Raw genomic sequence first — 71693 nt, 5'->3', positions numbered from 1 at the left:
TTAAATAGGAATGATGGAAGGGAATTAAAGAAAAAGAAAGGGGGAAAAATTAACGAAAAAAACTTAACAGGTAAACATTTTAGGCACTGACTTCATGGTTATGCTGGGAATTTTCTTTCCTAAGAAGAGAGATCATCGTCCTTTCTCCATGTATTTAATACCCGGAAATGAGCAATGCTTGAATAACTGAGATTCAGGAGATGAACAGACATTATTGCAATTGACAGCATCCAAAACTCAAGGCTGTCACTAACTCATAATGTCATAGTTTAGTTTCCCTGACAGTTTAGCTCTTGAATTGCTGGGGGAACTCTAAATGTTCCTATACTTACCCTCAGTATTCCCAGCAAACGAATAGAGGGGAGATTTGCATCATCTTGCAACTTATTTGGCAAAGCAATTCCATGAGATTTAAAGCACAGGTAGGCCACAGCTACAGCATTGTAGACTCCAATTTAAACAAGTCATTTCCAGGCTTCTAACAAATTTAGAAATGAACAGGTTGAACAGAGAAAATTTATGCAACCAGACACATCCCTTGAATGCTTTCTATCAACCAACTCACAATCAATCTTAAAACTTTAATGTCTAAATGAAAACGCCTAGATGACACCTTGACTGTAAGATGTCACTATAGCTTTGCTTTAAGGTCAATTCCTACATCATTACTAGATAAATAGTCAACCCCTTAAGAAACCTTCACTATGTAAGTTAAGAAACCTTCACTATGTCAAGTGCAATACTTTAATAGATGCCAACTTCCCTGAAATTCAACTAAATGGAATCAAGATAAACAATCATGGCATGAGCAATTTTCTATGAATAAAAAGCCTGTTGTCTACAAATCATAATAGAAAACCCAAGAAATCAGATTCATTGACTTTAAATACAAATCTTATTAACCTTTGTTACAAAATTATGGTTGGAAAACATGGATTAGGCTACAAATATATCAACAAGATAAAATTATTTATCACATCCTCCATAGATGTGGATTTCCTGTGTTTCATCACACAAGAGCAAAATACCCCCTCGTGCAAAGCAGAAAATAATGTATATAAATCGAATGCTTGCCATAAAGTGGAAGAAATCTACATGAATGTACTCCAATAATATTAGGAATGGTATTGGCAGTACAATTAGGAAACTGAATAAGTTCCGAGCTACAGTTAGGAAAGCAAATTACAGAAATTTTGCTCAGTGTTAACATAGATTTCCAGAAGCTTCCATTACATCTTAGACAGAGAGAGTGGCAAGGGCTCCAGGGTAATGGATTATGGCCTGGATAAGTTCTTGGTACTAAAACCTCAGAGTCACAGATGATCAATCAAGTTCTCGTTGGAGGTGGTCTTGAAGGCATGCTTTTGGGGAAAAAAAAAACATGCGGGAAAGTTTTCTTCTCCAAGTTTTAGAAAGGGTTGGAATGCGGTTCTCCCATGAAACCATGAACCCTCTATGTGAATGGCTGCCGAGAAGATTTTTGAACAGGCTATAAGATATGGCTAAAGGGACTTGACTGCATTAAGCTTTAGGGTCTTTTTCGGAAGCTTTGCCATATGGAAAATTATGTTATGGACATGTATTATTCATTTCTATATAGGTGGCCAAGAATTCCATGTTCTGGATACACAGATTAGTTGTGTTGTTCTTTACAGGTTAGAATGGTGAGAGTCAAGAGGAATAATTTTTAGCATGCTTTCACTATGTGATATGCTCCTAAACTATTCCTCCTGAAGAAGGAAAAACAAATCTTTGTTCTCAAATGTCTCAAGTGAACATTTGAAGTAATGTGTTCATTCATTTCAATGCTTTTTAATTCCATTATCCACAGTGAACATCAACAGTAAACAAGAGAGCTAAGCTAAAAAAAAGCATATCGACCACAATAAGAGATCTAGAGTCATCGTCAATTTTTTTCCCAGGATTATTGAAATCAAGCAATCAATTCGATGCTTTGTTTTCATCTTAGCAGACGTCTTTTTATTTTTGTTCTTAATTTGATAGCAATCCAACTATATCAAATGATACAAACCCCAAAACACCAAAAAATTGACTACCAAGAGTCATTTAGCATAAAATCACCAATCACATACCTAAGAAAACGTTTGATAATATTCAAACCAAATTTATTGGCATTACTCAAGAGGAAGCCTTGGTCAATTCATACATTAGGATTTGCCAAGATTCGAAATGCTTGGCTCTTGATTCGCTTCGTAACTGAGCTTCCATCCTGATCCATCCTAAATCCCCATCTGAAAATGATCATTTTTTATGAACATAAAATTAACAACAGAATATATATATATATAACAAATAGAGAGCAACTCAACCAGCTACTGAATAGAAAAACAAAGTTCATTCGCTGCTAGCATGATTATTACAATCATCTGGTGTTAACATCTCTACTCTCCCCAGCATGAAAACAAAAGCCCAGGTATACAATAACCATAATTTATAGAAGGACATGAAAAAGAAGAGGGCTTTCTTTGTTTTAAAGTATAAACATCCTGTTTAACATAGAGTGTTTCCTACTTATTTCAGGATTAACACGGCAATTCATATTTAACATTCAAAGAACATGGAGAATGAATATAAAAAAAAAAAGAAAAAAAGAACAGAGAAATGAAAGAAGAGAGGGAGATTGGGTTGTGCGAGTTTTAACTTACTTGACAAGTGTGGGCGGGCGAGACGGGTTTTGAGAAGAAAGAAGGAAGTTTCCATTGATGGATAGCAAACAGGAAGACATGGACACCATCTCCATAGCCTTTGCTGTATCTGGATGTATGTATCTGTTTTTTTTTTTTTTTTGCTACTTTATCTGTATTCTCAAAATTGCTTTCATTTTCGGTGTTTTTATAATTATTTGTACTTCTATGCCCACGCGCCTAGCAACTAAGAAATAAATTAATAATAAGTAATTATCAAATTGTTTTTTTTTAACCAATATATTATTACTATTATTGTTACTGTTACTGTTACTGTTAGTTTGCTACTAATGGCACTGAAACAGGATGACGTTCACTGTTCATTGACGGCTGAGCATCGGAAGGCCTTGATGGTGCATCCCTTTCTTTAACTTTTTCATTACTTGGTCCCTATTGTTTCATTGGAAGTTCATTTTAGCCTTATAATTTTTCATTATTTTTTGTAATTGATCCCTGTATTTTCTGTATATTTACGTTTCAGTAATTCAACAGAAAGGCCTTTCACAAAATGGTTGTTAAACTGTTCATTGAAAAGTTGAGGGACATTTTGGTCCTTTAATTTTTATTATTTTTCATATTTGGTCCATGTTGTTTCATTAAGAGTTCATTTTAGTTTTCTAGTTTTTTGTATTTGGTCCCAATAGTTCTGTGTATTTATGTTTCAGCAATGGCCTTTCACAAAATGGCCTTTCATTGTTCATTGAATAGTTGAAGGCCAACCTTGGTTTTTTTTTATTTTTCCATGTGTGGTCCCTATTATTCCATTGAAGATTTATTTTGATCCATTATTTTTTATATTGTTTTATTCGATTCTTCTAGTTTGTGTATTTATGTTTTAGTAATATACTAAAACAAAACTAAAACAAAATAGCCTTTCATTGTTCATTGAACCGTTGAAGGCCATTTTGATCCCTTAGTCTTTTTTATTTTTTTATATTTGGTCCATGTTGTTCCATTAAAAGTTCATTTTGGTCTTTTGTTTTTTTTTCATATATTTTTTATTTGGTCCTTGTAGTTTTGTGTATTCTAAATCTTATTTTCCTCATGTTTCATTTCCTTAGTTTTTTAACTTTTTCATTTTATTTAGTCCTTGTGGTTTCATTGAAAGTTCATTTTGATCCTTTAATTTTTCATATTTTAGCTAGCTATTGTCAGGAATGATTTACATCAAGGGATTCGTGTAGTATCAATGTCTTTCAAAGTCCTACTTAAATAATAAATAATTTAAACACCACCAACAACAAACTTGAGTGTGTTTGGAAATGTGGTAGTGGTTACTTTTCAAAGTGTTTTTCGTCTAAAAATATATCAAAATAATATATTTTTTATTTTTAAAAAAATATTTTTGACATTAGTACATTAAAACAATATGAAAATATAAAAAAAAATTTAAGCAAAAAAACATAATTTAATCCTCCAACCATTATTATTACAAAAAAAAAAACATGTTTTACAATCTTTTTTTATTTTGTACGCTTATTACAGGATGTCAAATATATTTTTTCTTTTAGAAATGGAGTAATATTAGTAATATTAAATTGATACAAAATAAATTATTCTCTTTATATATGTTAAAGGAAAATAAATATAATAAAATCCTTGGTGAGTTATTGTTTTTTCATAAATGACAAATAGAGTTCTTTGAACTTTCTTGACTGTAGTTTCTTAAAACACTTCTCTTTATCAATGGGCTTAGACATGCCCCCAAGACCAACATTCTCGGACTTGGATGCGCATCCTGAGCCTAATATGCTTGGGTCCAATTAGTGCGTCTGAACTTATTTTTCACATCTAAAAGGCTCAAGCAAGGCATTTACTTAGAGATTTTTTCTAGGACTCCATACAAGGCTTTTAATATTTTTAATTGATCTTATATGTATTATTTTGAGTAAAATCCAACTTAAAATATCATAAGGATAAAATTACACTTCAGCCTCTTTTCTTCATAAAAAGACAAGACTCATGAGCTATAAATACATCATGAATCTTTCAAATTTAAGGTTCACAATCCCTTTATTTTTAACATTTTCAGCATACATATTTTTAAAGTCTATTTCTTTAAATTATCATTGCATTTTCTTTTGCTATAAGGTTACTAGAATTGTAGAGTCTCCACGTCCATCAAATGAGGGTTTTTTTTTATAGGTACCGGTTACTAATCATCTCAGCTTAGCAGACATCATCTACTACTATTATAACTATCAATCATCTTGACTTACCAGACATCATCTGCTACCACCACAACTACTAGCCACTTCGGCTTACCAAACATTACTTGAAACTACCAACCACTTGAGCTTTCCATGTTAAATCCTCATATACCTTGACTAGAAAAAATGAATTAGATTACTTGAACTAAAAATTAACTAATTATCCAAAATATTAACTTATTCTTAAACATCTTATATTTTTAGACTCACTTGGTTTGTCCTAATAAACAAATTTAAAACCACTAACAAAGCAAGGGTGAGGGTGACATTGTCTAGTATTGATAACATTTGAAACACAATTAATAAAAAATAAAAGATTTGTAATTCAATTAATAAGAGCTAATAACTATAGTTATTAAACCCGGATTGGCCCGACGGGTCGACCTAGGGGCTGGATCGGTCCGGGTTTGTCAAAAAACCGACCGGTGCAACGACCCTGCCAAACCCGGTCGACCCGGCAGGTCAACCAGTGACCCGAGCGAGACTCGATTTTTTTTCTAAATGTGGGATTTGAAACTCATCAGTATATATACTCTATGTTTCCAAGAAAAAAGTTATGTTTTTTCAATGTGAGATAAAAAAACCTTTTGGTTTAAATACTTCAACTTGAAAGGATAACATAATATTTTTTTAATGTGAGATTTAAAACCCACTAGTATATATATTTTATGTTCCCAAGAATTTTTTTTTTTCCAATATGGGATTTGAAACTCATTAGTATATATATTCTATGTTCATAAGAAAAAAGTTATCTTTTTCAATGTGAGATTTGAAACCTATTAGTATATATACTTTATGTTCCCAAAAAAAAATATATGTTTTTTCAATGTGAGATTTGAAATCCATTAGTATATATACTCTATGTTCACAAGAAAAAATCTATGTTTTTTCAATGTGGGATAAAAAACTTTTTTGGTTTAAATACTTCAACTTAAAAGCTTAACACAATATTTTTTTAATGTGGGATAAAAACTTTTTAAAATATTTTTTTTAAACTTTATTATTTACAATATGTATAGTCTATATTTACATGGATTTTTTCTTAATTTTTTCATATAAATATATAATTTTTTTTTTTAATTTTTCCGGGTTAACTCGAGTTGATCCGGATTGATTCATGAAACCCAAAACCTGGTTTCTTAGCCGGATCAATCCCGAACCGTGTTTAATAACTATGCTACTAGCCTAATATGCTAGGGCTAAATTGAGGTTTCTCTATTTTTAAAATTGTAATGTAGTTTTTACTATTTAGAGAAACGTTCACCACATCTCTTTAAATTCCGTGTCTCTGAACCTGTGGCTCACCTCTCTTTAAATATTGACCACGTCTCTTTAAATTCCATTGCCAACGCAACCTTATCATTCATTGTAACGTGTTTTTTTTTAAATTAATTTTTTAAAAAAGTTTTAAATTGATTTTTAATGTTTTTTTAATATATTAATATTAAAAATTAATTTAAAAAAAATAAAAAATATATATTTTAATATATTTTAAAATTAAAAAAATACTTTAAAAAATAATACTTAATACACTCTAGCATAATGGAAGCCACGGGAGGCACAAGGTAGTTTGTAATCATGTGTCTAGGCTAATATTAATTACTTTCAGTGTTTTTTATCCCTTGCAAATTAATTAAATTATTATTTATTATTTTAAAAATCATATAAATGTTTGATGAAAATTAACTTTTGATTTAAATAAAAAACTGTTATATAAATATATTTTAATGAAGAGTTAAGATTTTTATTTTTTAAACTTATTAATTCTAACTTATATTACTTAATTTTTTTTAAAAAAATCTTACTTCTTACTTGGTTTATTTTCAGCATACGTTATTGATAAAAAAAATAAATTTTAAATTATGAAAATAAAATAAAAATTACTTTCATAAATAGAAACAAATAGACTTTAATCGTCGCTTCCCCAATAACTCTTTACATTCCACATTAGTTTGATTTCCGGTGTTACCACATGAGATTACAGGATGGAGCTTTTTTTTACTTAACACAAAAAATTATGCTGGTGTTAAACATTTTTTACCACCAGAAAATTTTTTATGCCAAACTGACTATTAAATAATTCAAAAAAATAAAAAGAAATAAAAAAAAGTTTTAATTAATTCTTCATGATTTGATCACAATAAACTAAAGGAATAAGTTTAACTTAAATACAAATAGAATTTATATAGACTAAAATAAAAATAAAATAAAATAAAATATTATTCTATTCTTAATAAATAAAACAAAATAACCCTATATTTTTTAATATCTCCTCTCAAACTCACCATACAACAACTACAAGCATCGAGAGTTTGCCAACTAGAAAATAAAAATAAAAAATAGAATACAATTTGGTAAAGAAATCTGCAATCTATAAAGAAGAAGAAACAAAAAGCAAAGTAATAGTGTAATGCTTAAGATGATGACAAATAAGATGACAATCAATCTTAATGTGCTTAGTTCGTTTATGAAAAACTGAGTTGTGAGCGATCTGAATAGAACTATAGTTGTCACAATACTTAAGAGTGGAATGAAAAAAAAAAAACTCCCATATTTGCAAGTAACCAATGCAACAAAACAATTTCTTTGTTGGTAGATGACATGACATGAAATTCTACTTCGGTTGAAAAATGAGAAATAATAGATTGTTTCTTATTATTTCAATAAATAAGAGAATCACCTAAAAAGATACAGAAACTAGTAACAAACTTGCAATATGTGGGATCATTGTCATGATTAACATCAAAGTATGCATGTATTTTCAAGGAAGAAATGGATGAAAGTACAAATATCTAAAAGACTGTATCCCGAAGATATCACAAAATACGAAGAATAACTGTCCAATGAATGTTGGTAGGAGAAGTAACAAATAAACTAACAACATGAACATCATATGCAATATCTGAACGAGTAATAGTGAAATATACTAAGCTCCTAATAATAGTACAGTATAAAATATGATCTGACAAAGGTAAACCTCAATGAGAGTTTCTACAGTCTTATTATTGGTTAGTCTAGTCTGCTTAAGAATATTTGCAACATATTTCGACCAAGAAAAAAGATAACCTTTAGGTAAGTAGGCTACCTCAATACTCAAGAAATATTATAGAGAATCCAAATCCTTCATTTTAAACTATATAGCTAACTTTGTTTTCAAAACTGAAATACAATTAATGTCATCACCAATAATAATTATGTCATCAATATATAAAGACAAACTGATATGACCTGCATCAGTACACTTAACAAAAAGAGTAGACTATAAAAAACAAATCCAAAAGAATAGATCATAATAGAAAAATTTCTCAAACCAAACATAAGGTCCTTGTTTAAGATCATATAAAGCTTTCTTGAGATTGTAACATATCTAGAGTTATGTGAAACACTAAAAGGGGGCGCCATATAAACTTCTTGAAAATATCTATTCAAGAAAGCATTTTTAACATCAAGTTAAGAGAAATGCCATTGACGAACCAAAACAACTGTAATAAGAGTACAAATAGTAGTCATTTTTGCAATAAAAGCAACTGTCTCCTTATAATCCATACCATATTGTTAAGAGTATCCTTTGGCAATCAACTTAACTTTGTATTGCTCAATAGACCTATCAGAATTAATCTTAATCTTATACACCTAATGACAACCAACAACAATCTTACTAGGAGGTAGAGGAACTAAATCCCAAGTATTTGTCTTATGTAAAATAGAAAGTTTTTTAGAGAGATAATGAATATATGCTAAAAATAAAGTAAAAGATGAAGAATAACAAGAATAAACAAAATTTAGTAACTTTGTGGACTTACGAATGCGTATGGATTGACGTAGAGGTGGATCCATAATCTTTGACGAAGCTTAAAGGACTATAGAAGAAAAGAGAGCTTTAGGTGTATCGGAGAATAAAGTGTCAGTAATTGCAGAATGATCAATATGAATTGGTTGAACATAAAAAGAGGTATTTGAAGTACTAGGAACCTAAGATGATAAACTATTAAAATCCTAAGAAAAAAGATCTATACGAATAAGATCAGATGATAAACATTATGAGTAGTGGATGAAATAAAAAAATGTATATGCTCAAGAAAGACATTATGATGAGACATATAATATTTATGAGTTATTAGATTAAAATAACGATATCTCTTTTTACCTTTACCGTAACTAAGAAAGACATAAATAGTAAATCGAGAGGACAGCTTACTGTATTCTACATGAGGACAGAGAATGAAACAAGTACTACAAAAAATTCTAAAGAAAGAATAATCAGGGGCATGTCCACACAACTTTTTGAAAGGAGAAAAATCTAAAATATAAGAAGATGAAATTGTATTAATCAAACTTACAGCAGTAATAACAACTTCTTCCTAAAACACACATGGAACAAAAGTAGACAACAAGAGAGAATGAACAATTTCAATAATATGCCTATGTTTTCTTTCAGCAAAGCCATTTTGCTTAGGATTATATATACACAAAGTTTGGTTAATGGTTCCATCTAAGGCAAACAACTCATAAAATTTATTGGAGGTGTATTCCCCACCCAAATCACACCTAAAACATTTGATAACGCAAAATATTGAGTTTTGACAAGAGCTTGAAAAGTTGTATATATCTTAAAGAATTTAAAACAATGTTTCATTAAATAAATCCAATAATAACGAGTATGATTATCAATAAAAAAAACATAATATTGAGACCCTCCTTTTATGATAATAGAAGTAGGTGGGTACATCAGAATGAATCAAATCAAATGAAAAAGAAGAAACAAAAATACTTCAATTAAAAGATAAAAAGAAATATTTTGTTAGTTTACGTCAGAAATATCACAAGTTTACAAATTTTCTAAAGCTCATATGGATGCCAAAAATCTCAAACAAAAAGACAAAACATGACCTATATGAGAATGTCATAAATAAAAACTAGATAAAGAAAGACTTAAACAAAAAGAAGATAAATCAATACTAGTAACAACAACAACAACAACAACAACAGTAGTAACTAGCACTTTTAACTCATCCAAAATATATAGTTCATTCTTTCTATGGTCTGTCCTAATCAGCTTTTGAGACTGCAAATACTATACACAAAAAAAGAAAGGAAAAGATGACTAAATCATTATTAGAATCACATAACTGATCAACAGAAGCAAGCTTCAATGTGAGTTTTAGAATAAGATAAACATTAAGGAGAAACAAGTGAGGCGTGACAACAGAACCAACACTTGCTAAGAGCATAAGAGTATCATCAACAGTTATGATAAGAATAAAAGGCAAATGGGACATATAAGCAAAAGATGAAGAATTTAAAGATATATGATGTGAAACACCATAATCCAAGACCCATTCAAAATATGACACACCTGAAAAACTATAAAGCAACTGACCTACGAAAGAAGAAGCTGACATAGCTTGTGTTTATAAAGAGAGAAATTTCTGAAATTGCTCAGCCAGAGTACTAGGATTGATGAAATGACCTAATAAAACTACTGTTGTAGTACTATAGGGTGGTGGTTTGTAGCCCTAAATGGTTTATAAATATTAGATTATGATTGGTTGTCAAACTTCCAAGTTTGATTCTGTTGTCTCAACTTGAAACACTAAGCATTCTAATGACCTTTCTACTTATAGAAACTACACTCGTTGAAGGCAACTTTTATGTAAGACTTATTTAGATTATTAAAGAATGACTTAGAAGGTATTGCTAGCACAGAAGGATTAAAAAGTAGAAAGAATTTTCTTTTTAAAATAAGATTGAGGACGTATTTCTTCAGCTTATAACGCACTAGCAACTGAGTCAATAGAAGGTAATGGAGAACGATGTAGAATTAAACCTCTAAATCCTTCAAAATCAGGATGAAATGCCATTAAAAACTGCACTCATCATTGCTGCTCTCTACGAGTAATATAGGAACCACATGTTTTTAATTCTGCTAATTTTGTAAGAGTCATTTGAAAGGGTATTTAAATGTGTGATAGTGGTTATTTTTTAAAGTGTTTTTTGTCTTGTTTTTTAAAGTATTTTTTACTCAGAAATATATTAAAATAATATTTTTTAAAATTATTTTTGATATTAGCATATCAAAATGATTTAAAAACACTAAAAAAATATTAATTTAAAGTAAAAAAAATAAATAAAAATTTAATTTTTTTCAAATATATTTTTAAAATACAAAAACAAAATTATCTTGTTACCGTAGATTTCACTGAAACATTTGGCTTTTGCGTCAGTTAGATGTTAACAATTCTTTGTTGTATGTAGCAGCCTCGAGGACTTGTTCATCCTTAGTTTTCTAGTTATGTCTGCAAATTACGCTAAGCCATCTATGGTCTCCGTCAAGCACCACAAGCCTGTTATACCGAGCTGTGTACTTTTCTTCTTAACAATGGCTTCTCCAACTCAAAGTGTGACACCTCCTTGTTTATTCAACATACATTTACTATGAGACTTTATCTCCTTGTCTGTGTAGATGAAATCATTGCACGAAACAATGATCATGCTAATCAGGTGTTTGTAGAGAAACTTGTACATCGATTCTTCTTGATGGATTTCTCTTCATTATTTTTTTGGAATTGAATCCTGTCAAACTACTAATAGCCTCTTTCTATCATAAGCTTTCTCAGTACATGCATAAACCATCCGACCTTCGTTAGATTGCTGTCAAAAGAATACTACGATGTCTGAAAGGTACTGTTGATTATGGATTGTTTTTGAATCAACAACTATCTACATCTTCCTATGTCTTTACTGACATAGATTGGGCTGGTAATGTTGATGATAAAACATCCACCTCTGCTTATGTCATCTTTCTTGGTGCCAATCCGTTTAGTTGGAGTTGAAAGAAACAACCTGCCATTGCTTAGTCTTCAATGGAAGCTGAATATCATGTCATTGCATCTGCTACTACCAAAGTTAATCATCTAATCCGACTTGTTAGAGAATTTGGTGTAACATTATCCTCAACCCCAACAGTATACTGTGACAACGTTGGGGCTACGTATCTCCATCCTAATTTAGTTTTCCACTCTCGTATGAAGAACTTTGCTACTTTATTCATGATCCAGTTGCTAAATGTCTAATACGAGTTTCTCATGTTTACTTGGTTGATCAGTTGACAGACTCTCTTACAAAATCCCTTTCCAAGAAACTGTTTCAAATCCCATCGTTCCAAGCGTAGCGTTCTGCCGAATTGCTTGCGCTTACGGGGCATGATAGAATGGGTGAAGGAGTGATTGATGTATCTAGAACAACGCAACCACTTTGGAAATGTATCTAGAACAACGCAACCACTTTGGAAACCAGAATCCGCCCTTGGTCACCTGAAAATTGGAACAAACACCCATCACTCTGGCATAAATATGAATTTATATATTAATATCTTACTTATAAATAATAGGATACAATTCCAAGAATAGGCTTCAGGCTTGAACGGTTCCTTCAACCTAATCTTTTGTCTAGGGTTTATACTTGAGTACCTCTCATAAATGATCTTATTTAACCAGATTTCTCTTAATGACAACCTCAAAAGAAAACAAACTGCGTCAGCTAGTAATCAATACGCTAAGCAAACAAGACAAATGAAACACATTGAGAGGATTGTTCCCTTCATCATTGAGAGTTGAATGATGATTCGTATAATTTAGCTCTCATCGTAAGGCGCAGAACTTGACCTATGATGTGAACATTGACACATACGATGTAATCCCGACTCATAAAACCTAGTGTCAATTAGGTTGGCTAGAGTTGACAATTCCTTGTCATGATTTCTTGCAGATTATCAAGTGGAAATCCCCACAGTAGGCAGATAGTTAGTGCTTAGAACTTGACAGAAACATTAATGATTCATACTGCTGATAGGTTCTTGAGATCATTGTTGAAACAAAATTTTGTATATAGAGCACAATGGGAGTTCATCTCTTGGCACTGTCCATGAGTGCAGTGCAACAACTAAATACACAGCTTGTCATGGAAGAAGAAGATGGAGTTGAAAAAGGTTTGAAGGTGATGTGCTAAACTGACGATAGAAAGAGAATTTGAGACGAGAATGGAAGAGGGAGGCACCAGAAGATGAGCCTGAATTCTGTTATGCTAGTGACACTGCAGGAAGGACTTGGTCTTTTAATTTATCAGTAAAACTGAGAAAAGTCAATGGATACTTATCAGAAAATCAGAATAGTCCGCTCAAACCAACCCCGCCAGCCTTCCAAAAGTAACATTTTTTTATCAAATTTAATTTCACAGCAAATCTTTTAGCTATCGGGCCACAGCACCAGTCATGATTCGAAATCCATGCAAATTATAGGTGGATATAATGACTTTGCAGATATTCTGAAAAATCCTCGATATGCAATCAGATTATAGAGGTTCAAGTAACCAAGAAACATTCTTGTACGATCCAAAAGGGTCCAAAACAACTCAACATAATATCCGAGTAAAAATTTAAGAACTAGAACACCACATTGCCTGTCAATAACGGGAGGAGAGCAAATGAAACTATCAGTCAATGGATAACCTACAACCAGAACACCACATGCTGTCTGACCCTTCATGTAGTATCTGACAATTATATGCACCTTAGGAGAGAGCACAAATTGAGATGAAATATTTTGAGAAATCGCCAGGAGCAACTTCAAAAAAGAATTTGTAATTAGACCACAGCAATAATGAGATTTTCCAACTCTCTACTATTTCTTTCCAACAATAACAAATTCAGAGTAAAATCAAATAAGAGAACATATATAACAGTAAAACTGCACAGAAGATTGAAAAATATTAGCAAAAACCAATGTAAAACCAGGAGAAATCACAGCAGTTGACAAAGGCAAAAAAAAAAAAAAAAAACACAAACACTAGAGGAAAAGTGATACTGATGAGACAGTGACATCACAGGAAACACGCAAATAAATTCACAGCAAGCAACAGGAGATTCTCATAGAATAGATCAAGATCACAACACAGACAACACAAAAGCAAGCTCAAGCTCAGTACATTGGCAATTAGCTATTACAGTAACAAAATGCAGCACCAAACAGCACATTCAAAATCCAGCAACAAAAGGAATTAACAATGAAGAAACAATATCAAACCAAAATAAAATCAAATCTAATTTCACTATGTAACACTTAAAATATTAGAGAGATAGGATAATCGCAAGCAAAAGATATGCAAGGCTGCTGATTTCTGTAGCATAAGAAAAACTAATCTGATGTAATAAAATCAGTTGGTGAAGTAGAGATGAAATAAGTAAACTGGTAAGAATTTCGTGATATCATGCAGCTTACCTTGATGGTATATATCTTTTTCTTTTGAACTCCAAACTTTATGCTGTTCTATATTTCTGCTTAATTTGTTCAGAACACTAAAGGAAAAACAGAGAAATATCTTAGGGGTTGGTGAATAGCCGCTTAAAGCTACAAAAAATTTTCTGTTTAAGTCTGAAAGTGGTGTTGACCACTACATTGATGTAATTACTGGAATAAATTTGATGGACGAACTCCTTAAAAGTTATGAGCTGGGGTTACTAGATTTTAATACTACTCTAGTTTGAATGAGTTAAAAATATTCATGAGCAATCATTTCATACACTGGGAAAAAATCATTTAGCTTATCCACATCAATTTGCAAAATGCCTTTCAATCAGCCAGTAAGTTCTTTTTAATTCATTTGATACATAACCCAGATAAAAAAAAAATAAAATTCCTTTATAATGATTTCAAAGTCTGACCAGCAAATTTCAGAATGGATCAACATTTCTGTGGGTACCACTCGCCACAGATAATTCAAAGTAATTGAACCCAGATCTCTTATAATCAGAAATCTTGACTAAATTCAATTCTGACTGATTAAAGTAGTCGCATTTGAATTATATTATTAGGAGCTAAATCAAGAATCCAACAGCCAAAATCAGATTTCATATTCAACAAAGCATATGCAATGAAGAGGATTATAGGCCAAAACAAGAATGCTGCAAGTCATATCAAATGGATGTCAAACCATTCGTTCATTTATTACCCCAAAATCTAAAAACGTACATAAAAAAGAAAAAAAATAGACTCAAAATTTAGCAAGAACTTACAATTAGAAAAGGATAAGGAAAAATCTACCAAACCCTCAATTCATTTGTCCAATCAAAGTCCCATAATGGACTATCTTTTACTCCATGAACCAATTCAACCTGTGTCCTGCAAATAGGGCACGCAGAAACCTTGACAAGCCAAGCATCCACACATTTCCTGTGAAACACATGACCACACCCAACAAGGTTTCTACACCACTGTCCCTGCTTTATCTCTTCAAGACAAACCACACATGAAGTTTGATTAGCACCCGTTTCAGGTCTTGTCTGAGTCGAAAATCTGAATATTGGGAGCTTCTTTAAATCTTTGAGAGACAACCCATTTGAGGAATTGGAGGATGGAGTCGAGTGGCGGTGGAGTGCGGCGGTGGCAATGAGGAGGAGGATGGCGGCAATACCAAGGAATAGGAAAAAAAGGGTGGTTATTGCAGTCATTATTATGGTTTTGAGGATTAAGGAAAGAAGCTTTTGGTTTGGTTTCGGTGGTGTCGCACCACCGTGTGTACGGTGGTGATCATGGTGGCGGTGAGGAGGAGGCATGGTTACAGATGGAAGTGAATGAATATAGGCAAAGGAAATTGTCAAATGGAGAAGTTTTTTCTTAACTAAAAGTAGCGCTTGCTTGCTGTTCATGATAGAGGACCGTAAACAAGACAGTCATAGATGCATTTATTATGCGGAGAAAAAAAAAGTTTTTAAAAATACTTTTTTATTACAAAACTATACATTTAGAAACACGGAATATACTTTAAACATTGTAGATGGTAATGTTTTACCAATGTGTTAGATTATCTTCCGAGTAAATTTGTTAAATATCAATATCACCACACATATTAAGGTTATATGTGAAAAAGAATTTAGGTAAGATGTAAGTTTTCCTATCTCTTTTAATTTATCCTCTGTAATTAAAATATACATGCAATATTGTCTTCATATAATATGGTTGGAGTTCCTCTATTGGAGGATAAACCACATGTTCCACAAACATGTTATTGATCTAAATCACACATATTCTCAACTGACTTTATAAATTGCGAATATTTCAACATGATTAGATGAAGTGACAATTAATGTTTGCCTTGTAGATCTCTATAATATAGCAATATTACCACATGTAAAGAGATAACTTGTTTGAGATTGACTTTTATATGGATCAGATAATATCTTACATCAACATACCCAACTAATTCCACTACACCATTAAACAGTTTTACCGATAGACTAATTTCGTCGGTGACAGGAATGCACTCCGTTGGTAAAATAATTACCGATGGAACACGTCCGTCAGTATAATAGTCGTTGGTAACTTCCCTTTTCGTCGCTAATTATGTCGCAAATAAAAAAACTCATCGACAGAACACCGACGATCTTATAGACGGATACGCATGCCAAAAAAAAGTTTTCTACGGGAATATTACCGATGGAATAAATCCGTCTGCAATTTCAATGGTAATTACCGACGGCCTATCCGTCGGTAATTATGGCATCGGTAGTAATTGTTTGTCAATCCTTTGTGAAATACCGACAAATATTATCCATCGGCAAATCCGTCTGTATGTAATCACCGACGGAATATATCCGTCGGTAATTATGGCATGGCTGGTAATTGTTTGGCAACTCTATGTGAAATACCGACGAATATTATCCATCGGTATGTGTTTAAAATATATATAAAAATAATTTATTAATAGTAAAAAACCTTAATAAACAAATAAAATTGGATTAAACATTAAAAATATAAAAGTAATGTTAAATAATATTCATTACAAATTTCATGTGTTTAAAAAACAAAATTAAACTAGAATAGTGGCGGAGCTGGAGGAGGAGGAGGAGGAGGAGGCTGGTTGTTCCCGGGACCATACGGCCAAAAAGGAGCTGCACAAGTATCGTCACCCATATTTGATCTCATCTCCATGACTATTTGACGGAGCTCATCATAATTCGTCCAGAGTTGTTGATATTGTTGTTTCAATGCAATGAACTCCTCAGACTGGGTGTTCGATACTAATGGAGAGCTTCTAACGATTGAGACACTACGAGCCGAATGCAAGTTTTCAGCCGTAGTATTGGAGAGCCCGTAGGATTTTTATCGGGTCCACCAGATAATCCCATCTCCATCCACAAATCTGGATCGAAATCTGGATGGGTTGATGGATTGTCCCCATATCTCTCCCTCAACTGGCTATTATAGGTCTCCTGAAAATTCCGTCGGTAAAAAAATCATCCAATTCAATTCAAGAAAATAATAACTTACAAAATAAAATGAATGAACGAACATACCACAAAGTGCTGAGCACGGTTGTCCACGAACTGCTGCATCCCTTTTTGGTGGTCTTGACTTCGCACATGCGTCTCTACAAACAGCTCAATTGAACTCGGCTCACGTTCAAGAGACGCAGCCTGTAAGGAAAAAATAGATTGAAAGTTAAATATATTATAAGGAACGACAAATTAATTAACGATATATTTCATTAAAATTAATCTTACCATCCCCTTTGCATGTGCGCTAAATGGGACGGATCCGCCAGTGTGCGTGGTCACCGAACCATGAATTTGCCGGTTTCGGTTGTCAGCGCCGGATTGTGAGCGTCGTGAGAACCGCTCTGAGGTCACATGCTCAATATATGTCGTCCATATTTCCCCCGAGATGAATGGCGGTTTGAATTCCTGCCAAACTGCCACCTCATTCCATCCTTCAAGATCGTTATCCCTCGCATATCTTTTTGATTTTTTTTGGGTGTCATACCAAAATTCACGCAACCTACTTCCATAGTAACAAATTAGAATTTAAAACATAAAATTATAAAACAAAAATAAGTATTATTTTTTATGTTACCTAGTTGCCGCGTGATTCTCCCATACCCTCCTCACAACATTGTTGTCCACTCTATCCCACTCAAATTTGTTCTGTGTATATAAATAATTCATATAAAATAAAAATAGTAAAAGATATAAAATTATAAAAATCATTTATTAAAAATAAGCTGGAAATTAAAAATTAACACCAACCTGAAATCGCTTAAACCATGCATCGATATTAGGTTTCCATTCAGGATGTATGGAAACCTGGCTCCATTGAAACATTGGAATCTCCATCGATGATTTAAACACTAATGTTATAGTCCTTGCAGCCTCAATGTTTGTGAACCTGAAATTAAATAAAAGTAGTAATATTAATTAGTTGTTCATAAATTATGTTATAGGTATATATATATAAAAAAACTAAAACCTAAACAAACTTACATTGAGAGGTCATCTTTCCATTGTGCCTGATACTTGCGGGTGAATTGACATCACTGTGAAGGCACACTGCTTCTGCGCTGTGAAACCGCACTAGAAGAGGCAACATCACAAGTTGGCTTAGATTCCTCGTCGTGATCAGAACCTAAGGATACGTCCTCCTCGCTGCTAGAAAAACTAGCTGCAACCGTCTTTTGACAACGTGCTGTAGATTTCATTCTACGCATCTACACAAATTTATATGAATAATTACATAATTAACTTTGATTATTTTAAAAAAAATTCGACAGAGTCTCCCCTATACTGGGGGGTCCCAAGTTATTGACAAAATCATATTACACTTCCAATTTTATTTCACATCCCAATCCAATCATCCTAGATCTCAACCCAACTCATCATAATCAACATAAACATTTTATTCAATTACATCATATAATGATATTCAAGTAAAAGAATCAATTTTAACTATGAACATTCATTGTTAAATTTGTACTTAGAGACATTAGATTAAAGTCATACATTCAAATTTACAGATTAATATTACATTTCAAGTTTTAGAAGACAAGACTCTTAATTTATAAATAATTACATGGTCAAAAGAAAAAGGTAACTAAATCAATATCATTCCTAACACGATAGACCCTAATGGACCTCAAAATAGAAATTAACGTATATACATAAATATAAAAATATAATAACAAGCAATAACAATGACATGTAAACAATAATATCCTAAAATTAAGATAAACTAATTAAATTTAATTCTATATATAAATTAACATTTAAAACATAAATTCAACAATAACAATTATAGCAATACAAACAATAATATCCTAAATTAAGATAAATTAATTAAATGTAATTATATATATATATATATATATATAAATTAACATTTTTAACATAAATTCAACAATAACAATTATAGCAATACAAACAATAATATCCTAAATTAAGATAAACTAATTAAATGTAATTATATATATATATAAATTAACATTTTTAACATAAATTCAACAATAACAATTATAGCAATACAAACAATAATATCATAAAATTAATAAATAAAATGAAAAAACTAAAAACACTATACAAAACAACATAAACACAAAACAAATAATACACAACTAAAAAACTATATCAATTCAAAATAAATTTGGGAATAAAAAATGCTTACCTTAATAGTGTGTTGAATTTAAGATTTTATCTACAAACAACACACAAAACAAAGAACACCAAAAAAAATAATCATAATTAAAATAAAAAAAATACAAAGATAAAGAAAAAAGAATACATACCTTTTAAAACTACCACCAAATAGGGGTAAATCTCTTCAAAAAGCCAAATGCAATCGGAGAGGAGAAGAGAAATGGAGAAGAAGAGAAACTGAGTCAAGAGAAAAAAATGAACCAAATGGGGGGAAAGGGGGTGTTTTATATGGCAATTTTTCCGACGGAATTACCGACGGACATTAATTGTTGTTGGTGGCATTAAATTCCGCCGGTAATACCATCGGCAATTAATTGAAATGTGCACCAAAAAAGTTTGAAAATCCCGCCAGACTTTTCGGTCCGTCAGTATTTGTGCAGACGAACACGTGTCAGACATGCGTGCGCTTCAGGATGTGCGTAAATTCGTTGGTGATTCTGTCAGTATTTTATGTCGGTTAAGCCGTTGGTGTACCTGTCGGTGATTGTGGCACAATCCCGTAATTTTTTTGCAACTCTGTGAAATACTGACGGGTTATTTTCCGTCGGTGAAAGTGGCACAATCCCGTAAATGTTTTTCAACTCTCTGTGAAATACCGATGGGTTATAGTCCATCGGTATACCCGTCGGTGAAACCGTAAATTTTTCTTATTTATTTTTATGTAACCCTGTTACAAAATCTTGAATTGCAATCTTACAGCACACACAACACAATAACAAGGGCTGACCATTAAAGAAGAATAAATATTTCATGTTTCAAATTATTACATTATAAAATAAGGCTTTATAATATGTTTAGTTAGTCAGAATTTTCATCTTCGTCCTCTATTGAATTGTTATCATCAGCTTCATCGCACTTTTCAATTTCGTTATCATCTTCTTCAACAACATTCTTTTTTCCACTAGTAGAGCTCAGAACAACATTCAACTCCTGTGTGTCAACATCAACAAGACAATCGTTGAAAACATGAAAATTCAAATTTTCTTCTAAGTCAATCGACGGAGCAACTCGGTATGGTTCAACCAACTCACTAGCTTGAAAGACTTCATCTATCACACTTGTGTCTTCGTTCTCATTCTGAACAACCTCGACGCGACCCTTGGGTTTTGTTTTTAAAACGGATAACCAATCAACTCTTGATCGGTCCTTTCTAAAGGAAGGGATGTATGTGTAATAAACTTGTTGGCATTGCTTTACAAAAACAAAGACGTCGTTTATGTTGCGGTGTCTAGCTTTTGAGTTGATTTCAACGAGACCATAGTGAGGATCTACTCTGATTCCTCTGTCAGTTGTGTCATACCAATAGCATTTGAATATAAACACTCTATTTTGCTCGCTATGATATTGCAGTTCGATGACCTCTTCCAATCTACCGTAGTAGTCAACTTCAAACTCACTAGAAGTCGATCCCTTAATACAAACATTGTTGTTGTATGTCTTTCTTTCATGCCCGTATTCTTCAGTATGAAAGACATATCAATTGACAAAATACCCGTTATAACACTTGACTTTTCTTTTAGGGCCCAGACGTAGTAAAGACAATGAAATAGCAACACTACCTCCCATTTGATAAACCTAGCTTGTAAATTAAATACAACAATAATCAATAAATGGATATTATGTAACATTGACTATAATTAATTACATTGTAAGAGATAATGAGTTTGTGATAAGACTTATATGTGTTCTAAACCATGTGGCAAATTGTTCATCTTGTAATTGAAAGATCTGGGATTCGGTCAGCTGTGAGTTATTGGACAGTAAGTATCGTCGATGTTGCTTGCAAGGTTGTTCCAAATTATATGAGTGTATAGTATCACAAAACATAAATAATACACTCTTGACAAAGTTTAAGTCGAACATCTACTTACTTAATAAAATGTCTCAGCTCATCACAGTTAAATATGACATAATTGTGTGCTTGTCTGAACTCTATTTTAGATAAATATCTTCCCCTCACGGCATTTTTAGGTATGGGTCATCCAGGATTGGAGAATATTGACAAGTTCCCACTTGAAGGCACTTCACCACCATCATCATGCCATGGAACATAGTTTATCCTCATTCTCAAATGTGGTTCAAAATAGTATGAGATAAATGTTGAGATCTCCTCAATAATATAGGCCTCACATATTGATGCCTCAACATGCGCCTTGTTTTTAACCTTTTTTTTAAGATTGAATAAGTACCTGCATATATATATATATATATATATATATATATCAATTAAAAACATTAAAATAAAATAAAAACATTTAATTATAAATTACATAGCTCATGTAATATCTAACCTCTCAAATGGATACATCCATCTGTACTGGACCGGTCCTCCAACTTTTACCTCAAACGGTAAATGTACGGGTAGATGCTCCATTGAGTCAAAAAATAATGGAGGGAATATCATCTCAAGTTTGCATATTGTCTCGACGATATTCTTTTCAAGCCTTTCAATGTGATCAATATTCAACTTGCCGGAGCATATATCTCTGAAGAAATGACTAATCTCCGTTAGTGCATCTCATATTCCCTTTGGCAACATATCACGAAAAGCTAATGGGATGAGTGTTTGCATAAACATATGACAGTCATAACTCTTCATTCCATATAATCTGCATTCCTCCGTATTAACTAGCCTTGATATGTTTGAGGCATGTCCATCGGGGAAACGCAGACTCTTAAGCCATTTGTAGACTAGTAGTTGTGCGTTTTTCTCTAGCACGAAGCTTGCTCTTGGTTTTGCATCCCATGACCCATCACAAACCAACTCCATATTTTTAAGGTTACAGAACAGCGCTACATCCAATATAGCCTTGATGTTGTCCTTCGTCTTTCCCTTCACATCCATGACGGTGTTGAAAATGTTCTCAAACACGTTCTTTTCAATGTGCATGACGTCAAGGTTATGGCGGAGAAGATTGGTCTTCCAATAAGGAAGCTCCCAAAACATACTTTGCTTCACCCAATTATGGGTCAAACCAAAACCAGGAAACTTCTGCTTACCTGATTGGAGACCAAACATAATATCACCGTACTCTGACACAACATCAAACAATTCTTCACCGAAAAGACGCGAGGGTGCAACATCATTTTCAACTCTGCCAACAAAGAAATCCTTTCTGTTCTTTCTGTACCTGTGGTTATGTGGCAAGAAACGACTGTGACAGTAAAAAGAAGAAGCTTTACCCCCGTTTGTTAGCGTGAATGCCTTGTTGTTCTCCATACAGTATGAACATGCTAGCTTTCCATGTGTGCTCCAACCAGAAACCATTCCATAAGCTGGGAAATCATTGATAGTCTACATCAAAGCCGTTATCATAACAAAATTCTGTTTCCTCGAGATGTCATAAGTCAAAGCTCTAGAGGACCACAACTGCATCAACTCATCAATCAACAGATGATGACAAACATCTATATTCCACCCCGGACTGCTCGGACCTGGTATGACCATATATAAAAACATGAACTCCGACCTCATACACATCCCCGGTGGCAAGTTATAAATCGTCAGTATGACCAGCCAACAAGAATAAAGGACAGCAAATGACCCGAATAGGTTGAATCCGTCTGTACACAACCCAAGACGCACGTTCCTTGATTCACCTGAAAAGTGAGGATGCACACTGTTAAAGTGTTTCCAGGCTTCACCGTCAGAAGGATGAACCATCAATTCATCAACCGCATGGTGTGATTGGTGCCATGACATGTGCTCAGCAGTCCTTGGTGACATGAATAACGTTTGCAGTCTAGGTGTGATTGGGAAGTATCTAAGTTTTTTATATGCCACGAGAGTCTTCCCTCTACCAGTTCTGGGTTTGTAACGGGAATGCCCGCATGTCATGCACTTGGCCATCTCAGCATTTTCAAGGTAGTATAACATGCAGAAGTTAGGGCATATATCAATTTTCTGGTATCCTAAACTGAGGGGTTTCATAATGGACTTGGCAGCATAGAAGTTCTCTTTCAGCCTGTTCCCTTCAGGTAAAATGCTTCTCGCCCATTCAATAATCTTGTCATAACCGGCCTCACTCAACCCGTGATCTAACTTGATGGTGAACACTTGTGCTACGGCTGATAATTTACTGTGGTTTGTGCAGCCATCCCATAATGGTTCATCAAAATCTCTCAACAGATCAAAAAACCTTGCTGCATCTGCATTAGGTTCTTCTTCTACGATTGGACATTCCCTGACATTACCTTCACTCATTCTCATTGCATCCATAACCATATTCCTGTAAGGATTACTGTTCTCATTTCCAACTTCATGCATATTGCTAGCACTAGAAGTTGACCCAACCACCTGTTCTTCCATGCTCTCATCAGGAACAAATAGTTCTCCGTGAGCATACCAAAACAGGTAATGCTCTATGAACCCTTTGGTTAGAAGATGCATCGTTACAACATCTTGATGCATAAACTTTAAATTTTTACATTTTCTGCATGGACACCTAATACCGCCATCAGTAAAATTCCTCGGAATAGATGTTGTGAAATTAATAAAACCCTGGACACCGTTACAATAATCCATCCTCCGCAATCCTTGGGGCGAGTCCCGATATATCCATGAACGATCATCCATGACTTCTATTGAACCTCTATAAAACATAACAAAAATATTGGTTTTCCCCGACATTATCCAACAAACTAAAACAACACTTATGTTAAATATTCATTATCAATTATCAACTATCAACGTTCATACATACAAATTTATACATATATAAATTTACAGAAATCACAACTTCAAAATATAATTGATAACAATTAAACAAAACTCGTTAAACAAGCTATTAATTATTTATTTCATCACAACACATTTAATTTGGTGTAATTCAAATAAAATTTCAACAATTTACAAACAAATATAATTTGACAAAATCTAAAACAAACTATAACAACTACAAAATTATACATTCATACTACAAGTTTCTTTGACAAATAACAATTAAACAAGTACAAACGTTAACAAAATACATATACTAAAACAATAAAATTCATAATTAAATATTAAAACTAAAAAGGATAGATTTACTTATAAAAAAATGATAAAATCTACAAGAAATGGATATTGTGATCACGTACAAAATATAAGAAACTTGAGTGCTCGTGTTGAGAATAGTGGAGAGTTGAGATGGGTGGTTGGCTGAAGTTTGGGAGGGGAGAGGTGGGATGGGAAAGAAGAAGAAGGAGAAACAGAGGAAGAGAGTGTCGGCAAATGGGTGGGTATATAATGGTTTTTTCCGATGGAATCACCGATGGATTCCTTCCGTCGGTGATTCCATTGGTGTTTCTGTCGGTGACAGTGCCACGTCACTATACGGGTATCTCAGTTTGAATCCCTCGGTCATTCCGTCGGGAAAATCGTCTGACGTCACCACGCCGTTGCATATTTCTAGACAAACTGTATACCCTGTCGGCGAAACGGTCGGTATATACTGACAAAATATTTTCGTCGGTATATACCGACCTTTTCGCTGATGGATCTATGCCGTCGGTATATACCGACAGATTTTAAGATGGAATTACCGACGGAAAAATTTTGTCGGTAATTCCGTTGGTTTTCTCCGGTTTTCTGGTATTGTTCATGATTCACATTATTTGAATAAAATAAGTTCATATACATAATTCCTCGTAAGTAACGACAAATATGTTGAACTCCATCCCAATGTCTCCAGGTAGGAGAGGACTATATATTGCTAGCAGATTCATAAAGAATGTTATATCAAGTCGTATATTATTAGCAAGATACATTAGCATACCAATTGCACTGAGGTGTAATTCTTCATTATCATCTCGAGGTCTAAAAAGGTTCTTTTTCACATTAAGTGATCAAACAACCATTTGTGTACTCAATGAATGTGCTTTATCCATATAAAATCTTTTAAATACATTCTCTGTGCAAGTTAATTGATAAATGAGAATTTCATTTATTAAATGCTCGATTTGCTGGCTAAGAAATGTTTTTGTTTTTCTCAAATCTTTCATCTCAAACTCTTTTTTTTTTCAAATAATTTATTGTCTTTGGTATTGATTCAGAAGTTCCAATAATATTTAAATAATTAACATACACATAAATAATAGAAAAATTAGATTTTGTTTTCTTTATAAACACATGCGTATATAGGATCATTATTATACCTTTATTTCAATAAATATTCACTAAGATAATTATAACACATGCGTCGTGATTACTTGAATCCATATGAAAACCTTTGCAACTAGATTGAGTAAATTTTTTACGGATTTAAATTATATGCTTCAAGTATTTTAAATCCTTTAGGTATTTTCATATCATCATTATCATCATCATCATTAGTAGTAGTAGTAGTAGTATGATCACCATTACCATTACAATTACTATTATTATTGTTATTGTTGTTATTGTTACTACTATCACTATCACTATTATTATTATTATTGGTAGTAGTAGTAGTAGTAGTAGTATGATCACCATTACTATTACAATTATCTTTACAATTATCATTGTTATTATTATTATTATTGTCAATACCATTACATATACAAATATTATCATCATTTTTATTATTGTTACCATTATCATAACTATTATTACCAGTATCATTAGTAATTTTATCATCATCATTATCATCATCATCATCATTATTATTAAGAGATTTGAGCAGAAATATGTTGATTAGATAAATTAAATATGTAAAAGGTGAGAAATTAAAAGAGAAAGAGGTCACCCCATTATGAATTTGATTTCGATAATAAAAAAATAACAAATGAATCAATGAATTTAAATTGTTAAACTTAGATAGAGTTAAGCTAAATGAATTCAAAATGAAAGAAGATGTATTAATTGTGAGAAGAGAATATTAAAAAGATATACACATATATTATGAAATGAAGTTTTGTTTTTAGAAGAAGATACAAGGGAAAGAATTGAATTAATTAAGAAAAGAAATCATTATGGACATGTTAATTAAGGAATTTGAAGTAGAGAGTATATAAATGAGAATAATTTAAATTGAAAAGGAAAGAAGAAGAAAAAATTTCCTAGAAAAAGAGATTTCATGAATCTAAAAATAAATTTGATTTAATGATCCAGGAGAAGATGTAGGAGGGTCAAAGACAGTGTCAACCATAGTGCGCCAGATAGCTATAATCGAAGTATTTGAATATTTTAGGATGTTAGTATTTATAGATACTATAATGCTTATTTTTATTATTTGGTTGAAATTATCATGCAAGAAACATAAATGGCTTAATATGTAGAGAATGGGTATTCAAAAGAGAATACCAGAATGATTTGGCTTAAAAAAATAGGAATGCTAGATTTAATGAGCATTCATGTGAGGATACTAGAATTTATGTGCTATTTAGAAAAGAATATCGAATTAATTTGGCTTCCAGAATGAGAATGCCGGATTTAATGAGTATTCATATAAGGATACTAGAGTTCATAAGAGAATACATGATTGATTTGGCTTTCAAAAAAATATATAGAAATGCTGGATTTATGAGTATTTGTGTGAGCATTAGAATTTATATGGTATTCAAAAGAGAATATCAGATTGATTGGCTTCCAAAATAGAAATGCCAAATTAATGAGTATTCATGTGAGGATCCTAGAATTCATTGGTATTGAAGATAATATAGGACTTATAGAATTTCTGTTAGAAAATATTGGTAAATAAATACCTTAGGATCGTTAGACAAAGAGATAGAGTAATCGAAGAGAATTACCACTTATTTTGGCAATGAAATATAATTGTCGGATTTAAATTAATTATCAAATGGATAATAATTTTTTTTGGTTAAAGTAATTGGATTGATTATTCCTTCTAAGAAAATATTGGTGGTGATGGTAGAAATAGTAGTAGTAATAATAATAATTAAATGTTTTTTCATGTATGATATTTCTAATCTAATGACCCGGGTTATGGATTTGAAAAGTTGATTTGGCTTGACATCCTTTTTTTGTTTTATTTTTTATTTTTTGATTTCATTATTTAATATTAATTTTTTTAAATAAGAAAAAGCTTTATGTTTTTTTTAAATTTATTTTCTATCAAATTATTCCAATCTCATGACTTGCATCACAAGTTTTACAAGCTAATACAAGCTGACTCGTTCCTTAGTACCCAACTTAGATATGTAGCATGCTACCTCATATTGATTCAATGCTGGTTTATTTGTCATTTTTTTCAATTACATATTTTCTGAGGTTTTTATTTTTATTTTTTTATTTTTTAAGGTTATCATGATCTTTTTTTATTTTGTTTGTTCATTATTATTATTATTTACCATCTAATTAAAATAAAATTAATTTATTAATACTAGATTTCATGGATATAATTTTTTCTGCATAGAGAAATAAAAATATGGATCCACGATATATTGCGTTCTCATGTCTAGTTGTGACTATTCTCTTGCCCCATCATTAGACACAAACTAAAGAAGCATTGTTGTCCTCCCCCACCTAACCAACCCAAGTTAACCGTATCTGATTCTATCTAATATTAGTTGTGATTCCAATTCAAAATTCCAAATCATGCTTTTATTTTTTATTTTTCAGTCCCTTGTTCGAGAGAAGAGAGAAATCATTATAATCTTGATTAATATCGATTATGATCACTAAAATTATCGATCTTAGTATCAATTAATTTCATTCGATGAAAAAAGTTTTGTTGATGTGATATTTCACTTTAAAATTGCATGAGAGAATGAATCTAACCTGAAGAAATTCTTGTGTTGATTTTTAGTTTTTAGACCAAATATTTGCTAATTTAAGGCCATATATAGGTTTATTTGGCTCTTTAGGGTGTTATTTTGGTGTTTTTGGGTAAAAAAAGATTTTTAAGCAAAAAGATATTGAATTCTGATTTTTCGACAACCACTATGGTTGTTGAATTCTAATTTTCAAACAATGTGTTATCTAATGCAATAAGTAATGTGTCAACTTTTTTTTTTCAAAGAAAAACTAGGTAGACAAGTGTCACCTGTCTAGTTTAATAAATACAAAAATTAAGGCCCCATGCGTGTAGGCCTAGGCTAGAAGGCTCACATGTCTAGCCCATTTTAATGAGGCCTAGTCGCGAAGGGCCGCCCAAGCTCTCGCACTTGGCTTCTTTTTTTTTTTTCAATTTTATCTTGGGTTTTGTAGATTTTTTTTAATTTCATCTTGTGTTTTGATTTATTTTTAATTGGTCATCGCTATATATTTTGATTATGTTTCTTTAGGATTGTTGTGGTCTTTGACAAACGTCTCAATATTTTATTGATACTCAAATTTTCAAAAAACATTGTGGTAGAATTAAATAAAAATTACAAAAAATTTGTTAAACGTCCTAATGGGTTGCATATCTCAAATTGTCAGATTGATATATTAGCTTGGGTTCAATTCAGTCCCTTTTTAGTCTTTTTTCTTAATTTAACCTCTAGTTAGTACTTAATTGTTCTTTTAAAAAATTATTGTATAATTAAATTAAAAAATATTAAATCTAATGGGTTGCATAAGGTGAATTGTCGGTTTGATAGGCTAACTTAGGTTTAATCGAGTCTTTTTTTTTTCTGTTTTTTTTTAATATCATATATATTTTTTTCTAATTTCATTCTTTAACATGAGGTTAGTTAAAAATTTACCTTCATGATTTGTTTCAATATGCTTTTATATAGTTATCACCGTCTCATGATTCATGTTTTTAATTTGACTGGTTAGCTTAGACTCATCCTAATCAATCCAATATACTGTCATCTTAATATTCTAAAAAAGATCTTACAGTATATCATATATTCAATATTTAAATAAGATGTCATCTAATATGTATTAGATTTTAATTTCATGATTAATTTTTTTTCCTTCTAAACCTATATATATATATATTAAAACCAAGGTTATCAATTTTAAAAACAGTTATGGACACCATCGAATCTCCATAAAAAAATAAAATAAAATCTGTAGACATGCAGTGAACCATACCTGAGTTAATTTCATACTACTGAATAGGAGTTAATTTCATTCCATAAATTATCTGTTGACAATGCAAACATATCCATGAAAAACTTATCGTAGGTACTCTGAATCCAAGCAGCCTAGAATTGATATCTTACCATAAAAAAAATCCTGTCGTGAGGTTTCATTCCTATATAATGGGAGGAGACCAAATTGGTCTGACGTACCAAAACATTTTACTACTCACAACATAGTGTTTGAAGGTAGATATTAGCCAGTAAACTAAAGAAAAGAGTGAAGTGGCCATGGGAAAGAGGATTTTGATCGCGATGGGGATTTTTGCAAGCCTTCTCTCTGTAGCTGTTGCTATACCGGGAATCGCTACTTTCTACACAAACTATGTTCGTGAGTTTTCTGACAAATGGTGCTTTTCAACGCTAGGGTTTTTAAACAGCACTGTTTTCATGTTTTATAATGATGAATATTTTGCATATATAATAGTATCTACCAATCCGATCAAACCTCTCCCACTCATGAATTGACATTAAAAAAAATCAATTTCTTTTTCTTGAGTTCTGAATTTTTTTCTTGAAATACAAGAATAGTAATGCATGTAAAGACAATTTTATAATGCTTTGATAGTAAAAGACCCCAATTGAAAAAATATTATTGTGTATGCCATCAATGTCTCCAAAATTTGCACCAAGATCTTTGAGAGCTTCGGCTATCGATGACTATCTAATATTTTTTATCTCTTTTTTTCTCAAATTAATACATGACAGCATCTGCCTGCTATGGCAACAAAGGCTTTGGTGTTATGATAGCAGCAGCAAATGATAGTTTATGGAACAACGGGGCTGCTTGTGGAAAAGTGTTCCATGTTACATGTAAAGGTCCCAGGAATCCAGTACCGCATCCATGCACAGGCAAGACTGTAACTGTGAAGGTTGTGGATCACTGTCCTGGATGTCCATCGACGCTTGACCTCTCCAAGGAAGCCTTCACTCAAATCGCTAACCCTGTTGCCGGCATAATTAACATCGACTACATTCAGTAATTACTTCTTGTTGCGTCTCTATATATTTTATTGAGATGTCAATGGTAAAGTAAATTTTTTTTTCTTCTTCTTGTTTTCAGGGTTTGAAGTTCTATATATCTTGAGGTGGATCGTAACCCAGCAAAATTTGCAATAACAGCATATAGTTGCGATAAACATGTACTACGTTTCCGAAAAAGTGCAAGAAATCTTTGCCAAAATTGATGGGTTCAAATAATTAAGAATGATGGCTGTTTTTATCAAATTATATTCATTCTCGTTTAAGGTATTTGTTTGTTTGCTCAAACTAATCATAGGAAAACAGCGTGCTCTTATGGAATATTACTTTTACACAGTCAACTGTTTCTGAAATAGAAAGAGAGAGAGAGAGCCGATAATTTTTTTTTTAATTAATAAAATGAGGGCATCTTCCATACCTCCATACATCTTATTCAATACTAAAAAATTAATAAATATAAACATAAATATTGATTATTATTATTTTTTGGGTATACTGTGATAACCTTTACCAATAAAATTTTCTATCTCTGTATTCATCGGTAAATACCGATAAAAAAATTCTCTCAATATATACTAAGGAAATTTCATTGGAAAAATAATGAATGAAAAAAAATTTTAAATAGTACGATGACATGTAACGTTTACTGATGACATTAACGATGGTAAAGCACGTTAGTAAATATGCCGATGAAAACGTTTTCTCGGTATATACCAAGAAAATTACTGTGGGATTTAAAAAGACAAATCACATGGTGTCATTGCATTGTTATTAGCATAATGACCAACGGAGCTACTAAAGGAATAATTTTATTAATAATGTTGTTAGTGATATTTAATTTATGACCAAGCAATTGACTCTCCTCTCCCCCTCTCATATTTCTTCTTTTTCTTTATGCATTTTTTTTTTGCAACAAACAGCCATCTCCTCCCTTCATCCCAACACAATTCAACCTCCCACAACAAATATGGCTACCATAATACTCAATTTGTTAGTATCTATGTTTTGATTCAAATTTTATTGAGGATTCTCTACTCTAAGTAAGCAAATCTATTTTTTTTATTTGAACTCAATTTTAAAATGTTGATTTTTTTTGTAGTATATGTATTTTGTTTTGGTGTTTACTTGTTTTATAGGTTTTTCTCCTACAAATTTGTTGTATGGATTTATGATTTGTACATGTTAGGGTTTGTTTTAGATTTTATAATATTATATTTGTTTGTAAATTGATGAAACTTATATTGAATTTTTAACTTAGATGTTTTGTGATGAAATAAACAATGACTTATTTAACAGGTCCATTTAATCAATTTTATTACCAAGTTGAAATTTTGGTAAGTATATAGAAATTTGAATTTATGTAGATAATTGATAATGAATCAAGAGTACTATTAAAATAGATTGAATAAGTTTGAATTAAATCAATATTTTTACAAATTATTTAGTTAACTTAGTTAATTAATACATGTTGTCATCATTATTTTATATAGGTTATAAGTAATGGACGTCCCCAATGGGTGTAGCGTGGTGGCAAAGGGCTTGAGATCTGCACAGCAGGTCTCGAGTTCGAGTCAGGGCGTGCACCTCTTGTAAGAGCCTGGGACAGCCGGGGTTTTACTCACTCACCTGGGCCCACAAAGTGCGCTTTCCGGGGGGTGGGGTTTCCTCGAATCCAAAAAAAAAAAGTTATAAGTAATGGATGATCATTTGTGGATGTATAGAGATTCACCCTAAGGGTTGCGGAGGATGGATTATTGTAATAAGGTTCATGGTTTTATTAATTACACACTATCTAATCCGAGAAATATTAGTGGATGGGGTATTAGATGTACATGCAGGAGGTATAAAAATAAAAAGTTTTTCGATTCAGATGTAACGATGCATCTTCTACAAAAAAAATTCATGGAAAATACACATGTTGGTATGCAAAAAGAGAACCATAAGTTCCTCACGATACCATGGTAGGAAGGATGGTTGGGTTAACTTCTAATTTTAGCAACGTGCATAAAGTTATAGATGATAATAGTAATCCTTATAAGAATATGATTATGGATGCGATGAAAATGAATCAGGGTTATTCTAGTCAATGTCCAATCGTAAATGAAGAACTCAATTGTTTTCCATGATGGTATTAAGTTTTACTCATTTTCAATATCATCATTCAATTCGAATGGATGGTATTATGTTCTTCAATTTGATTCTCATTGTTTTCATTTGTAATTTTTTTTTCTTGAACCTTTTGTAAAAGTTATTATTCTTTTCAATTTCACCCTCTAATTACAACATTATTTTTTTTTTATCAATTTTGATCCTCGATTGTTTAATTTTTTTTTCTATTTACTAAATTGATTTTTTTTTCAATTTCACCCTTCAATTAAATATAAAATTTATTTTTATTTTTATTTTGATCCTCATTATTTAAATTGCTATTTTTAAATCCTTTTGTATAATTAAAATTATTTTTTTAATTTTATTTTTCAATATTTGATTGGTTAGGAATTAGGCATCGTGGTTTTTCTAGATTAGATGCTTTGAGTTTAATGACTCGGGTCATGAGTTTGAATAGTTGACATGAGTTTTTTTTTATTTTAAAGAAAGGCTTTATAATCCTTTTTATTTTTTACCAGGTTATTCAATAAACTCATAACTCAGTCTGCGGATTTGGTAGAATATCACTAGTTGGCTCAACCTTGTTTACCAAAGTTATTGGTTAGTTATGACTAATTTTTTTATGTCATTTTTTACCTTATTTCGGCACTTGAGCATCATTTTTTTTTTCAAAACCCGTGGCGAAGCGTGGACACTAAGGTAGTGTTTGGTTACTATTCCAGGATAAAAGAAACAAAAACAATGGAGACAAAACTGAAAATAAGATAGAGACATAATTGTGTTTGATAGTGGTATATAATTAAACATAATGATTGTCTCTATTTTTTTTTGTTATGGTGGATAAGAAAAAATAAAATATAAAAAAAGTTAATTTTACCTTTAATATGCATTACTTTCAAACTTACATATTTTAAAAGAATAATTAAATATTATTATTTTTTACTTTAGTTTATATTGAATGTTGAAATTAATAATATTATAATAACCTTAGTTATAAAATCAAACTATATTATAATAACATGGGAAAGTTGACAAAGGATCGACAAACCAGGGGCTTGGATTGGCCAAGATTTAAGAAAAAATAGAGAAAGAATTGACCCGATCTCATGCAGTTAAAAACCCGGGTCTACCTGCTACTCGATCAACCTAGGATAAAACACATGTCTGAAACCCGTTGACTTTTTTTTTTGAATTTTTTTGGGGTTAAAACCAGGTTGCTTTGATTCTTTATATATACATATATTGCATCAACATGAGTTGTCTCTCTTGACCCATAACCCAGGCCTTACCCTAAGTTGATTTTCAAGTCTGGTTTTAAAATTATGATTATAATTATTTTTATCCATATGTTAAACCTATGTCAACCCAAGATGACCCTCTCGACATATGACCTGGCCTTGAATCGAGTCATCTCTCGAGTTGAGTTTTAAAACTGTGATAATAATCATTTTTATACTTACATGTCTTAGTTAGATAATTTTGAATTTGAGAGATTTTACAATGATATTTTAAAAATAAAAAATATTATCTTTGAAGATATATCTTTTCTATAATAATATATTTATTCTCCTCGAGTATTTCAATCTAAAATTATCTTAATAATATATTTATTCTTATATTTTTTTCATAATACTAATCAAACACTACCCAGGAAAAGAAACTTTTGGTGTATTGGATGGAATGAAAAGACCACACGAAGGTTTACTTATCCAATGATCCACCTTTTTGGGGGGAAGTGATTCTGTAGTTTGATTATTTCGGTAATAGTTTTATCTAAGCTTGGGCCAGTTTTAAATGGATTTTAAAAAAAAAAAAAAATTTCTCTCGTTCCTTTTCTGTTATTACTTTTTTTTTTTTTGCTTCCTTTATTATTATTATTATTATTTGCTTCCTTTTCTGTTATTCGTATTCAATTTAGCAACGTATATACTTGCATAAAGTTGAGTTTTTAAGACCTGTGAGTATTAAAAAGATTATTTTATTTCGAATATCCCATTTAACTTTTTGGATTTTCACTATTATTTATTTTTTTGTTGTAATTTTAGGGTCTTAAAATCATATTATCAGAACACCAAATTATCTTTACTAATGAAGAACACTTAATACCAACTATAAATAACTAGTTAGGCAACACACGCAAGTACTTACACATTGACACAGCCTTTCCCAGACCTGTGAACAGCGTATCATGAAGTAATTGGCATGTCCATTTATAGCAAATGGAGCTAACTTCTTGCTTGTTTTCAAAAGTTATTCGACAGTTCGATTTTCTGTTGTTTCTTTCTTAAGAATTATTATTATTTTTTGTTGTTGATAAGAGCAAATGGACAACTGGAATCTTTAATTTCTTTCCCGAGTATTCAAGCCAGGAAACAACCTGACGAGTAAGAGATGACAGAACATTGTTCAGGAGAAACAAACAAATAGAAAGGTCCTGTTTTATGCTCTCAGCTTTCTTATTTCATCCCCTCCCTCGCCCCTTGCTTTCCCCCATCATCGATCAGTAGCAATATGAGTTCTCATTCACATGAAATAGACCACAATATCACACAATTAAAACAATGCACAACCATACCACCATTTATTAATTCACCTGGTGTTTTTCAGGGCGATAGTAACCTTTTGGAGGCTCCATTGCCCAGGTTGGAGCTACTTATGTTTGCAATCTTCTTCACCAGCCATGTTTTTCATTTCATCCTTAAGCGCTTCAGCATCCCTTTGTTGGTTTCTCAGATTCTTGTACGTATTGTTCATTGTTCTGATCATCTTATAATTATGTAATGTTTCTTGTCTGATCCTGTTTCTTTTTTAGCTGTTTCTTTTTTAGCTATATAAAACGCATTAACTTCTTGATTTAATGTGTGTTATTTATCTTGCGATGTAATAGTATGATTTTATATACACACACATAAATATAATCGAGCATATGCTCAAACTTTAGTATAATTGATTTTTGTACCAGGCTGGAATGATCCTTGGTAAGGCAGGCCTCGGGTTGCAAGCAGATTACAGAAGGATCATGTTTGCGATTGACAGTGACCAACTGTTTGGCACAATTGGTGGATTCGGTTTCCAACTCTTTGTTTTTCTAAATGGAGTTAAAATGGATTTAAGCCTGATAAGAAAGACTGGGAGAATGGCACTTTGCAGCGGTGTGCTGTCTATGGTGATGCCTGTACTATTTGGCGCGGTAACCACGTCGATTGTCAACAGTTACTTGGGGCTACTCAAACTAGATAAGCTTTCGCTTTCCTTGGTGATGTTAGTGCATTCCATGACTCCGTTTCCTGTCACCTGTAGCTTTGTCAGTGACCTCGAACTAACCCATTCAGAGCTTGGCAGATTAGGACTCTCTGCAGCATTAAGCAGTGAATTACTGACCCAATTTCTTGCATGTAATGCCCTCCTTGTAGGCATTTTTTACCGGCATCATTATCAAGGAGCTCTTAAAATTGTAGCAATAACTACGGCCTTTATTATTCTGACTGTATTTGTGGTGAGACCGGCAATGCTCTGGGTGATCAAACAAACACCCGAAGGAAGGCCTGTCAGAGATTTATATATTTACTTCATCGTTCTAGGCGCATTGGTTTCTGGTCTAATATTTCACTTTATTGGCCTAAACATGTTCCTTGGGTCACTTGCTTTTGGATTGGCTGTACCAGCAGGACCTCCTCTTGCATCAGCTCTCGTTGAGAAGTTCGAATGCATGGTCTCAGGCGTACTTGTACCTTTGTTTATGGCCATGTGCACGATGAAAGCAAATTTTAGTGAGATCAGTTTTGACAAAAAATTAACGAAGGGCACAGCAATCGTTGTCACTGTAGTCAGCTTGACCAAATTTGGAGCTTGCTTGGTAGCTCTCTTCTATTACAGGATGCCAAAACAGGATGCCTTCGCGCTTGCTTTCATAATAAGCTCTAAAGGGATCGTTGAGCTGGGCGCGTATGCATTTATCTCAGAAGCAGGGGTATTTAATCAACCCTTGACATTAGATGCATTGACTTCTATTGCATAATTGTTAGCCAATCAGTTCTAGCATGTCCGATATCTAATTCTGCTCTAATGTTCTCTCATTTTCTTCTTATTCGTGTCCAAGAATAGGTATTTACTGAAGGGATGTTCTCCTTTTTGGCCATTACCATTCTATTGTCGGCAACCATCTCGCCTATTTTCGTGAACTGGCTGTATGATCCATCAAGGAAATATGCAGGCTATCAGAAAAGGAACATTATGCATAGCAAAGAGCTGTGTGTGCTAGCATGCATTTACAGGCCAGATAATGTGACCAGCATCATCAATTTTCTCCAAGCCTTGTGCCCAACTCTAGAGAGCCCGGTCTCTGTTTGTGCACTTCATCTTATCAAGATCAGCGGGCGAGCAACCTCGCTCTTCATTTCCCACCAAAAGCAGAAAAAGTCTCTCTCTGCCCGCTCCATTTCTGAGAATGTCATTCTCTCTTTCAGTAACTTCTGGCGAAACAATTGCGAGATAGAATCTGTAAATGTCTTCACATCAATCTCTCCAACCAAATTCATGCACCAGGACATATGCACACTTGCATTGGATGAACTTGCATCCTTTATAGTGCTTCCATTTCATCTAAAATGGCTTGTTGATGGGTCTATTGAATCACAAGACTCTAGATTTAGGACACTGAATTGTTGTGTCCTTGAGAGAGCACCATGCTCAGTGGGGATCCTCATCGACCATGGTAATCAAGTAAATTCCATTTCCAGGGACTCATCAAGAGAGCAGTCCCTACTTGTTGCTCTGATGTTCTTCGGAGGTGAAGATGATCGAGAAGCTCTGGTGTTGGCTAAACGCATGTCTCAGCACAGAAACATTAGCCTAACAATAATCCATTTCGTTCTCTCAACTGGTGAGATTAAATCTGATTGGGAGAAAATGCAAGATTCTGAGAGGTTGAGGAATATTAAGCCTGGCTCCATAGAGCATAGAGAAGTGAAATACATTGAGGAGACGGTAAGCGATGGACTGGAAACTTCAAAGAAAATCCGATCAATCCTCGATAAATATGACCTCTTTATTGTTGGGAGAAGCAAAGATGTGGAAACAATACAAACAGCAGGTCTTGATTATATGAACGAGTACCCAGAGCTTGGTGTTATTGGAAATCTGCTCGCTTCAATGGAAACCACTGAAAGATACTCAGTCTTGGTTGTACAGCAACAGATATCCTTGTAAAGTACAGTCATTCAAACTTCTCTGTTTAGTTTTTTTTTTTTTTGTTATTTTTGGTATTAAATCATTTTTATGCTTAGAAGATGATTTTTTTTTTCTTTTTTCTTCTTATTTTAATGTATAAAAACTGGTAACTGGAAAATATGAAAATGACACTTTAAGCTAAGATCCGCTTTGATGATGATGACGAGAGCAGATTTCTGAGAGATTAGTTATTATTATAATTTAATGAAAAACACTGCAATAATCATCATAGCAGTACCAATTTAGTGCTTGCTTGGCACCTCTATTGTCTTGCACTGCTAGTTGCCCGAACAGTTTGTCTTTGCACTCGGTTTCATAATAAGCTCCGAAGGGCATGCTGAGCTACAGCAGAAATGGGAAATATGCAGGCTATCAGAGAAAATGCTTGATTTGCAGGTGTTGAGAGAGGCTAACCTCGTTGGAACATTTTCTTGGTTCGATGATACACCACCAGAAGGCCAAACAAATCAAGGGGGAACACTACACAGCAATGGTACAATTATTGAACCTAAAAGATCCAATAAAAGGAGACAAATCGGACCCTAAGCCCAGTCCATAAATGATTCAGCCATCACTGCTGCCTCCTGCTGCTGTCTATTAATTCAAGACCAAGGGAGACCTAAACTAGCTAAAACGGCAAACAATATAAGCTTTTCCAAAAAGCAACTAATCCTGCTTCCCAAAAGGGCAGTAACAGTTTCAAACCACCTGTAAAAGGTGGGTGAGAAGCATAGTAGCTTCCCTAAGGTAATAGAGAGATGAGGAAATTTCGGAGGTTCACTCGTTAGAGTTTATAAGAGAACGGCATGGATGCATATGCCTACAAATATGTTTTAACATCTTGTTGACTCGTCGAATTGTAATCAACTATAGAGAGCAGTGAAGAGAAAAATAATCTCATATAATCAATATATTAATGTCATGGAAAACAAATGTCATTGAGCTCAAACACCTTCTCAATAATATAATCATAATTTTTCGTTGTCACATTGATACCAGTTCCTCTGACCACCTTGTTACCAAATGCTTTACAAATTAAAATTTAAAATCAAAAGAAGGAGAAAAAAGGTGTTTAAATGCTATTAACATTGACTGACACCACGGAAAAGAATTTCATCAAGTGATATGAAGATTAAACAAGTAGGGCACATCATCAACCCCATCACCAGTTTTGGTTACCTGGGAGACCAAGCCATAATAGAAGCCTCCGTGGCCGATCAAGGAACCTGGCTTGCCATGCAGGCTCGTCATTTTCATAGACAAAACCACTTTTCATGTATAACTGTTTTGCTGGTTCATTGTTGACAGCAACATGGACATAGAGATCAGTTATGCCTGAAAATAATTCACCAAACTAAACTAAATTATTCATAAGCAGAACTTAAACAAGCTAGTAGAGAATTCAGAAAGAGGCAAAAACATCTCAATGAAACTTAAAGCACGATACTCAAGATGGAAAGTATGGGCGTGAGCCTTAGTTACATCTGTATCCAGGTAATGCCTATTCAAGATTATTAATCAGCAACGATAGAGCAATTGCAAATATCACATTCGGTACTTCAATTCTCAAACATACATCAATCTCATTTTTGGCATTATTTTCCGGTTTTCCCCTTCCTTTGTTTTCTATGTTTAGAGAATCATGTAGCAATGTGCATGAACTGCATCTGAAAGATTAGAGAAGGTATGGCTGCTCTGAAAATGACTTTAACAAGTTCTTACCCCATTTCTGAGCAACTGCTTTAGACTTTGCAACAAGATCATAACCCAATCCATTCCTATGAAGTTCATTGGCAACACATACATTGCTCAAGTATCCCCTAGCAAATTGACCTTCAATACCCTGTTGAAGCAACATGGAAAACCACTACAATATTTCAAAATTCACAACATAATAGAACCCTTGTCAAACTAATAAATACTGGGGGTGCAACAATGAGTGGTAGTTTATTTTTAAGTTCTTCTTGTCATTGTTTATATAATTGTTGTTTCAGAAAACATTTGGGGAAAGAAATTCATACATTTCCAATAAAAAACACACATTAGAATAATTTTCATTGTAGCTATTCTTCACAAGAGAGATGACTCTTGGCCTGGCCCAACCATAAGAAACCTTACTGAGCAAAGTATTCAAAACTGGAGCTACGGTTTGTTCAATCCAGGAATGCACAAGAAAAGTAATCAGGCCTTAGGTCTGGGCCTGACCTGGCCAGGAACAATTCATGATGGGCGTGTCAAAGTCCAAGGAAATCATGCCAGGTTGATCAGAAATTATATCACAGTACTCCTAAGTACTATCCATAAAGATGGTGTTCACAGAGTGGGATTGTGGTATTATACTACACTATTCTACAAGAAAAAGATTGGAAAGCTTTGAAAAGTAACTTTTTCAGATAACATTAAACACAAGCAATTACAACTGTGTTAGCATTCCTGAAAAAACTGGTGAAATAAGAAAAGATCTCAAAAACAAGAGATCACGAGTACACTGTGTATTGGCACTCTTGGGGGAAAATAAAAAAGAACAGTTTTTCATGAACCAAATTGATAAAAAATACAGAACAATATCGAAAGCATGAAGCAAGGAAGAAGAGCCATTGAAACCAAACCAGATGTAAACAGCAAGTAGTTAAACAAGTTTTCATTTAAGCAAGAATAGAAATGTGTCGATCAAAGAAAATACAGCCTACTTAGCATTCCCTCACAATCATACTCGATCTTCATCGAAGGAAATGTTTTGTGAAAGTAACATCAAAACATGACCATTTAAGCACCAGAACCCCCCCCCCCCCCCCCCCCCCAACAAAAAAATACCCTGGATTAGAGAAACTAGAGGAAAGCCTAATAAATGCTCCACTCCAGACAAGTAATGTAAGTATATATAATGCAAACAAAGAATGCAAACAGATAGTAAAATTAATTTCTGATGTGGGATTAAGCAATTCAGTTGTTTATTTATTTATTTTTACAGATTGAACACCCCCAAATCTGCCTATTTATAATAATGTCTATAATCAAGATAAGAACAATAATAATCCACAATTAAAGAAATTAAAAAAAAATTTACCTGAGGTTTCATTCCAGTAATTTCATCAGGAAGACTCATACATTGATTTACATCAAGTGTCCCCACCACCACTCTATCTTCTCCATTCTCACTAAACTACAATTAATTAAAATTAGAAATTAGAAGAAGAAGAAAAAAAAGACAACATTATTATCACTTGCAAATTTAACACGGACAGTAATAATAATAATAATAATAATAATAATAATAATAATAATAATAATAATTAAACAAACCTTACATTGCGCGCATAAATCATCATCAGGCAAGCTCAAAAACTGTGACAACGGAAGCGACGCGTTTAAACACGAAACTCTATTAAAACCGGTTCTTTTACCAGCAATTCGTTCTTTTAAAGCTTCGAATTCACGCTCTGCTAGGTATCTTTTATGATCCTAACAATTATTAATCAGTTTCAATTTTGTGTGCAACCAAACACAAAATTCAAAAATAAATTTACTAATTCAAAGAGAAAATCAAAGACTGACTTGGATACCGAAAGTGGAAGGCTTGAATTCGTGGAAGGAACGTACACGGAGACACGCGGCGGCCCACAGTTGGTCCTCCGACGAGGTTTCGGAGATTGTAAGAGACGACTTGTCGATGTGGTGTAGAGTAACTACGTGTGTGGCTGAGATTGGGTAGAAGCAAAGTCGACGGGAAGGGTAGTAACGGTAAGTTGGAGAAGTTATTGAGAGGGAAGGAGAAGAAGAGAGGAGTGCCATTTTTATTTTTATTTTATTTTTTTGGAGTGGATTATCCTGAGCTTCTCTCTTACATTTCGTCCTTAAATCTTTTTTTTTTTTTTTTGTAGCTTTGAAGTCTGTAAGTGAACTGTTTCGGTCTTTTTTTTTTCCTTGCATTTCGTTTCTCTTAAATAATTTCATATGGACATTAATACATTGATATATATATATATATATATATATATATATATATGAAATAATAAATTAGTGTATATTATATGCAATATGTAAAAAGAAAAAAAAATTAATTTAATACATTAGACATTTATAATATTGCTAAAAAACACATTATAATAAAACAATATTGTGTTATTGTATCATTAGATTAGAAATGAAAAAAAAAAAACTAAAAGATCTATATTATAGGGGAAGTTTAACTTTTGGAGGATTATCGATATTTTTTCATGGACCTACGCTAAAAAATTATAAATAAAATGTAAAGAGCTTGGGTATGCATTTTTATTATTGTTTGCCTTTTTTTTATTATTATATTAGGATTGTGAGGATAAACTAGGTTAAATTTTATTGAAAAGTTTTTAGTGAGAACACCAACTTATGAGAATTTTGGCCTGGAAATTTCTCTCACTATAATTTATTTAAATATAAATCAAGTATCAAATATCAAGCAATTCATTAAATATCTAAAGGTAATACAAACTATTTTATAAGTTTATAAGTCATCTTTTCATTAATCTAAAACAATAGTTTATAAGTTTAATATAATACAAACTATTTTTGAAAATTGTTGTCCTAAACAAAACTATTCTGCTCATTCTTTTCATAACCTCGAATTAGAATATACTGCAACCTTATTAATGTAATCTCGAATCTAACCAAAATAGTGTATGATTTCTTTTTTAAAATTGATTGGCCCTATGTTACCTGCTGAGTTATGCCTTTCAATCATGGTACAATTATTGTCATCTTCAGCATGCATATGATAGTACATGGTTTCAGAAGCCTAATGTTGTGCTTCCCTTCTTAAAACTTCTCTCTCATCTATTAGAGTTTGTATAATTAAGACAAACTCATCTTGCTAGGTAACTAACTGCTCCAAATGGTCATCTAATCGTGTGATCAACTAAGCTTGCTATTGGCATTGTTCTTAAAGCATCTATTTCGTCTGCTCTAATCTATATATCTTGATTTAGACAACTTCACATTTGATATTTGGCTTTTCTTTTTCCACAACTCTTTCCTCAATTGTGAATGCTACCTGTACCATTTCAGCTACCCTATAATCTTGCTCCTTCTTAGCTTATGCCATGATGTTGATTTTACTTAAAGTTCTTTAAAAGCATGTTTACATTGTTGTGGCTAAGTCGGCAAATCATCATTTTCTCTTTCATGGTGGCGAGCCTCTACTCTCAAGTTGTAAGATTGACCCCTAATTTTCATTTATTGGCACTTAGCTCCTCCAATTATAAATTTAGGCTTGAATTGCAAAACTCTTATTATACTCATATCTCCTAGTAAACAACTTCCAAGATCTAAGCCATCAATCTTTATAGACCCTTAAAGGGTGGAATCTAATACTCTTTTTCTCTAGTCTTTTTACATAACAAATATCTAGCAGTAACCCTTCCATAAACTCTTTTAGCAATCTTGACCACACCAGGGTCTTTCTAAACTCTTATTACCAGCTTTATTAAATTTCTTAAAGTTTTGAGCTTTTTGTAAAACTGAGGTAAACTTGTGGTTCTTATAATGAAATACTCAAATCCTAGCTGTTGCATGACCATGTTAGGTCAATAACTAATGCAACATTGAGTTCTCATCAATGGGACCATAAGTAATCACCATAATATGCAATATAAGAAGCATATCGTGTTTTCTAAAGAAATGGAGATTTTCTCATGCTAAAAAATTAATCTTGCAAGTAGTCCTTCCTAACTCTTTTAATAGATGCTCAATCAATTTCTCTAAAATTGGAGTACAAATTCCATAATGTTCTAAATAAACTCAACATCTTTCATTCTATTATATGGCTTATTGTCCAAACAAATAACAATTATAAACAACATCTCAAGTGATTGTTTTTCTACAATGATTCAAAGATGAAAATGTCTCTATTAATATTGCAACTACTAGATTAATCTGAAGAGCAACCATACTCTTGAATATATTATCATCCTATTTGCCGATGGAAAAAGGATTAGACCATAAATAAGCAAGTCAAAATCTTCAAACAAATCTTATTTTTCTCATCATACAATCTCTTTTTAAATATATGTTTTAATGTGTTATAGAACCAACCCTGACTAGAACCTCGTTTGGTTATTTTTTCATACACTATCTTACAGCCTATCTTGGTCAACTAGGTATAATTTAATTGAACCTTCTTTCTTGGCATATAAAAGTGCACTAAGTCAAATTTTAGACAATATAAAAGAGAATTATACTCCTTAAAAGTGAGAGTCATGTCCACTGTATCGAAAGTGAAACTTTTATATGCTAGATCTTAAAATTTTATCATAGCCTGAAAACATGAGGTTGTATCTAGATTTTGAGCAACTAAGTTATATCTCCATATTGTTTTTGAAAGTTAGTTTGATATTATAAAGAAAATATCTCCTAACAATCCAATAATTCATTAACATTTTGCATTCGATCATCAAGCTTCATTTACTCTGGTAGTTTTAACATGTTTGAACATCTCATACTTCTTATAAGAATCAATGGAGAAATAATAGGATTAACACAAGCATTATGAAGATGACATGTCATGATATCTTTTGAATTACATCTCTATCTTTTAAACTTTTTAATAAAAGCAATAATTTTACTCCATGTCTATAATGTCTCTAATAAAAATCCCTTTTAAAATCTCTAAACGTGTCTTTATAAAAAATTTCACGGCAAGATGTTCATGTCTCCAAACGTGTTTCTATTAAATCTTTATATGTGTCTCTAAAAAAATTTAAGGATCCTTCTCTAGGCCTTCATGACCATTTTATATTCAAAATGATCAAGGATCCTTCTCCCATCTTTGTGATTATTGATAAGACCTTTCCCGTTAAAACATGTTCCTGAAAATATATATTGATCCCTCTTATGATCATTTTTGTTTTTAGACTATCTCTCTTGATAAGCAAGAGAATTGAAACTCTCTTATCTTTTATAAGAACATTAACAAAAAGCCATCTACAAGTATGGCCAAAATGGAAGACATTCAAACATATTAAAAAAGGTAACATTTTTATGGTCACAAAATTATAATTTATACTGTAAATGTTTTTCTCTTATGCTTTTTCTACTTAAGTTTTTCAAACATGTTTGACTTGAGGAGGCAAATGATGGCGTGTATTTTTTTAAAAAAATTTGCATTGCATTTGGGCTTGTGCTTAAACATACTACACTTTTTTTTCTCTATCTCTCTCTTATGTTTTGACCTCAAAAAATTATTTGGCCTCAAACTAGTAGCATGAAAAATTCTTAGCTCCTACCACCTTAATTTATTTTTTTAGTATCAAGGAGTAAGAACGTGGGCCACACATTGTCTATGTATATAATACTTTTTATGATTCTCTAACATATTCTTTGTAAATACAAATGTTTATGTAAAGTTGGCACCATTTTTTTTGCAACTAGCTAGTAGTTGTATGCTTTAAATGCAACAATACATTCAATGAGATATGTTCTATGCATGTGGTCCTTCCTATTATGATGCCCCAATGTTCTATGTTTCTTCTTTCAATGTGTTTTTTTTTTCCTGAAATGAGCAGGAATTAGGGATTGTGATGGGGATTGATGTTTGGTTACTTGAGCCAATTTCATATCATTAACCATGGAAGTAAAAAAAAACATTGAGGCATTTTTATGTTTCATTATAATGTTCATACACTCATAAATTATTATTTATTATGTTATTCATTGGACGTGTTTTTTTACAATTTGGTCTCTATAGTTTCCAGATTTTACATTTTAGTCATGAAACTTTATTTTTATCACATTTTAGTTTCTCGTGATTGATAGAGAAGAGAGGGGTGTTGTAAAGGGAGAGGAGAGATAAACATTTTGAGCATCCATATTTTGGCCACAAAAAAATACCAATATTGATGTCACCAAGTTCATCTCGAATATGAAATTTCAATGAAATGGTTTAAACCTTAAAATCATGTCTAAAAAGTAGATTAAAATCTAAAAAAAAATTAATTTAATTTAATTTTGAGTTTTAAAACTAATTAGAGTGTGTTTTGGCATTCAAAATGGGCTATAGAGGTTTCTATTATATTTTTTTAGTGTTTTTATATCAAAATAAATTAAAAATTTAGTTTTGAGAATAAAAAATCACGCACCTTATATTTCAATCATTAAAGGTAGCTAGAAAATGTCACATAAAGATTATAAACTTATTTTCACATATCATCACACAAATATTATCAAAATATTAATTTTTTGTTGCTTTTTATTATCATTAAAGCTTACTTTTTAAATTATGATAATTTTTAATTTAAAAAACCATGCTATGAATACAAAAGTTGTTTTTTTTTTTTGGTTGTAAAAATAGAAGAAGAACAAGAAATATATAAATAAAAGAGAGAATTTTAACTATAAAAAGTTTTGGAAAAAAATTATTAAAAAAATAAAGTTATTTGCCCGACACATATATCTCGATAGTTTCTTTAAAAAATATTATTATGTTACATGTTAAAGATATGTTGTTCACCGCTTTATCATGAAAATAACTTAACCTTCATAAATTTTCTGTGTAAATAAAGTAAAATGAAATAAATACATAGAACTAAATTCTGTATCCACAACCTAACGCAAACAATTAGACAAGTACATGGTCATAAGAAAAATTACCTACCGTATTCATTAAGAAATCACCCTTCAAACTGGCAACGCCCTCCCATTTGATACAGACAGGAGAGCCCTATTGCTGTTCGTTTTACCCCCTTTTTTTTTTTTTTGTAGAACAATAATGATCAAGATAAAAAAAGTTAATAAACTATAATATGGATAACCAACTCCTTGTTAATTAAAATCCAGTTTGATGAGTAACCTGCTATTCTTTCAATTTACTCGCATGGTGTTCAAATTCCAATGTTCTGGTCCACCCTATCATCTTCCAGGCAACAAGCAACAAAAATTTAAGTGTCCTATAATGTAAGACATGCTGAAGCAACAGTATCAATGCGATTCATTTGTAGATATTGCTGATTCTCTTCCAAATTTACAGCCCAATAATCACTGCCAACCAAAATTATGGACAGAACGGCAGGAAAAATAATCATCGTTAACAAGGAAATTAGCACCCGGTTCCTGTAGTCACATACTGATTGAGCGCAGATAACCAAGACTTTCTGCGCTCTGGGTTGGAGGTTGATCGTCTAATTCTTGATCTCGAACACCTGACTTCGCGTTCACGTGGGTTCAGATCAATTGTACATGGAACTAAAGGAGTTGTATCTGAAGCTCCCATGCAACGGCTAGCATTGAAATTCATAGATGGGAACTTTTGGCAACTTAAAGAACGGAATGAAGATGGAGGGGAAATTTTGGTGCACTGGAAATCAGGCTTGTGAAGTGGGGTTGTCATTGAAGGGAAATCTGGTTCTTCACCCGTACATGTACAAAATGATAGAGATAAACTTGTTCTGGCAATAGCTTTAACCACTGGCTTTGTTCCTGGAAGCTTGACAAATGAAACTATGCCATGCCGGCAGAGAGGGCAGGCAACCGACCCCGTTGGACCTTGAGCAACAGTTGAGATACAGATTGTAGAGCAGAGATATAAAGCACATCTTGTGCAGAATTCATGTCCACAGCCTGCACAACATATTGTTTTATAAATGACAGGATTATTCAGTTGAAGCACACAAGGAGCAGACTGAGAATATATAGTTTGGCATCAGTTACAGGTTCAGATTTCAGCTATTATTTTGGTGACGCAAAATACACGAACTTCATGAGCTTGTCAAAAATCACATAACTATTTGGAATTACTCCAAACAGGAAGACTTTCGTAGAATTAAAAAAAAATTGTAATTTGTAAAGATCAATGGATAAAAGCAATGGAACCCATGAAAGGTGTTTACAAGTACCCAGGAAAAAGCCACCTGAATGGCCATGTTATACATGAAATAATGCACCGAATGGCATGCAATGATATCACACCAGGATTGAAGAAAAAAAAAAGTGAGTATGCTATTAAAACCTGTCATACTCGAGACTTTTCTGTTACCTGGAAAATTACTTTCCTTGTAGATGCTTTACAGGATGAATTGTACATGCTGAGTTTTAATAGCCATGCATATAAATTTTGTTTTCTTTCCCATAGATTTTAGTTGATTGTCATTGCGATTCTCTAGTTATATACCTATAGCCTCAATAAATTTAATCCTAACAACCACCAATAACATACATGAACATAACAGACCACCGCTATCTCTATCTGCCACTACTGCTCTATAATATCACACCCGAACATCACTCTTTTTTTTTTTTTTTTTGGATTCGAGGAAACCCCACCCCCCGGAAAGCGTACTTTGTAGGCCCAGATAAGTGAGTAAAACCCCGACTGTCCTAGACTCTTACAAGAGGTGCACGTCCTGACTCGAACTCGAGACCTGCTATGCAGATTTCAAGTCCTTTGCCACCACGCTACGCCCCTTGGGGACCGAACATCACTCTTTACTAAGCCTAAAAGTAGCACCAAACATATCCAACTCTCTCCACCACTTGGGTGAATCCAGAAACACAACCCTGGAGAAGTTATGTGTTGGTCCTAAAGGTTGAAATGACAAAGTTTGATTTGCTTGCTCTTCATACAAATAATACCAATGAAAATTCTGGAGCTTTGGTGCATAAAATGATTATTCAGTTCCATATTCATCTATACATGTGTGAGCCAAAAAGCCTACATTTATGTTGATGAAACACATAAATGGGGGAGTGAAACTAAGAAAAAATTTAAGATTCCACGTTTCCATCTTTTGGTGACAAAACTGAAAAAATTAAGAGTGAATAAATAAAATTCGACCAAAAAATGAAGTTCTACCCTCCAGATTTTCTTGATGAAGTGATAGCTCTTAGGTCTCAAACCCACAACATTTACTTTGCAAGCCAAAGAACGTCTGTCATTTCCTCTAGACAATAGCTTCCAGAAGAGGTATAGACAACAAGCTACATGATCAATTTACCCCATAATTTTACTTTCACAATTTCAGTTTGACAATATTAGTTCCATAAAATTTTAAAAAAGCAATAAAGAACATAATAGAAAAGTGGAAACCATTAGCAATTATTAGTAACATACCTTCTGCCGCAACTGTGCATTTTGATTCCAGACAAACAACACATGTATCATCACATGTAGGTAGGGAATCATTGTTCCTCCATCCACATTCTCTGCAAATGATCCCAACAAAGGATAGCTTAACATTCCATGATTATGGAATTAACCATTTTGCTTGGAAACAAACCATTAGTTGACATAAATGTAAATGAGACGCATAGCCTCAAAATGACCATGAAGAAAACTTCATGGTATATGCGATTTCTTACATGGAACTCAATCTGAACTAGAAGAGTTCCACAACACGTGTTGTGGTTTAACATCATGTGCAAAAGTATTATCCTTTAGTGCTTCTAGGGGTCCACATTTTTGCAACAGTCACCCTCATAGCAGTTACTAATTTGGAACTTCATTGAAAGCCACATTATCAGCCAGGCAAGATGTTATCACACATAAAGAGACTAAAAGTGAAACAAAGTTTCCCAGGAAGTTTTGGAAGACCTTGTAGTTTAGACACAAGTGTAAGATTCAAGGGCTATTATACTTCGAGGAAGCAAGTCACAGAATATAGCATATGTCACTGGATTACTGTAAAGTTTGCAACAAAATATGACAAACTGTATTTACCTGGCAATTTTGACAATGCTCATAAAGGGAATAGATACATATGGAGAAGGACATATTTGAGACTGGTTTTCTTGCTGTGTGGTAAGAATCACCTCAAGTTCATTTCTGTGCCATGAACGAGCAACCATCAGAGGAGTCCACCTTGAACCAAACAAAAGAAAACCAGAGGTAAGTCAACACAATGATATGGTTTATCTCACCAGAATCCATACAATAATGGGCAAATGAACATCCAACAATACAGAACATTTGCTAATACCTGCCTTTTAAAGTACAGATTCATTATTGAAATGATGTAATTCCAAAATGCAATGATTCGAATGCCAGATTTTACTGATCTTAAAAACTAATTATGTTACACTTGAGATGTATTTTATTGTTAGCATGTGGACTTTATATTAAGTAGAGATCAATCAAAGATTCTGATCTTACTATTAGTGAAAATCATCATTATTTCCCAAGGTCATGTAAATATAATGCAACACAAGGCACATAGGTGCATAAGGTGAAGCAACCAAGAAATTCTTCTTAAGAGAGCTCATCCTCACATGACTGACATTGGCAAAGCCAGGGCTACATTCTAACAGTGGTTATCATTTTGCAAAGAACACGTGAGTAGAGGAAGTCCCAAGGGAAATTACATTAAAAGGGGAGGACCCAGAAAAGGTTGATTATCCTAACATATTCCAAAGAAACAATTTACCGAGAAGCCAAAGTATACTCCGCGAAATTTCTAAAATATTTCCCTTCTTCATTAGTAAAGATGTTATTGATTTAAGTCATTAATAGGCACTTTTCATATTTTAGTTTTAGCAAGGGTTTCAAGGAACAAAGGAAGGGGAAAGCAGTATATTACAACGTCTAAAATTCATTTAGTCAGCACCCGATGTCACATTGACATCAGTGTCAACTCTTCCATGGTCACATTAGTCTGCCCTGAGATTTTTCAGTTTTATGACCACTAAATTCTTATCCTATATAATCTCAATGCCAATTTGTTAAGATGGTTTTATTTGAAAGACATGCCCAATGGTTTCCAACCCAAAATCATTACATCCTAAACCAATTAAAAAATCCTGAATTCTGCTCCCCACCCTACTCTCTAGGCACAAACACTATGTAAGTAGGCTGAACAAAATAGCATCCGGTAAAGGAAAACATTTTAACTGTTGGGATTTTTTATACCTAGTTGAAAAGAAGTAAAAAGTATCATTGCTGCAAGATGCAAAGAGATTCCACTTGCAAATCACTATATTATTATGTATATTGAACATATGGGAGAACTAAAGATGTTAGAAGCATACCCTTTTGCATTTTCAGCAGTCAAACTGGCACCCCTGGCAATCAAAATCTGAATCACAACACATATGAACATGATAAAGATTCAGCATACACGTAACTCATTTTCGGATTCACAATTTTCTTCTTGGATTGTAAACATACTTGACAACATTGAGGATTTCCACCACATGCAGCATAGTGAAGAGCCGTGCTTCCAGCACCTGGAAAGTGACAACAGGGGATACACATTTAAATAGATGGTATTGCAAGCTAAACAATTCAGCTCAGAATAATGGTGTGCCATTGGTATTCACTCCGTGCCTATATTTTTTACAACACTATGAGAGACCTGCCTGTTCTGTAAATAGGTCTTATCCAAAACAGTAGGACCTAGCCTTCCAGATCTACAGTACAATAGGGTATTGATAACCAAATGATGTCATTAAATTAGGATTTTAGTGATGCAACTAAAATTGAGCTATTTCACTCTCCAGAGAGTAAGAAAATGTTCAATGAGACTTTCCCTTAATCAAGCTTTAACATCTTCTGTCTGATCTATGTCACAAAGTTGCCATATGAGACAATCTTTATCATCTAAATACAACAACAAAAAAGGCAATAAAACTCGAGTTCCATATACATGTATGATTTGATTAATACTGAGGTTGTTAAGATTTGATTATTCCTTAGGAATGGTGGGGGTCTAGAAAATCTATCATAAAAACACAAGATTTTACAAACAATGTGAAATTAGTTTTGAATAAATGTGACTTTCAAATAATAGTATCTTTATACATAATGTTCTGATTATTATAATAAATCACTAGCATAGTTGCTAACCATGTTTAATATTCATGATGTTAGAGAACATTTGAAATTGTAATAATGCTACCTGTAACGCATTGGCTCTCACCACAACACAATAAAAAAAACCAGGTAGAAAACACAAACATAAAACAGTACTTCCTCAGTGTTCTAACTTTCCTAATAAAGTTACTGGGAATTAGAAGCTATCAAGAGGCTTCAAGCATGTCCAATTCATAAGCTATCAATGTCAAGATAGACAAAGAAGAAGAGTGTAAGAAAAAAGTGAGAGACTTGCTTGGAAGGGAAGAAAAAAGATTTGAAGCTTCATTTCTTTTTTCCTATAAAAGAAAAACCCTAAACCCAGTTTTTAAAGGAAAAAAAAATAACAATTCAGATCTCAATGAAGACATGCAAAGTCAAAATTTTGCAAAAATCTTTTCAAATTTCGAGACTTCCCAGATGAAACTGAAGAATTTCCAAAACTTGTTGGAATTGGAACTCACAAAAAGAGCATCTAACACCCTTTTGCTGGGTCAATAGGTCCAAAACAAGGTTTTAGCTGAGATGACCAATTGACTTGATCATTTCTGGATAGTGAAACCAGAGAATTCCACAAGTTGATTTGCCATTTTGATAACCATGTCAATTAGTATATTTCACTTTGGATACAAATAACTCAATTCCTCTGTATACTGGTTTCACTGAGAGTTGCAACAGTGATCTGAAAACAAATTGATTAAATGACCTCCATTTTTAAGAAATGTCTTAGTCTCCTTGTGAGAAACTGAGCAGGAGAAATTAATTAGCATTGATGGCAAAGGTAGAGAATGGCATCACTGTTTAAGTTGTGAACTAAAAAAATGCCATTGCTATTCAACTAAAATTAACAGCTAGTTGGCCTAAAAGTACAAGCGACAGTGATAACCAGTTAAGGTAAAACGAAGATTCACCAATTAAATCGATAGTAGTTCCATCTTCCACAGTGACCTCATAAGCTGAAGCTCCCAAGTCCAAGAGTAACAGTACACTTTCAACATGCCCATTCAGTGCTGCCATATGCAAAGCAGTAATGCCTCCATCAGCAGGTCTATTGATAACCTCGCGAAGAGCACTGGTGCAAACAAATGGCACAACTCAGCAAATAAAATCATAATAATGGAAAAGAGATTGTAGAAGTGCGAAGGGAGCTCATAGTTACCTTCCATCAAACTCGGAGATGGATCCATTGTCCCTTGAGCCTTTACTCAATATATCCCAACAATCAGCAATGCTGGGTATGTAGTCTGCAAGGAGGAGGCGTATACATCGAGAATGACCATTCAAAGCAGCTAAATGAAGTGCAGTACCCCCATTAAGATAATCTGCTCTGTGAATCTAAAATCCAATTCTCCACAAATGTCACATTCCTAGTTCCCAAATCTTGTAAGCTATTCATGGTTAATCAAACAAGTTCCAGTTGACTTGAAAGTAAACTACATACATTGGCTTTAAAAAGCATCAAAGTCAGCACAACCTCCCAGTGACCATGTTGACCAGCTTGCATCAAAGCAGTCTGTGCACACAAATTAAAAAGAACGCGATATTTTATTATTTCATAGAGAAGCTAACCTGTCTAGAAGTTTCTCAAAATACCTAAAAGCTATATGAATGATTGGTTCAAGTAAATAAAAGCTAAAATAACGAACAAATAAACCTGGAACCTTCATTGAAGTACGATGAAATTACCTGACCACGATAATTCCTCAGATTGATATCAACTCCGGACTCAAGTAAGAGAGAAACTATCTAAAAACAGGTAAAATCACCGTCACCACAACAGAAAGACTCGAATAATTGCACAATATAAAAGATATAACTAGAAAATACCTCATGGTGACCCTGAGCTGCAGAGTAGTGGAGTGGAGAATTTCGAACACCAAACGTTGAGTACCTTGCAAGCCTTGGATTGTATTCTAATAAGGCCTTGGCTTCTTGAATATCCCCATCTCTTGCAGCCGAAACCAAACGCTCTCCAGAAGCAGAACAACCAAATGAATTGCCAATGATGCTAAAGAATTTCATGATTTGTGGAAGAATCAAGATTGTTTTTTCTAGCTCGAATACATCTCCCTTGATCTTAAACAAATCAAACAGTAAAAGAGAACTTTTCTATCCTCAACCCCCAAACTATTTACAACCTCGTATAAACATGATATAACATATACAACAGGGGGGAAATTCCTTGTAACTATCCAACTAACAACAATCCAAAACTCAAAAATAAATCAAAGAATTGGTTGCAACAGTCATTATCTCATTGACCATTTCATAATACCTCTGGTGAATTTTGAGAGAGAGATTAGAAAAGGACTGCTGTCGACATCCAAATCCCAAATGAAAGAATTAAAAAGGAGTCTCTTCAACTACTCGCTCGAGGAAAAAAAAAAAAACACAAGTTGAATGTGACACTTCACAGGTTAGTTAAAGATCTCGTGAATTTCGAGAAACCAATCCAATAATACGATAATGAATTCCCAAATCAATTTCCAACAACATCGTATTTACTTCACCAAGATTAACACTACAACCTTCAAGCTACCCAGTTCTCCTTCAAATATCAACAAATCTCCAATGCCCCAATTCCAAAAAGGTTGAAAATTTCAAAAACTCATCTATTAATTTGGCTCAAAGAAACAAACTTTACAAGAGAACATCCAAAAAAAAGCCCGCAATATTAACAACAAATCCCAAATTCCACTCAAAAAATCAAAACCCAGATCAAATATCTCCCTTAATGAAGAGATAAAGATAATACAAGAAGAAAAGGTGCTTGATCAAGATTAGAAAAGAATTGACAAATAAAAAAATACTTAAAATAGGAAAAATTGAAAACTGGACGAGATAAGAAATAGAAGTGGGGGAAGACAGCGACTTTTAGCTACAAACTTTAACCAACAAAATAAAAGAAAGAACGAGCAAACGTGCATGAAAGGCGTGTCTCCCATCATTGGATATTCTTTCTTTCTTGGCCAGTCAACTTTCGTTTCATGCTTTGCTCTCTATTTCTTGTGGGGGTTATATTTGTTATCTTCTTTGCTATAATTATAAATCTCACAAAATATATTCTCAAAAAAAATCTCAGAAAATGAATCCAAAATATAAATAAGCATAGTAATGTTTTAGATTTTGGTAATCACAAAACGATTGGATTTTTTCATGGCAAATAATTTTTCGTCCAAAGTTATCTATAGCAAGTAAATTTTGAGCAAGTTAGATGTTGAAAGGATGCATAAGAAGCAAAAGAAAAGTAGCGTTTAGCACATGCGTATTTTCATTAGATGGATAGATTCAAATCCAAAAAGAGACTTATTTGAGCCTAACGATCTATCTAATGTAACTGTTCATAACTCTGAAGCCATTGTTTTATTAATTTTTGTTATTTTTCTAGTTAATTTTAAAAAATTTAAATGTCATTTTCCTATTTAATTTAAAATTCTATTATTTTCATCTTGTAAAGGTCGGTTTAAGATCTATTATTTTAGAGATTTAATCTTTATTTTAATAATATACCATTAGAAGATCATTATTCTTTGATTCCGTTTCCTTGGTTCAATTATGTTAATTAATATTATAGCCCAATAATTCTTAGTATTATATTGTTGTTAAAGTAGAAAAATGAAAAAAGTTACAAAATATGACATATTTAGGAGCAAAAAGTCTATGAACAAATGATTAAAGATTTACAGAGATAACATGTATCAGAATTAACTCTTTTGATTAAAGAAGAGAAAATTAGAAGATAATGAGAAAGTAATTATATATCCATAAACAATTTAGAAAATCCTTTTTAAAAGCATGAGGAATAGAGGAGGTAACATTTTCAACATGATGAATTTAATGAGACTTAAGGATTTCTTATTAAATTTCTTGATTTTTCAAGAATTTTATAAATTAAGGAATTCATTAGTTGGATGTTTGATATGGATAGAACCTTTAATACATAAAGATCTCAAAATAGATGAGCGAGAAATTGATCACTATCAGATTAAAAAAAAGAAGCTTATACTTGGTGAGAATATCTAAAAAGGACTATACGGAGGCAGAACATTAAAGATTAATGACAAGGAAAAGATAAAAATATAAGATAAAATATAATTTTCTTCCTTTAGGATATACTCAACCCATATACCAATGACTCCACATATTAAGGCAAAGGGTAAAGCGTCTTAACGAGTATATTGATGAGTTCTATCAACTAATAGCAAGGAATGGTTTGTTAAAAATAGAGAAAAAATTGGTGGAGTGATATTTGAGTGTATTATGGAACTCCATACAGGACATTTTTTTTTTATTTTGCAGTCATTATGAATGTTTTCAAAAGCTTATCACAGGGCTCTAGCTATGGAGAAATAGCAAGCTATGGGAACTAATAGAGGTTTTCAAACTTAATAGAATAATAGGTATTGGGTTGATTATAATACCAGTGGACAACTAGTCAAACTAAACCTACTCCTTTGAAAACTACAAGCTAAAGTTCTAGTTCAAGTTCAAGTTTCGAATTTTGATGTTATAGATGTGGTGCATAGTTGCATCATTTCATTGAATTCCATAAGTAAGAGAGCTTCACAAGAAAAAATATGTTGCTAAAAACAATATGAGAAAAAAAGCATAGCTAATGAAGATTTTATTTTTTATGATTTTATAAGAAAAGCAATCACTCTCCTACAAATCACTCATTCAACAACATCAGTTCTGTTGCTACCCAATTTTTGACCCATATTTTGATAAATTTTCAAATAAAATAATAAATAAAAAATAATAATAAGGGTTTGCATGTGGCGATAACATAAAGCATCAAGGCTAATATCAAGGAAGCAATATGTCAAGGAGATAATTAATGAATCATATATAATTACTGCAATATAAAATACCATATATATATATATATATATATATATATATATATATATATGATTTGATTCGTGCTTGGTTATGGAAAATAATCATACCATAGATATATGATTTGATTCGTGCTGGTTATGGAAAATAATCACTGCAATATAAAATTCCATATATATAGGATTTGTTGGTGCTGGTTATAGAAAACAATCTCTGCAATAATTATTGTAATATTTCCTTGAATAGTACGTGTAGAGATTTTCTATATAAATAAATCTCCAGCCATAATAATCAAAGAGAAAAATATTGAGAAGGGGGTAATTTTTCAGAAAAGAGAGAAAACACAAAGAAAAACCTAAACCTATCCTCTCTAGCAAAGAAGCCGTAGCCCTCCCCCCTTCTCATCTTTTTAAAAAACGAAGCAGCCACCCCCTGATTTTAAAAAGAAAACAGAGATCTCTCTCTCTGGCCGGACACTATCCCCTCTCCCTCTCATCAACATAGACTTTTTGCCCTGTTGGTCTCCGCTCACTCTGCTCTCTTGAGGACACGCGTCCCTGAGCCGCATCCGTAAGGCTGCAAGAATGTTTCTCACCCTGCATGAGAAGAACCAACGCTGAATTTTCGAAGGTGAAGCCTTTCTCCGCAGGATGAACAGGTTTGACTCCCAGAAACACATTGATTTTTCTCTCATAAGTCCACTTGGAGGTGGCGGTCCTGGAAGAGTGAAGAGAAAGAATCAGAAGGCTGCTGCCTAGTGGATGCTTGAGGCGAGAAGGCAGAAGCTCTGTCCATCGGCTTGCACGTCATCTTCTACATTTAAAACAGGCCATATCAGCAGGTATGAGCCTCAGTTTTTTTTTCTTCTTTGCCATATGTATATTTGGGGTTTGCTGTTCGTTCTTTTCAAGAACTTGTTAGCTGCCATTTATTTCTTTAGTCTTAGTCTTTAACATACGGGGAATAGAGCATGCTGCCCAGGTTCTTCTCCTTTCGCATGAAATTAGTATGGCTGCACTGCATCAGTTTTTTTTAGCTCAAACTTTGGTGTCAGAACCTTGGCCCCCTTTGCGCATACAGAAGTATTCATTTTCCAGTTATAGCATTTTAAGTTAGTTGGCTTTTGAATGGGTTTTTATGAGTTGTTTTAAGTTTTTTTGTAAATCTTACAATATATATGATGGCTTGCTATTTTTTATCGTAATGTTTGCGTTAAATTGCGATGCTTGTGATTTGGACCAAATACAAAAAATGTTTTTTTGTGTGTTGCATACGGCCAATACCCTAACATATTTTGAACGTTTTTTATAAACAAAAAATATTGAAAGTTTTGAAAATATGTTTTCGCATGGATTTCTTAAACACAACAAAAAAATTGTTTTCTTGCATTTATGGATTTTACAACATGTTTGTAAAACTCCAAAGGGTATTGGCCAATATTCCAAAAAATATAAAAATCTTATTTTGGGGGGAATTCATCTATTATTCACCGTTAATGTTTGGAAAAAGAAACCCCAAAGGGATGAATATCCAAAATATTATTGGGAATAACTTGTTATTATTCACCGTTAATGTTTGGATAAAGAAACCCCAAAGGGATGAATATCCAAAATATTATTGGGAATAACTTGTTATTATTAGTTGTTAATGTTTGGATAAAGAAACCCAAAGTGGTTAATATCCAAAATATTTTTCTAGGAATAATAAGTCATTGCACATCCTTGAAAGAAGCCTTGATTGTAATCGAGGACATTTCAATTTTTTTACTCCGCGATTTACGAGCCGTAAGAGTATGAAATACTAAGGGGAAAATGAGCTTTTAAAGCACATGGAATCTCCTTGGATTTCTATCTTAATAAATTTAGTTTGAATCAAACCTAGGGAAATTGATGGGATTAGAAAAACACCAACACCATAGCAATTATAAGACAAACCAAATTAACACCAAGCAGCTTACCTTAGGTAGGGCGTACTAGGGGTGCTAATACCTTCCCTTTACGCAACCAGTCCCTTGCCTTAGAATCTCTGAAAGACCAGTTAGGTTTCCTAGTGACCATAATACTAGGTGGCGACTCCCTTTATCCACAATCAAAACAAAAGACCCCGGAACCAATAGAGGATCGCCGCGACGCTGCGCTCCGCTCGCGAGGGTGCGACAAGTTCCTCCACAAAATCCTCACTCACCGGAATCAAATCCCTACGTTTAAATTGAATTATGTACAGCTTGCAGTTAGTTACAGAATAGCAAAAGTTCAGACTTAATAAGCTCCTCAATTCTGTATTTATACATGCATAATGTAAATGAAAAGGTGTGTGAAGTTATTTAATTAAACTACCTCTCCTTTATTCTTTATGGTATCAGAGCCCTCTTTTCTTAAACGAGTTCTACCTTGATCTTTTTTTTTTCTCTTCTTTCGCTTCTGCAATGGCTTCCTCAACGTCCTCCCCTATTGTTATTAATGTTACACAGCAAATTACGACCAAACTCACACCAACAAACTATCCCTCTTGGCATGCACAGTTTGAGTCCCTCCTTCTCGACTATAACCTATATGGTTACATTGATGGTACACTCACATGTCCCCTGTCCATGAATCCTGATACAACACTTAGTGTTGCCTCCACGTTCTGGTTTTGACAGGACAAACTAATTCTGAATGCTATACTCACTTCGGTATCAGATTCTATGATACCCTTCATAGCAGCCTCCAAAACATCTTCTCAAGCCTGGAACAAACTGACCAAGCTCTATGCCAGTCGTTCCAGAACACGAGTCATGCAACTCAAAGAAGATCTCACTCTCATTCAGCATGGAACACGCACTGTCACATAATTTCTTTATTTTATCAAGTCTATTGCCGATGAGCTTGCACTCATTGATGCTCCTCTCTATGCTGATGATATTACTCTCTATGCTTTCAATGGCTTAGGGCCTGAATATAGAGAAATGGTAGCTCCTATTCGTACACGCGAATCTGCTTTATCATTTGAAGAACTTTATGATCTTTTCATTGGTCATGAGTCTTACCTCAAACGCCTGGACATTACTTCTCCGTCCCTGGTCGTTACAGTACATAACACTCAGCGCAAGCATCACAGTTTTTCACAAAAACAACCATGGTCTCCTCATGCATCCACACAAAAATATGATTCCAAACCTCAATCTCGCTATTTCAGACAGCAAAAATATACTCCCAGAGGCCAATATTGTGATCAATTTGGCTATGTTGCCAAACAATGTCCTAAGTTACACACCAGGAAAGCTACAGCCAACTGCACCACTGCCTCCCACAATCCAGACCAGCGATGGCTTATTGATTCTGCTGCATCACATAACATCTCCTCTCAAGTATCTAATCTGCACTTACACTCTGAATATGATGGCACAGATAAGGTGCTTATTGGAGACGGTTCAGGTTTGAAAATCACTCATTCAGGTTCTCTTTCTCTTCCCTTTCCTAAACGTACATTCCAAGTTCAAGATACTCTTTGTGTTCCCACCATAAATCAAAATTTGATTTCGGTCCATCATTTTACCAAACATAACAATGTGTTCCTTGAATTTCATCCTTCTTGTTTCTTTGTCAATGATCAACAAACGAGAGAGACTCTTCTTCAAGGACCCTATGAGAATGGTGTTTATCCTCTACCTCATCCTCATGCCTCCACTCCCATTGCACTGGTTCATGAACGCACATCAATAACTGGGTGGCATCAGCGCCTAGGCCATCTTTCCTCCAAAGTTGTTGACATAATGATCTCCTCATTCTCTCTTCCTATTTCCAGCAATTCATCTACATCTCATTTTTGTGATTCCTATTCTATCAATAAATCTCATCGCCTGCCTTTTCATAAGCATGGTCTCACTAGCTCTGCCTCTTTTGATTTAATATATACCGATGTTTGGGGACCATCACCACAAATCAGCATTCAAGGTCATAAATACTAGTGATCTTCATTGATCACTTCACAAAATATGTCTGGTTCTTTCCCCTTTGAAACAAATCAGATGTTAAAATTATTTTTCCTCAATTTCATAAAATGATACTCAATCGGTTCAATGTTAATAGCAAAAGTCTCTACTCTGATAATAGTGGAGAATTTGTCACTCTACAACCATTTCTTACACTCCATGACATCATCCATTACACCACAGCCCCACACATCGCTCAGCAAAATGGAGTTTCAGAGTGCCGTTATAGACACATTGTAGAAACAAGCACCACACTTTTCAGTCATGCCAACCTTCCTTCCTATTTTTGGTCCTATGCTTTTGCTGTAGCAACCTATCTAATCAACCGATTGCCCTCTCCTATTCTTCATCACAAATCTCATTTTCAAACCTTGTTCGCAGCAGCTCCCAATTATCTCAAACTCAGAACATTTGGTTTCTTGTGTTTTCCATGGCTGAAACCCTACCACACACATAAACTTCAACCCAATCTGTTCTCTTTGTGTTCTTTGGTTATTCCAATACACAAAGTGCATATCTTTGCTTCCACTTACCTACACAAAGATTGTATATTTCACGACATGTTACATTTCATGAAAACACATTTCCCCTACAGAACATCATTAACCAGTCCACCTCCAAGTCTTCCTTACATGTTGCTCCTCCTGTATCTACTCCACTACTACAGCTTGTTCCCCTAACCAACCAAGCCCTCCCTGCACCAGTCTCTACTGTCCATCAAGAAAAGCTCTCTCTCCCTGCATCCAATTCGAACACTACAGTTTCCATCGTTCAGGTAAATCTTCCAACTCCTGTTGTTTCTCAAAGACAACATAATATGACCACTCGGTCTATGAACAACATCTTTGTACCCAAGCAGCTTCACAACACCACAACACATCCATTACCTAACTCCATTGAGCCTACATGTGTTAGTCAAGCACTTAAAAATCCACTTTGGTGCAATGCCATGTCAGAAGAAATTACTACATTACTTAATCATGCTACTTGGGACCTTGTCCCCCATGCAGCTAGTCAAAATCTTATAGGCTGCAAATTTGTCTTTCAAACAAAATGAAATCCTGATGGAACCATCAACAAATACAAAGCTCGTCTGGTTGCCAAAGGCTTCCACCAAAGACTAGACCTTGATTATTCCCAAACATTTAGCCCAGTTGTCAAACCAACTACAATTTGCTTAATTCTCTCCATTGTTGTCATGCATGGTTGGTCTCTTAGGCAGCTTGACATCAATAACGCCTTTCTTCATGGCAATCTTGAAGAAACAGTATTCATGCATCAACCTTCCGGCTTCAGAGACACTTCCAAGCCTGACTATGTTTGTAAACTAAAGAAAAGTATTTATGGTTTGAAACAGGCACCTCACTAGTGGTATAAAGCTCTTCGAGATGCTCTATTGCAATTTGGCTTTATTCACTCAGCTACGGACACATATTTATTCATATATGTCTCTAACAGTGTTCTCTGCTATGGTCTTATGTATGTTGATGACATTATTATCACAAGCAACGTCTCCATATTTGTAGATGTTATCATCAACAAACTCAGCCGCACCTTCTCTATCAAAGACATGGGACATCTCCATTTCTTCCTTGGCATTGAAGTCATACCTACAGCCAAGGGCCTTTTCCTTTCACAACACAAATACATCCGAGATTTACTCTCTAAAACATCTATGAATATGGCCTAAGAGGTTCACACTCCAATGTCCACCAGCACTCCATTAACTTTATCGGATGGTTCAGCTCCTATAGACAGCACAGAATATTGAAAAGCCATTGGGGCATTGCAATATCTTGGTCTAACTAGACTTTACATTGCATTTGCAGTAAATCACCTTTCCCAGTTCATGCACAAACCAATAGAGTGTCACTGGATTGCAGCAAAATGAATTCTCAGGTATCTCAAGCATACAATGTTTCATGGGATTCTTATTCAACAGAGTAGCCCCTTAAGTCTACAAACTTTTGTTGATGCGGACTGGGCTGCTAACACTGATAAAAGGATCTCCACCACTGCTTTTATCACTTTTCTAGGCTCTAATCCTATTTCTTGGTCTGCACGCAAACAAAGAGTTGTATCGCGTTCTTCTACAGAAGCTGAATTTTGTGCCTTAGCAACTGTAACCTCTAAAACAATCTGGCTTCACTCCTTAATCACAGAACTTGGTTTACATCTTAAAAATCCTCCTCAGGTTTTTTGTGATAACATTGGTGCAACTCATTTCAGCCTAAATTCAATGCAACCCACTCGAATGAAAACACATGGACATTAATCTTCTTTTTGTTCGTGATCTTGTCCAGAAAGATCGCATTACTGTCAGTCATGTTCACACTTTAAATCAGCTTGCAGAGTTGCTTACGAAGCCTCTTCCACGTAACCGTTTTCAAGTCTTAAGATCCAAGATTGGAGTTACTGATGGTACCTCCATTTTGCGGGGGCATATAAGGAAAACAATCACTCTCCCACAAATCACTCATTCAACAACATCAGTTCCTCCACAAAATCCTCACTCACCAGAATCAAATCCTTACGTTTAAATTGAATTATGTACAGCTTGCAGTTAGTTACAGAATAGCAAAAGTTCAGGCTTAATAAGCTCCTCAATTCTGTATTTATACATGCATAATGTAAATGAAAAAGTGTGTGAAGTTATTCCATTAAACTATCTCTCCTTTATTCTTTAAGTGCTACCATAGTCATTTAAAAGATTATGTTGGCTTCTAAAGGTGATTCGGGTAAAGATTAGCTATACATTAACATCTTTCATTTGATGTGCATAATCAAATGTGAGGTGTGAAATATAGTTATCTATAGTGACAGTCGATAGACATTTTGTTTTTCTTATTGGAATAATAAATTTTGGTTCTAGAGCATTCCAACAATCTATTATAAGGTTCAATATTGCACATATAAAAAGTACTTTGAAAATAACTTTAATAAACATCTCAAATGTAATAGAAAAATATAATTAAATATGGGGACCATTTTGACATGGGGAATTTGATGGAATCTAGAATACTTTTAATTATAAAAATTACCATTCAACCTATTGTCTTCTCGAGACTGGAATCATCCATATTCATTTGATTAAACCCTGATTATAGCATGAAATAAAAGAAACATCAAAGGTCAACTATTCATTTTTGTTATTTTTATAGTTAATTTCAAAAAATTTAGCTCAATTTTCGGGTTTACATTATTTTTCCTTTTGAATTGTAATTATGATTTTTATATTTTATAAAAGTTAGTTTAAAGCCTATTTAAGAGGTTATAATCCCTTTTGTTTAGGGTAGATCATTAGAAGAGAACTATTAAAAAATAAAACAACAAATTAGGGTTTCTATTTGATCTAAAAAATAATTCAATTTTTTTTTCATTTCTCTCAATTATTTATTCCTTATATTATTATTATTATAAAAATTAAAAACTAAAGTAGATGTGACATTCAATGTTGTCCCAATTATAATAACTCTAAAAAATGAGCATCATTGGACAACAATTATAGTATTCTCAACTGTAATTAGACTTCTCTTTTGTTGTTTTTCTAGGCCCTTATATCTTTCTTTTTTTTACTAGTAATTTAAGTGTGTTACGAATGTATTAATTAGTTTGGCTATTATCTATGTTATTTTCTTGATTTGTCATTTTCAAAAAATAAAATTTCCTTAATTATGATGATTCTTTGGCTTTCTTGGCAAATCACAATCCTCTATCATTATGTATTTAATGCACATGTTAATGGTTTTGTTCTTAGCTTCTTCAGGCTTAGGATGCATTTTTATATGCTTGGATATGATTAATGATGGACTAAATATAACACTCCACAATCTTAATGATTATAAAGCTACCTTGAATTCAAGAAAACAAAGTAATTTCTTTTTCAATAAATATATTTCATTTAACATGATGTTAGTCCTTTAATATTAACTAGTACTCTTTTGAAATTTCTATCAATATTTTGATAAAGTCTCCTTTATATTTGGAACATCTCAAGTTATCGACATTTGCATTCTCACATCACCAATGAAATTTAAATCCTTGATCCAATCATCCTGGATAATTTATTCACATCATATCATAATAACTCTACAATTATCTCATCAACAATAAATCATAATTAATTCTCTTAATAATAAAATAAATATCAATTTAGACCATTCATAGATTATACATGGTAATTAAATACAAATATATCTTACAACTAAGTCCATAAGTTAAGATTTACATATACATTAGAATTTAAGCTATTTAAGATGCATGCCATAAATTTAAGTCTAGTTACATAAATATTCCCAAAACATTCCGGACCATAGTAAGTTTTTGGTCAATACCTAAATCTATACAGGATAATATAATATTATTTAACTGCTTCTAGCAATTATGAGATTAACCTGAAATCAAACAATTAATGTTATATCACATCCGATCATTAACATATTGATCAAAGACATACAATGTTCTATCAAAATATTTTTCAATCTCTTTCTATAAGCCATTCCATCAAATTCTTATATTTAGTAGTTAAAGAATTTAATCATTATCCTTTAGATCAAATCAATCTTAGACATCTCTCTTGGATGTTTAGAACTCCAACAATTTTCATCGATGCTCATTAATCTTCAAACCATTCAACTTTATTTCTTTCTTATTTTTACATTATTAGTGTTGCGATGTCGCGGTCGCACAAATTAATTACCCTAGCTTCAAACACAACACACAAGATAGTATAGAGCAAGCAAGGGGTCGATCCCACGAGGAAGATTCAAGTCAGATTTTTATGCTAGATGATATGCAATTTGGGGGGGGGGAGTTGGACGTTATCTAGGCTAAAGCAAAAGAAAACAGAAAACTATCAAACTAAATTTAATAAAATCAGAAAATTATCAAGAGAACAAACCTTGGTCACAAGCACACATCCACCTACAGAAATCAGAACTGATCATGGAAACGAAACATCAATTTATATTCTGAATATTTATCTCTTCTTAACATTGGTTAGTTAACGGATCCGCCGTATAACTAGCCCTAACCATCAAACAATCACAGTGTCCGCACTAGTAATTTAATTCAATGGCAGCCTTAAGAACTAGATAAGTTGATTAATCAAGAAAACATAACTGTCCGCAGTCTATGTTTGATTTGATTGAATGTTCTCCCTAAGATTAATAACGTAGATCCGCCACAATTATTAAACTCAGTTGCTTCACAAGTTCATATACCACAACTCCGGTTTTGATATCAAACTTAACAATAGATTGTCTACAATAATAACTTAGAGTCCGCTCTAGCAATTAAAATAAACAATCATAGGAAAAATAAGCATAGGAGAACAAACATATTCATCATATAAACTGAAAAGAAAAGGTAAAATAAATCTCACAGTTCTTGAAATCCGAAGGTTTCCGTGTCCTTGCAACCAAGAAAAAGTGTTTAGCCTTGCATGTTTGTTGAACAACTAATCAAAAAGAAGAAAGAATGCATAATTTAGGGTTTCTTAGAGGAAGGGGGCGTTTTTCTCTCCTTGGCTGGCTGCTCCCCTTCTCTTCTCTCATTCTTTTTATATCCTAGGAAACCCTAGGTCTCTATTTTACAAAATAGTCCTCCATTAAGTAGACTGTTTACATTTAAGTACTTCAATAACTATTTTCCTAAAAAGGAGAAATAGCCTTGCATGAAATCTTCAAGCTTTGATTTAGAGGAGCTAAATTGCTGAAATAAAAACTTGGATATCGGTTTAAATGCTTCGGAATGTCATTTGGACTCGTTTCTTCACGAAACCTGTTTGCTGGCAGAATTCAGATGTCATCTTTGAAAAATCATATCTCCCTCATATGACATCGTTTTTGGCTGCAATTTTGAGAGTTTATATAACTTTGAGTCATGAATCCAACAAAATTGAGTTTGCATCAATTGGACTTTTGTAGCTCCAGATATTCAAGTTGGAATGGCCAAAGGTCAACACTGGCAGATTGCGAGATTTGACTTTGAAGGCTGCGATTTCCATGCTCTTCCTTATTTTATTTTCTTGCCTTAGATGTCCAGAAAGGTATGGATGTTACCTTTTTAATTCCACTGGAATCACTTCATTTCAACCTCTAGAGCTCACGCTCTGCACAAAACATCGACTGAAGGTCAAATCTGCCAATTATCTCCAATTTACTCCTTTTTGCATCTTTCATCCAAAAGTGCCTTCAAAACATAAAACAAAGAATATCAAGGCATTTTATATATAAAACGTAGGCAAAACACTAGTTAAATGTGGGTGAAACTATTGAATAATATGGTTGCATCAATTAGTGTCCATATTCCATATGCAATAACACATTTAACGAACTTGGTGCTACAAGTTTATGAAACCTTTAAAGTAGTTAAGATGTAAAGCACAAACTTGAAGCTTGAACACATATAGCTACTTCAATTTATCACCCCCCTTTTACAACCTTTCTTGCCCTGACATAGTTAAACCATCACCTCTTAGAACTCACCCCAATAACCTTATTCTAGATTCACATTCAATCCATATTTTTCTATAACAATCCAAAACTATAATATTTTTGTGCTATCTAAAACAACACTAAACTACACCTTCTCGTTGTTGTCTAACAACCTCTATTTGTATCACATTTATGATATTAGTATAACCCTGATTTTATTTATTTTTATTTTTTTTTTCTGATCCAATAGTTCTAGCGTTATATTTTTTGGCGGCTGACTCAACTAACCTTACACAATTAAATTCCTTCATTATCCAAACAACATCCAACACTACTTATTTAGTTTACCAAATTAGTGAAAGATTGTAGCAACCTCTCATCAGCTAACAGTGCCATAAGATCTATTATAAGATGACTAAACTATTTACACACACACACACACACACACTTTATCATGTTATCAAAACAACCTCTCTTTTCTTTTTTATTGTTTGGCCTCATGCCACTAAAATAATCATTACTTCTATGTAACTTGTTATTAATACAACTAATTCTCAACTCTCTAGTCTCATTATGATTATGTTGGCTAGCATAACCCTCTCCCCCCACTACCCAACAATCCTAAGGAATCCTTTCACTAATAGAGTTTTTGAATACAATTCTCGCTTCAATCCTCATGCATGCCACTCTCATCACCTTTTAACTCTTTTATCATTTTTCTTTTACAAGGCTGGTGCACCACCTTGTATTTCAAATAGTTTTCTTTTCAACTTGGCAATCATGTAAGTAATAATTTGTATACATACCAAAATAAAATTATTTAACATGCATGCCATAAGATTCAAATAAGTGATATATCATTCCTAATGGATCATCAATTATTTATAAAAGATATTTTACTAATGATCTATTGCTTCTGTTTATATTGAGTTGAACTTGAAATCAAGTAATTAGTATCATAAATGTTTGAGTACCATTATAAGCATTAAGAAATGAGTAGCATATCAACAAGAATATCTTATTCTCATTCCTAAAAAACATTCAACCTGTTACTTTGATTTAACAATTTAATCATTTCAACCATCATCAATTAAGCCAACTTAATCTCAATCGTCCCATATAATGGTCCATAACCCTAGCTATCCTTTATGAATGCCAATCACTCTAGCTATCCCTCATGGATGCCAATAAAACAAGCTAACCCTTTTGGTTACCTAGGCTATATATTGGTTTAATTACATGATTTTAAAAAAAAATTCTACCTAAGCACAAAAACTATGAGATGCTGTCAACGTGTCACTATTAAGGAAAAGGATAAGAAAAACCTGAAATATATGGTTAAATAACACTAATTAGCACAAAAAATCACCTTTTTCACTTATATAATTTCTATAAGTTGGAAATAAAAATAGAATAGCTTGTTCTTTTAAGAATTCTATTTTTCCACGTTAAAATTCTGTCATTAAACCATTATGTATATCGTTTCATTATTTGATATGCAAAGTTTCATCCAACATTCTTACACTAAAAATACCTATCATTACCTTAGACCAATAATGTTAACTAAGTACTAAGTTTCATCATATACATCTAAACCATAAATTCTAAAATTAATTTAACACTCTAACAATTTAGTCCCTACTTTTACGGTCGACTAAATCAATTTTACATAACAATGGCCCCTACTCCTAAGGCTAGCTCATCAATTACATATTTGAATAGCCCCCGCTCCTATGACTGACTTATTATAACTATGTTGCTCGCTCTTACGACCAACATATTTTAACAATAGCCCTCGCTCCTGCTACCAGCTTATATCTTACCAATCTATTTGTTTGTTTGTTTCTTTTCTTTTTCATTTCCAAACATTTTAAACTCAGTCATTTACAATATGTATCAATAGGACTATCATAAGCCGATTTCTTACTTCATTTTATTAACAGTTTTTTTTTTAAATCCAAAAATAGCAAAAAAACAAAAGAAAAACTCAAAAAATATATTTTTGATACCAAAAGAAAAGAAAAAACAAACATAATAAAGTTTCTCCAACCTCCAAAAAAACACACACCAAATTTGTGATAAGGCAAAGATAATCAAGATAATTAACCATTCTTTCCTAGCCTATATTGTTTCATGAAAGCACTATCGTGACCTCTACCAATACTTCATCTTTTGTTATGCAACATCGTGAGCAACCCACCACAGCTAATTCCAGTTCTGGTAGCATCTCTGTCCAACAAAAATAGCTTTACCTTATCTGTTATTGTGGCAGAACATAGTCTTTCAGTAGGAGCACAACCCTTATATCAGCAATGCGAACTCTCAGCAACAACAAAAATGCCCATCCTCTCTTCTCAATGAAGCTCCATAGTCTTATGAATTGACACCAATAACAGTAGCAATAAGACAACCAACATGACTTCTTCAACTCCAGCAATGTATCTTGTGGAAACAACAGCACCATCAAGCAGTCTTGTAACATCTTCTTCAGTCCCAGCACTTCATCTTCTCTTATTCCATCGGAACACAACACCAGCCTACTGACTGACCTCCATCAGTGTTATGTTTTGCATTGACAATGCATATCTTCTCAACAACTCAGCACCAATTATGAACTCCTTTGCATCAATAACAACTTTTCTTGCACAACACTATGAACCTCTAAAAAGTCTTCAGCAATTGCACCGAGCACCTCCTTGTCTCAATTGTTGAAGTTCAATATCAATTAGTAGGCTAATAGGATTTAGAGTTTGTAAGAGTTTTAATATTAGCTAAAGAAGAAATCCTAGTTAACGTAAGAATCATTGATGAAGAAGGATTTGTAATAGACTAGTTTATTAAAATCCTTGTTTAATTAGAATGTTATATTTCTTATTATTTTAAAATTTCCTTTAAATAGTTTAATTCCTTGATTATATAAGACTTGAGGCCTATAAATAGGCTTATAATCAGAAGTATAATACACGAGTATAGAGAGATATAGAGAAGAGTTAAAAAGGTGTATCTTTTGAAATAACTCTTAATAAAACACATGATTCCTCTATTTCTTCTTCTTGTTCTTTAGTTTTGTTCTTGTGTTTGTTTTTATAAATTAGCTACCACACCTATCTTTCTTTTCCAACAAGTGGTATTAGAGTTTAGATTTGATTATTTAATATGGCCAATTCAAACTTTCCATTTTAATGTCCTAAGTTGACAAAGGACAACTATAAAATTTGGTGTATTCAAGTAAAAACTTGGCTATGTTCCCAAGATGTATAAGAAATGGTTGAAAAAGGCTTTAAGGGAGGCCATGTAAAAGGTATGAAGGAAGGTCAATAAACATTAACAATCATTCACCAATATCTAGATGACACCACTTTTGAGATAATAGCCAACGTAACCACTGTCAAGTAAGCATGAGAAGTTTTGCAAGAATAAAATCAAAGAGCTGACAATGTGAGAAAGGTACATCTATAAAAACTACTTGGTGACTTTGAAAAGTTACATAAGCTTGAATCAAAAATATTTTAGAATACTTTGTAAGAGTATTGGCCATATATAATCAAATGAAGAGATATGAAAATAAGATGGAAGAGATATGTGTGGTAGAAAAGATCATATGCTTGTTGTAAAAGAAGTTCTATTATATGTGGTCGTGATAAAGGAGTAGCAAAATATAGATTTTCTTTCAATACAAGGTCTCATGGGAAAATTACAAGCCCATGAGGAAAGAGTTAATAAGATTCAAGATGATGTGGGTGTACAAATACTTTTTTCAAAACAAGATGGTTTTAGATATATCTTATCTATTTGTGAAGTTGAATATGTAGCTACTACAATATATGTTTGTCATTCCATATGGTTAAGAAGATTATTAAAGGAGTTATGAATGTCACAAGAGAAGCCTACAAAGATTTATGTAGACAACTCATTAGCCATTATATTAGTTAAAAATCCAGTTTTTAATGACAGAAGTAAGCACATTGATATAAGATTTCATTTTCTAAGATATTGCATTGCAAACAAGGAAGTTGAAGTCAAGTATGTGAAGACTCAAGACCATGTCGTAAATATTTTCACAAAACCACTCAAATATGATGTTTTTGCAAAGATAAGAGATATGTTGAGAGTTATGAAGAATGATAACAATTGATATTGAGGGGAAGTGTTGTAGTTCAATATCAACTAGGATCTAGGCTAATAAGATTTAGAGTTTGTAAGAGTTTTGATAGTTAAAGGAGGAATCTTAGTTAATGTAGGAATCCTTGATGAAGAAAGATTTGTAATAAAATATTTTATTAGAATCCTTGTTTAATTAGAATGTTAGATTCCTTATTAGATTAGGATTTCCTTTGAATATTTAATTCCTTGATTATTTAGGATTTAAGGCCTATAAATAAGCTTGTAATCAGAAGCATAATACACAAGTGTAGAGAGATATATAGAAAAGCTAAAAAGGTATATTTAAAAAAAAAACTTAATGAAAAACATCATTCCTCTCATTCTTTTTCTTGTTCTTTAACATTTTTTCTTGTGTTTGTTCTTATAAATTAGATACCATGCCCTATTCTTCTTTTCAAACACAAATGTAGGAGTTTCAACCGACTATTCCTCAGTAATAGTAGTGACTATTCCTCAGCAACAATAGTGAACCCTAGCAACAGTAGCTTACGGCAACAACTCTTCTTTCAACTCAACATTCAGCAACAATAGTGAACCCTAGCAACAGTAGCTTACGCCAACAACTCTTCTTTCAACTCAACATTCAACAACAATAGTGACTGCTTTCCTAAAACCGGTGTAGTAGAGTTTGTGAAATATGTAATTTTTTTTATTGTTGAAGTTGTAGTCATGATAGTTTATATGCATACAATAAGCTTAATGTTATGGTTTTGTAAAGAAAGAATATA

The 71693-nt window shown here is 33.0% G+C and overlaps 5 protein-coding genes and 1 long non-coding RNA gene across 12 annotated transcripts; 2 read left to right on the top strand and 4 right to left on the bottom strand.

The window, feature by feature from the left end:
• Positions 1-6: 6 nt before the first annotated feature.
• Positions 7-2928, bottom strand: LOC133688838 (uncharacterized). 3 transcript variants are annotated; one of them, XR_009841211.1, is made up of 3 exons: positions 2667-2853; positions 333-2252; positions 7-186 (listed from the first exon to the last, which is right to left on the bottom strand). It is a non-coding gene; the product is annotated as an uncharacterized LOC133688838 (long non-coding RNA). The 3 variants fall into 3 exon arrangements; XR_009841212.1 differs by having other exon boundaries at positions 2094-2252; positions 2667-2840; XR_009841213.1 differs by lacking the exon at positions 7-186 and having other exon boundaries at positions 2105-2252; positions 2667-2928.
• A 9013-nt stretch (positions 2929-11941) lies between these two features.
• On the bottom strand, positions 11942-15649 carry LOC133688938 (RING-H2 finger protein ATL56-like). 3 transcript variants are annotated; one of them, XM_062108597.1, is made up of 3 exons: positions 14985-15649; positions 12208-12228; positions 11942-12176 (listed from the first exon to the last, which is right to left on the bottom strand). In XM_062108597.1, exon 1 carries the CDS (start codon positions 15615-15617, stop codon positions 15009-15011), a length of 609 nt encoding a protein of 202 aa, XP_061964581.1. In that variant the 5' UTR covers positions 15618-15649; the 3' UTR covers positions 11942-12176; positions 12208-12228; positions 14985-15008. The 3 variants fall into 3 exon arrangements, with proteins under 3 accessions (XP_061964581.1, XP_061964580.1, XP_061964582.1); XM_062108596.1 differs by having other exon boundaries at positions 11942-12228; XM_062108598.1 differs by lacking the exons at positions 11942-12176; positions 12208-12228 and adding an exon at positions 13234-13536.
• A 14005-nt stretch (positions 15650-29654) lies between these two features.
• Positions 29655-30406, top strand: LOC133689194 (putative EG45-like domain containing protein 1). The gene is made up of 2 exons (XM_062108977.1): positions 29655-29754; positions 30132-30406. Exons 1-2 carry the CDS (start codon positions 29655-29657, stop codon positions 30404-30406), a joined length of 375 nt encoding a protein of 124 aa, XP_061964961.1.
• A 4762-nt stretch (positions 30407-35168) lies between these two features.
• LOC133688556 (cation/H(+) antiporter 4-like) lies at positions 35169-38055 on the top strand. Its single transcript, XM_062108065.1, has 3 exons — positions 35169-35252; positions 35476-36483; positions 36618-38055. Exons 1-3 carry the CDS (start codon positions 35169-35171, stop codon positions 37719-37721), a joined length of 2196 nt encoding a protein of 731 aa, XP_061964049.1. The 3' UTR covers positions 37722-38055.
• A 567-nt stretch (positions 38056-38622) lies between these two features.
• On the bottom strand, positions 38623-41662 carry LOC133688558 (GCN5-related N-acetyltransferase 7, chloroplastic). Of its 3 annotated transcripts, none has more exons than XM_062108068.1 (5): positions 41298-41662; positions 41046-41087; positions 40810-40905; positions 39465-39585; positions 38623-39077 (listed from the first exon to the last, which is right to left on the bottom strand). In XM_062108068.1, the coding sequence occupies exons 1-5, from the start codon at positions 41532-41534 to the stop codon at positions 38905-38907; spliced, it is 669 nt and encodes a 222-aa protein (XP_061964052.1). In that variant the 5' UTR covers positions 41535-41662; the 3' UTR covers positions 38623-38904. The 3 variants fall into 3 exon arrangements, with proteins under 3 accessions (XP_061964052.1, XP_061964051.1, XP_061964050.1); XM_062108067.1 differs by having other exon boundaries at positions 41046-41204; positions 41343-41661; XM_062108066.1 differs by having other exon boundaries at positions 41046-41204; positions 41298-41660.
• A 5016-nt stretch (positions 41663-46678) lies between these two features.
• LOC133689925 (probable E3 ubiquitin-protein ligase XBOS32) lies at positions 46679-54804 on the bottom strand. The gene is made up of 10 exons (XM_062110030.1): positions 53380-54804; positions 53239-53298; positions 52994-53065; positions 52712-52887; positions 52464-52624; positions 50869-50927; positions 50730-50776; positions 49426-49566; positions 48820-48911; positions 46679-47330 (listed from the first exon to the last, which is right to left on the bottom strand). The coding sequence occupies exons 1-10, from the start codon at positions 53572-53574 to the stop codon at positions 46810-46812; spliced, it is 1524 nt and encodes a 507-aa protein (XP_061966014.1). The 5' UTR covers positions 53575-54804; the 3' UTR covers positions 46679-46809.
• Between the last annotated feature and the right edge of the window lie 16889 nt (positions 54805-71693).

The sequence above is a fragment of the Populus nigra genome, chromosome 3, assembly GCF_951802175.1.
Source record: "Populus nigra chromosome 3, ddPopNigr1.1, whole genome shotgun sequence".
NCBI classification, from domain to species: domain Eukaryota; kingdom Viridiplantae; phylum Streptophyta; class Magnoliopsida; order Malpighiales; family Salicaceae; genus Populus; species Populus nigra.
Note: the sequence above shows the minus strand (reverse complement) of the source record. Positions and strands in the feature narration are given on the sequence as shown.

Coding starts and splice junctions, on each gene's coding strand:
- LOC133688556 (XM_062108065.1), top strand. CDS start 35,169: ATGTTTGCAATCTTCTTCACCAGCCATGTTTTTCATTTCATCCTTAAG. Junction 35,253..35,475: donor TGTTGGTTTCTCAGATTCTT/GTACGTATTGTT, acceptor TTTTTGTACCAG/GCTGGAATGATCCTTGGTAA. Junction 36,484..36,617: donor CATTTATCTCAGAAGCAGGG/GTATTTAATCAA, acceptor GTCCAAGAATAG/GTATTTACTGAAGGGATGTT.
- LOC133689194 (XM_062108977.1), top strand. CDS start 29,655: ATGGGAAAGAGGATTTTGATCGCGATGGGGATTTTTGCAAGCCTTCTC. Junction 29,755..30,131: donor TTTCTACACAAACTATGTTC/GTGAGTTTTCTG, acceptor AATACATGACAG/CATCTGCCTGCTATGGCAAC.
- LOC133688558 (XM_062108066.1), bottom strand. CDS start 41,534: ATGGCACTCCTCTCTTCTTCTCCTTCCCTCTCAATAACTTCTCCAACT. Junction 40,906..41,045: donor ATTTATGCGCGCAATGTAAG/GTTTGTTTAATT, acceptor AATTAATTGTAG/TTTAGTGAGAATGGAGAAGA. Junction 39,078..39,464: donor AGCAGTTGCTCAGAAATGGG/GTAAGAACTTGT, acceptor AATTATTTTCAG/GCATAACTGATCTCTATGTC.
- LOC133688938 (XM_062108596.1), bottom strand. CDS start 15,617: ATGAACAGCAAGCAAGCGCTACTTTTAGTTAAGAAAAAACTTCTCCAT.
- LOC133689925 (XM_062110030.1), bottom strand. CDS start 53,574: ATGAAATTCTTTAGCATCATTGGCAATTCATTTGGTTGTTCTGCTTCT. Junction 52,625..52,711: donor ATCTCCGAGTTTGATGGAAG/GTAACTATGAGC, acceptor TGTTTGCACCAG/TGCTCTTCGCGAGGTTATCA. Junction 47,331..48,819: donor ATGCACAGTTGCGGCAGAAG/GTATGTTACTAA, acceptor TATGTTGTGCAG/GCTGTGGACATGAATTCTGC.